The sequence below is a fragment of the Eulemur rufifrons genome, chromosome 18, assembly GCF_041146395.1.
Source record: "Eulemur rufifrons isolate Redbay chromosome 18, OSU_ERuf_1, whole genome shotgun sequence".
NCBI lineage: Eukaryota > Metazoa > Chordata > Mammalia > Primates > Lemuridae > Eulemur > Eulemur rufifrons.
Window position 1 is genome coordinate 46,817,720 of NC_091000.1, and position 61,044 is coordinate 46,878,763.

Genomic DNA, 61,044 nt, shown 5'->3' on the forward strand with positions numbered 1-61,044 from the left:
GTAAACCTTGGCTGCTTCTATAACTTTCAGTCCTTCCTGGGTAGAAGTTCTTAGTTGTCTCCCTTTCACATTTTTAAATTTCCCTCATTCCCTCCTCTTTTTTTCTATCCTGGTTTGTTTTATTCAACCCACAAAGTTCTCTTTCCTTGTACTCCTTTCAGGTTCCCTGGATCACCCCTTCCTATCCTCTTAAAAATTCTAGTCTGAAAGAGCAAAAGTGGTCACAGTTCTACAGCTGAGCAAGGTGTAAGAAATTTCAATTCAAATCCAATTAAATAACCGTATTTGTTCTTGAGGATAGCCCAGCACTCCTTTGAGCACTGTTCAGGACAGTGGATACATCAGGAATGGCTGAGACTCTTGCAACCAAATCTGCCTAGAGCTGTAGATATAGCCCTGAAGACTCTGTTTCACTATAATTTTGATTAAGTCAGGATTCTAGGAGTATCAAGTCTCTATCTATATTTTGTATTTGGAAATAACTCCTATTTTCTATATCTGATGATATGTTTCCTTTAAAAAACATAATTATAATTTATAGTGGAGGATTGTTTTATATTTTTTCCAAAAGACAAAAATTATCTCCAAGGAGATTTTAAAATAAAGGTCTATCTAAAGTCAAAGTTATTATAAAATATGAAATATTTTCTGTGGAGGAATTTTGAAATATAAAATATATACCAGTATACCTTTGTCATTGGCTAAATGTTGAGCTAGTAATTGAGAGTAAAGAAGATTCTCTGTAGAGAGAGATGGAGTGTAGAAAAAAGTGTTCTAGGCAGAGGGAACAAGGTGAGGCAAAGCCCATTCAAGATATGTTCAAAAACCAGGAGTTTTCCAGTTTGTCTGAATTACAGAGTTACTTCAAGGAGGTACAGGAGTGGGAGATGGTGGGTGGAAACCAGATTGAGAGAGCTTGAACCCTTTTGGAATGACTTTAGTCTGTGTTAGGTAGGAGAATATTAGCTTTAAAAGGAGATTTTTCTGGAGTTTAACCTATTTCATACATACATGAGGAAAGTGAAGCCCAAGGCACTCGAGCACTTGTAGTGATTTTTCTATTTGTTAATCACATTGAAAATTTTAAAAACAAAACCAACTGTGAACAAAGATTGTTGTGGATTACATGTAGTTTTTTAGACACTTAGACTTGGAGCCCTGACACCCATTTTGGGCATTTACAAACAACAGCAACAACAAAAATGAGATGGAAAGAGAAAAAGGAAAAACAAAATTTGAGAACATAAATACTCAGAAGGCAAAATTAGATGCTAAAACTTTGGATTGGGCCAAGAAACGGTGACCAAAAAGAAGGGAAAATAAAAATCTAGGTGCAGATACAGAATGTCCCAAGAAACATACTTCATCTTCATAATAATTAGAACTTATTAGAAATCTCTTCATCTCTCAATGGGTCCACGTTTTTAGGTACTGCTGTCTTAAGCAGTATAAATAGTCTCACTGCCCTTGACTCCGCATCCTTTTTAGTACTTTCCATAAAAAGGAGAATAGGGAGAGGAGCATAGTCTGTAAATCACTGTGATTTTTAGATATCTTTGAGCCCACCAACTGCCAACTCTGCACTGATGAAAGCATTTTTTCTCGATGGATACCTGCATTACAATCACCTGGGTTATTTAATTTAAAAACTTAAGTTCACTGTTAACATAGCTAGTTTGAAGGGCAGTTTTCTGGGTCCCACTCCAGACCTACTGAATCAGTTTTTGAGGCAGGGCCTGGGAATTTGAATTTAATTTAACTAGCATATCAGTGTTTCTCAGACATAAGGTAACTATATAATTTATTGTCCCATCTGGGACATTTTTGAAAATGAAAGGGAATGCTGTTAATAATTACACCTACACAAAAGGCATAAACCAGGTGGTATGGTCCCCCTACTAATGACTTTTGCAATAGGCAGCATTTTAAAAATACTGAGGAGATAGAAGATGATCCAGAAAATAAAAAGAGAATACAATGTTCTCTCATGAAAGCTAAGGCTGTTGGAAACTTAGGAGTAGCCACCTAGACCGGGGTAAATACCCAATAACAGATCTATCGGATTAGGTAAGAAAGGGTGGGACAGTATGTCTACAAAAACAAAACAAAGGATCATCCCCCCCTCCCGTCCGCCGCCTCCAAATTAAACCCACTGTTAACATAGCTAGTTACCTGAGATGGACCTATTTAGTGAATGGTTTACCAAACAAGATGGAAGCACCGGAGTGGTATTGGGACTGATGGAGTAGGGTATTAGACCTTATATTGTAGAGGAAAATGGGAAGATAGGGCACTGGATCAGAAGCTTGCAGAGATAGGGCAGAGGGTGAGCCATTTTAAGCAAGTAGCTAGGATGAATGGAGGGCCAGACATTGTGCCAAATAGTTTCATAAATTATTACATTTAATCTACATAATTTGTTGGCTGTGGAGCCCGAACCCTCTTACCATTTCATGGTGCCGGTTCGAGCCCACCCAGGGACGCCATATAAATTTAAAATAAAAAAAAAAAACAAAAAAACATTTCATGGTGCCAAAGACAAACTGCTACAGGTGACCCTGCTGTCACATTCAGCAGTTGCCTCAAGATCATTGACTAAGGTAAGGGGTTGGGGATGAGGATAGTGGTGGCCTCCCATCACCACCACTGCTTTCTGCGAGTTCAGTATAGAAGGGTTTGTAGTCAGGGATCCATAAGCTCAAAACTTGCTAGTGATTAAGTTATTCAGAGGGACCTAATTTATTTAAACATTTAAAACAATGAAAAGCAAGCCAACATCTACCGCTCTTACTGCCATTTTCCTCAGGTGGGTGTCGATTATTGCTTCCGACCCTTGTGGCAGCGCTGCCAGGGCAGAGTAAAGGTAACCGAACAATTTGTATCCTACAGATATAATATCAGACCCGGGGGACCTCTTTTTGCTTCGAAAGCCTTCCATCTTCAGAGAGACATAACCAGGGCTCGGGGGAGGAGCAGCTCTGAGTGTGCCTGTGCCTAGATTCCCGCCCCCATATCATTCGTCCCAGGGGCCTGGTTGTGTTTGAAGGCGTTAGGTAGGGATAAATTGATGAATCTCTCTGAAGGCTTCAGGGAAAGATCCTTACATCTGGGAGCTCCGAGGACTAGGGTCCTCGGGAACATAGTGCCAGGCACGATCCGGTGAAAGCGGTTGGTGTCTTCAGTGGAGGGTAAAGAAGTCAGCCCAGACTGAATGGCTGCGGGACACGATGGACCATTTCTGCCTAAGACTTTCTGGGAAGGCCTTTGAACTTGCGAACGTCAGCCCTGTGTTGGGCACAAACTAACCACTGAGATGAGTCCTCCAAGTTTCCTAGAGAGGAGCCAGAGGAGCTGGCGGAAGTGCATCGAACATTGTACGTACTTCCGGTATCTGGTGTGCATTGTGGACCGAGTAGTCCCTTTTGTTTGGACAGGTGTTGAGTTCTTGGAGTTTCCCCCGACTCTAAGTGGGTGTAGACGGGTTCCTGACTTCCTCTACCCGTGCAAGCTGCTTTATACCTCCGGAGAGATCACCGTACTTGGAGGTGGGGCTCTTGCCCCCTTTTGCCAGGCCTGATTCGGGATCCCTGCCTTTACGTAGCTGTCTCAGGATCCGGATTTCCTTTTCTGTGCCTGCGTTTCCAGACGTTTCGGAGATGCAGAATACTGAGCACAAGCGCTGTACAGAGCGCGGTCCGTGCGGACAACCCACTTCTCAGACGGGAACGCAAACATGCCAGCGGGGAGGCCTCCCGGAGTCCGTTGGCTGACGAGTCCTAATGGCTAAAAGCTGGTTTCCTCACCTATACTTTTTACCTGAACAGTTTTTCAGTTTTCATAAAAATCTCCTGTACAAACTGTCATGATTTGCCTATCTGTACTGTAAAGGCTTAGTACTTTTAAAAAGTACATGCTCCTCACAATTTTGCCAAACAACAGGAGGTGGCACATGACTTCCTATGGGTAAGAAAACTGATTCAGAAGTTAGCACATTGAAGCAAATATTTATTGAATGCCAATGTGCCAGGCTGTTCGTAAAATAAGAATAAACCAGATAAAAGAGACATTCTTTATAGTGTATTAGGGAAGACTGATTGTCTTGAGGAAAACAAACGTCATATATAGGAACTTTGGAGGCAGGGAGTTAGAAATAGCTCCTTGCATAGACCATACCAGAGCTGTCTCTTGTAGACTATTAGGAGCTGTATAGCAAAAAGGAAATGGACCTTGGGGGATAGATACAGTATATGACAGAGAGTTCAGAAAACTACAAGTAAATGAAGGTAGGTGTGGTGGAGCTGAGGCAAAAAGGAAAAGTAGAGAATATCTGAAATAGGCCAAGGAATTTAGACTTTATAGGGCAGTGTGCTTTTCTATCTTTTTAATGTCATGACACATAAAGAAAATTTGTATTCATACTACTAAGCAGAAGAGACTAGGCTAAGGGCTTCAGCCTTCTTGGCCACTCCAGTATCAAATGCCAGCACTCCTATAAGCCATTTGAGGCACCAAGTAAACTGTGGCATTGCACAGTAAGCAGGCAGGTATATGCTACAGACTGAGTATTCTCTGTCTGGATTTAAGCAGGGCAGTAACAATCTTGCTAGCCTTCTAGAAATATTCTGGAAGCTGTATGATGAATTGGAAGGGGGAAAAACTGAAAGCAAGAGAGACAAGAGACTTGTTGTCAAAGAACCAAAACCATAAGTTCTCGTGAATGCAAGTCTATGGCTACGGAAATGAACAGAGCCTGGAATGGAGCTATCTTAAAGATTAAAGATTTAACTAGACTTCATAACTAATTAGACTGATGAAAGTGAGGAAGAAAAAGTGCTGAGAGCACTGCCTGTCACATAGTAAGTGCGACATGAGTGTTTTTTAGGTAAAATAAATGTACCCAGGGATAAGTAGGCAGTTTTGGGGGTTGGATGATTAAGTGAATACAGTACCATTTTTTAAAAGATGGGCAATATTGGAAGAGGAATTAGTTATGAGGAGAAAATGATGAGTTAATTTTTGATGGTGTTGAGTTGAAGATGCTCATAAGACAGACAGTGGAACGATCTAATAAGCCATTGGATTATAAGATTCTGGAGCTCCAAAGAAAGATTGGGATGAGAGAATCAGATTTAGGAATTCTCAGGTGTTGGCTGATGCCATAGAATGGATGAGATTGCCAAGGATGAATGTAGGATGAGAAGGCTGGATCTCAACTTAGGATAATTAGACATTTCTTGGCAGTCAGAAAAGCCATGAAGTAGACTTAAGAAACAGCCATTAGAAACATATATATTTAACAAGCACTTAATAGTCATGTGCTGTATAACAATGTTTTGGTCAATGCTGGACTGCTTCGTATACAATGGTGGTCCCATAAGATTATCATACCATATTTTTACTGCACCTTTGCTATGTTTAGATATGTTTAGATACACAAATATTTACCATTCTGTTACAATTGTGTACAGTACTCAGTACAGTAACATACTATACAGGTTTGTAGCCTAGAAGCAATAGACTATACCATATAGTGTAGGCGTGTAGTAGACTATATCATCTAGGTTTGTGTAACTTATACTCTGTTCACACAACAATGAAATCGCCTGGCAACACATTTCTCATAATCTATCCCCATCATTAAGTGATGCATGACTCTATGAGTGCCAAGCATTGGTTTAAGTACTTTATAAAACCTAACTCATGGAAAAACAACCAGAAGAGTGTAGCATTTCTTAGAAGATTGGGAGTGGTTAGCAGTGTCAGGAGCTATAGGGGTATCTGGTTAAGAAAAGGACTGAAAGATACCTACTAGATTTGTGTACCAAGGGGGTCTTAATAACTTGACTTGGGACCCTTAACTCAAATGTGGGACCCCCTGACTGACATGCATACTATTTTCTAAAACCAAAAAGTACATTTGAAAACATCTAGCACAATTCTTGGCACAGAGAAGTTGACTTATACAGACATAACTCTGGTTTGCCCTTTCTTTTATTGTGCTTCACAGATAATGCATTTTTTTTAATTGAAGGTTTGTGGCAACTCTTCATCGAGTAAGTCTATCAGTGAAAATTTTTTAAACACGCTCACTTGGTGTCTCTATGTCACATTTTGGTAATTCCTGTAATATTTCAAACTTTTTCATTATTATACATGTTATGGTGATCCATGATAAATGATCTTTGATGTTACTATTGTAATTGTTTCAGGGCACCATGAACCACACCGATATAAAACAACAAAATTAATAAATGATGTGTATACATTCTGACTGCTCCACTGACTGGCTGTTTCCCCATCTCTCTCCTTCTCCTCGGGCCTCCCTATGCCCTGAGACATAGCAATATTGAAATGAGGCCAGTTAATAACCGTACAGTGGCCTCTAAGCATTCAAACAAAAGGAAGACTCTCATGTCTCTCATTTTAAATCAAAAGCTAGAAATTATTAAAATTAGTAAAGCAAGCAAGTCAAAAGCTGAGATAGGCTGAAAGATAAGCCTCTTGCACCAGTTAGCCAAGTTGTGAATGCAAAGGGAAAGTTCTTGAAGGAAATTAAAAGTGCTACTTCAGTGAACACATAAATATTAATAATAAGAAAGCAAAACAGCCTTATTGCTGATATGGAGAAAGTTTGAGCGGTCTGGATAGAAGATCAAACAAGCTACAACATTCTCTTAAGAAAAAGCCTAATCGAGAACAAGGCCCTAACTCTCTTTAATTCTATGAAGACTAAGAGGTGAGGAAGATGCAGAAGAAAAGTTTGAAGCTAGCAGAGGTTGGTTCATGAGGTTTAAGGAAGATATCTCCAAAATATAAAAATGCAAGGTGAAGCAGGAATTGCTGATGTAGAAGCTACAGCTAGTTATCCAGAAGCTCTAGCTAAGATCATTCATGAAGATGGCTACACTAAACAACAGATTTTCAATGTAAATGAAACAACCTAATATTGGAAGAAGATGCCATCTAGGACTTTTATAACTAGAAAGGAGAAGTCAGTGCCTGGCTTGAAAGCTTCAAAGGACAGGCTGATTCTCTTGTTAGGAGATGCAGCTGATGAGTTTAAGTTGAAGCTAATGCCCAGTTACCATTTTGAAAATCTTAGGGGCCTTAAGAATTATACTAAACCTACACTGCTTGTTCTCTAGAAATGGAACAACAAAGCCTGGATGATAGCACATCTGTTTAAAGCGTGGTTTACTGAATATTTCTTTTCAGCCCCCTGTTGAGACCTACTGCTCAGGAAAAAAGATTTCTTTCAAAATATTACTGTTCATTGACAGTGTACTTAATCACCCAAGAGCTCTGATGGAGATGTACAAAAAGATTAATGTAGTTTTTGTGCATTCTAATACAACATCCATTCTTCAGCCCATGGATCAAGAAGTAATTTTGACTTTGAAGTCTTGTTAATTAAGAAATACATTGAGTAAGGCTATAGCTTCCATAAATCTTGATTCCTTTCATGGCTCTGGGCAAAGTCAACTGAAACCTTCTGGAAAGAATTCACCATTCTAGATATCATTAAGAACATTCATGATTCATGGGAAGAGACCAAAATATCAACATTACCAGGAGTTTGGCAGAAGTTGATTCCAGCCCTCATGGAAGACTTTGAAGGGTTCAAGACTTCCATGGAGGAAATAACTGCAGATGTAGCAGAAAGAGCAAGAGAACTAGAATTAAAAGTGGAACTGAAGTTGTAATTGAATCGCTTCAATCACCTGATAAGACTTTAGTGGATAAGGAGTTGCTTCTTACGGATGAGCAAAAAAAAAAAAAAAAAAAAAAAATGGTTTCTTGAGATATAATCTGCTCCTGGTAAAGATGATGTGAACATTGTTGAAATGACAACAGATGATTTAGAATATTACACAAACTTACTTGATAAAACACCAGCAGAGTTTGAGAGATTTGACTCCAATTTTGAAAGAAGTTCTACCATGAGTAAAAAGCTATCAAACATATGCTACAGAGAAATCTTTCATGAAATGAAGAGCCAATCAATGCAGCAAACTTCATTGTTGTCTCTTTTTAAGAAATTGTCACAGCCACCCCAACCTTCAGCAACCACCACCCTGATCAATCAGCAGCCATCAACATCAAGGCCAGGCTCTCCACTAGCACAAAGATTATGACTCACTGAAGGCTCCAGTGATTGTTAGTATTTTTCATCAAGAAAATATTTTTGGCCGGGCGCGGTGGCTCACGCCTGTAATCCTAGCACTCTGGGAGGCCGAGGCAGGTGGATCGCTCAAGGTCAGGAGTTCGAGACCAGCCTGAGCAAGAGCAAGACCCCATCTCTACTAAAAATAGAAAGAAATTATCTGTCCAACTAAAAATATATATAGAAAAAATTAGCCGGGCATGGTGGCACATGCCTGTAGTCCCAGCTACTCGGGAGGCTGAGGCAGGAGGATGGCTTGAGCCCAGGAGTTTGCGGTTGCTGTGAGCTAGGCTGATGCCACAGCACTCACTGTAGCCCGGGTAACAGAGCGAGACTCTGTCTCAAAAAAAAAAAAAAAAAAAAGAAAATATTTTTAAGTTAAGGTATATACATTTTTACACATAATGCTATTGCATACTTAATAGACTACAGTATAGTGTAAATATAACTTTTATATTCACTGGGAAACCACAAAGTTTATGTGATTCACTTTAGTGTGATATTTGCTTTATTGTAGTGATCTGGAGCCAAACCTGCAATATCTCTGAGGTTTTCCTATAAGTGTTAATTGACTAAATTTCTAACATGCAATATAAGCAGGCAAAACTGCATTGCTTTTTGCCACTGTTGTTTTTCTTCATTATCTGAAAATTCACCAAAGTTTCTAGATCAAAAAGGTAATAGAGTCTTATTATTACTTAATCCTGAAGTAGCTAAAATATCTTTTAGTTAATTTTTATGCCATTTTTCACTTGTTTGTTTTATCTTTTGCGGAGTTTCTTTACCTTCAAATCATTGCCTTGATCACCCATAGTTTGGAGTTGATCTCTGTTAACAATGGATGGGTTATGTCTTAGCATCAGCCTAAAGCACACCTACTACAGTAGTGAGCCAGTCTTCTGAGCTGTTTCACCGAGGAATGGATTCAGTCCAGCCCTCTGGGCTGCTGAAGAACCAAAGAAATGTCAAATAATTAAAAGAATCTAGTCTGCACATAAAGGGAGCTTCTGGCCAGAAGTTCTTTAGTCAAAACTTCAGGCAGTTCTGCTGGGGTTAGTCACTTGGGCCTCAGGAGTCCAGCTCCAGGTTCTTTGCTGTCAGTGGCTGAGACCAGAGATACACAGCATCCTTGCTTGGAACTACTGATACTGGAACAGTTCCTGATCATTCTGCTCAAGAACTCAAAGCCTGGGTACAGGAGTAGCTGGAGATATAGGAAGGAGGCTCTCACTGTACTGAAGAACTTGTAGAGGAAGCTGGATGATCCAGGAGGAAAGGTAAGGTAAAGAAGAAATGGTCTATTATCAAACAGCAGGTATTATCTCCAGAGAGAGATAAAAGAGCTGAGATCTACTTTCTAGTATAGTCAGAGGAAAATGGCTAACATGTATTGGCCTGAGTTATTTATTTTTGTTTTTATTTTGTTTTGTTTTTTAACTTATTGGCCCTATTTGTTTTCCTCTCTCTATCCTTTTATCCCCTGTGCTTGCAGACTAGGGAAATACTACTTTCTGCCCTCCCATCCTGTGTTCCACAGTAATATTGGGATCTTAAGCTCTCAGCAAATATCACCCAGGCCAAATTGTATCAAATTGTTCCCAGGGTCTCTGCCATCCCCCAGGGACAGGAAATGCCCAAGGACAAATAGTGTATCTGGCAGCAGCATTGGACTCTCCTGTAGTCCATCTCCAGGCAGTAAAGGTCGGCTCACCTCTGAATCTTGGGAGCTGCACTATGTTCAAGAGAAAGTTAAGGAGGGGAGATCACATTGGGAAAAAGTTAGGAAATGTTAAGTCTTTTTGCATTTTTCCAAATGAGCCTCATCACTAAAATCTTTGCCTACCTTTCATTTGATCTCTAAGGCCTATTCCACTTTAAATCTGTTCCTCTAAGCATATTGTTTTAACCTTGATTATGTTTCTTTTCTCTCTTCACTTCTTTGCATTAAAATTATTGAAAAATCCTGCTAGTTTCTTATCCCACATTGCATGGTTCAATTTCTCTGTTCTAAATACTACCAACTCCCCTGACACAGACGTCTTATCCCAAAGGCAGAACAATTTTCTGTTTTGAAGCCAATAGAAAACTATTGAAAGGCTACATGCAATAGAGAAATTTTAAAATGTACATTTTTAACAAATGAGTTTAGGAAACATAAAAGATTTATTGGTAGGTGCATGCTTATTAGAAAAGCACCTACCAACAACAAGTGGTAAATAAAATGTAATTATACTGTACATTTACCACTTGTTTTAAAATTTAATATTACATTATGGATATCTTTTCAAGTTGGTTACATGTGGGGTTTTTTGTTGTTGTTTTTTTTTTTTTTTTTGCCTTTTGTTGAGACAGAGTCTCATTCGCCACGCTGGGTAGAGTGCAGTGGCGCCATTGTTGCTGCAACCTCCGACTCTTGGGCTCTAAGAGATCCTTCTGTCTCAACCTCCCGGGTACCTGGGACTACAGGCGCACACAATGCCAGGCTGGGCTTTTTTTTCTTGTCTTTTTGGTAGAGACCGGAGGGGGGGGCGGTCTCCTGCTGATGGTAGTCTCGAACTCCTGAAATCAAGTGATCCTCCCGCGTCAGCCTCCCAGACTGCTAGAATTACAAGCATGAGCCACTGTGCCTGGCCCAAGTCAGTTACATGTAATATAATCATACATATAGCTGACAAACATTTCACTGTATCGGTATCAAATTATTTTTAAGTAGCCCTAGAGGGTTTAAAAAATTTTTTTTTTAGAGACAGAGTTTCATTCTGTCAAACAGCCTCGGATGCAGTGGCACGATCATAGCTTACTATAACCTGGAACTCCTGGACTCAAGCAGTCCTCTCACCTCAGCCTCCCAAGAAGCTGGGACTACAGGCATGTGCCACCATGCCTGGCTAATTTTTTAATTTTTTTGTAGAGATGGTGTCTCGCTATGTTGCCCATGTCTTGAAGATATTTTGAAAGAAGTTCTTTTCTTATTCCCTCCTTCCTATTTCCTTTCTTCCCCATACGTAACCTTTCCTTGCTCTTTACTTGTATGGATTATCTTTTCATTATTTGTTGTTTAAATATAAACATACGTATATGTACATGTAAACACACACAACTCTCCATTTTTTAAATGGCAGCACACTATAATTTAAGTCGTAAACTCAATACACATTTTTTTATGTGAAACATTTTCTTCTGTCTCTTGCTTCCAGCATTTTGTTCCAGTAAGTGCTTATTTAATGAGCAAGTGATTGAGTAAAGTATGTGTGGATGAGCGAATTATGCTAAAATTGTCAGTCTTTTCTTTCAGATGATTTAATCAAAATGGAGAAGAAGAAAGTGTTTCCAGAGCAGAAGAAATCTGAAGAAATAACAAACCAACAGGAAAACTCTGTCAGATTTGAAGGCAGTATTCCTCAGAACTTTGATTGTGTAGAAGTCCAAATGTATAAGGGAGGACTAGGAAAATATCCAGAAAATACCACAGTGCTGAATGTGGAATGACTTTCACTCAGAATTCTGTTCTTAGCATCAAAGATTCACCCTGGTGAGAAATTCTATGAATATGATAAGTATGGAAAAGCCTTTACTCAAGCACAGGCTTCATGAAAATAAGAGAATTTGCACTGGAGTTAGATGCACAAATGTGAAGAATATATGGGAAAGCTTTAAGTGCAAACAGTGGACTCATTCCTCATAAGAGAATCCATACTGGAGACAGACCACGTTTATATCTAACAAGTGCGACAAAGCCTTTGATCAGCGGTCAGCCCTTAACCAGCACCAGACTCTTCACACCAGAGAGAAATGTTACCAGTGTAACAATTATGGTAAAGCTTATAGTCAAAACACAAAGCTTTTTTATCATATCCACATTGGAGAGGAACCCTTTCAGTGTAATCAGTGTAGCAGAATTTTTCTCTAACTTTTGTTCTTTATTAAACACCAGAGAATTCACTCAAAAGAGAACTTAGGAAATTGATGGAAAATGGAAATGGATGGAAAAGGCTTTGAACAATAGCACCTCATCTGACATCGAAATCTCTTAAGTGTCTTAGCATCTGAAATTGGCAAGGCAGAATTTCTGTATACCACACTGCACAGTAGGCTTTGATAAGAACTGGCCCTTCAAAATGTACCCCCAAAATTCTGTCAGATTTAACATAACAAATATTCACTTTTTCCCTAACACCTTGATCAAATAAAATATACTATTGTAATGATTCAGAGGGTGGCCTGTGGACCAGCAGTTTAGGTTTCCAGAGGTTTTACTAGTTGTTCCAAAATACAATTTTCACAAAAGCTTAGACTGTTGTTTAATAATATTTTTTAGTGAAACCTTGAATTGTACATAAAGTACAAATAGGAATATTAGATGGTTAATGTATTTTAAATGTTGCTACAGTGACAATGATTTGTCAAGTCAAAAAAACTTGTTCAGCATCTTTTTAGTGACAGCACAGTGAATCCTTGGGCCTTCCATTTCTACTTAAGTTCTGATATGTAACACATAGCTCCCAGCCAAGATTCCAAAAAGAAAGATGAATCTTTTTTTTTTAAATAGAGGTGTATTAATTTGCATTAGGAAAACATTAGAGATACCCAAGCAAGCTAGTCTTCAGAGGAAGGAAATAAGCAAACTCAGATTTTGCCTATAGGCCAGGCAAGTAATATAAATGAGCAAAGCAGTCTTGGAGTCAAAAACAAGGGAAAATGACAAAAAACATTTTTTACATTTCATTAAGCGTTCAGGAAAATTGCCAAGATTATCTTTTTTGATCTTGAGTTCTACTGCATGAGAAAGATGATCAGGTTCATTATCCATTTTGACCACCATAACATTATGACGTTTTCGTACTTTTAAGTATATTATATTTTAAGGAAAAGCTTAATAAGCTTTATTGCTGAACTACTTAAATCATCAACTAATAGTTTTAGAACCATCATTATTTTTCATACTGGTCATTAAATTATGACTTATTTAATCATACAACCAGTGTTTCACAACTTAAAGCCAATTCCATCACAAGGGATCTTTAGGACAAATAGGTTTTATTATCAGTTTAAAAATAGCAATCATGATGTAAGTAAAAAAATGCATTGGCTATGAGACTGATTTTCCTTTAACAAATCTAGCCAAAGATCATATTCCTATCAAAAGCAGGCCTCCTTTGAAAGGAAACTCATATTTCTAATACTAGATATTCTTCCTAAGAGGGCAAAATCTATTTAAAGGGACTATTCCTCAGATCCACTGGAATATTATGTGGGAATGCATGTCCAGTGTTGCCATGTCTTCCAATTTTACTTTTTTTTTTTTTCTTTGAGACAGAATCTGGCTCTTTTGCCTCAGCTAGAGTGCAGTGGCATCATCATAGCTCACTGCAGCCTCCAATTCCCAGGCTCAAGTGATCCTCCTGCCTCAGTCTCCCGAGTAGCTGAGACTACAGGCATGCATCATTGTGCCCAGCAAATTTTTTTTTTCTAAATATTTTGGAGAGATGGGGTCTCACTATTGCTCAGGCTGGTCTCGAACTCCTGGGCTCACACAATCCTCTTGCCCTGGCCTCCCAAAGTGCTAGTATTACAGGCATGAGCCACTGTGCCCAGTCAGAAACAACCTAAATGTCCATTCTGTCAAAGAAATCCTGTCATATGCTACACCATGGATGAACCTTGAGGACATTATGCTAAGTGAAATAAGCCAGTCACAAAAAAGACAAATATTACATGATTCCACTTATTTGAGGTATCTAAAGTAGTCAAACTTTTAGAAAGAAAAAGTAGAATGGTAGTTGCCAGGGCCTGGGAGAAGGGGGAAAGGAAGGTTGTTGTTCAATGGGTATAGAGTTTCAGTTTTGCAAGGCAAAAAAGTTCTAGATATTTGTTGCACAACAGCGTGCATATGTTTAATACTACTATACTGTACACTTAAACATAGTTAACATGGTAAATTTTACGTTAGTGGTTTTACCACAATAAATTTTTTAAAAATCAAAATGATAAGTTTAAAACAAAGGCTTGTGTCCATCCCTGACAATCCTAAACTACCATTGGACTCTGTAGCCAGATAGTTTGAGATTATGGGCACCTTACCTGGCTTCTTTGTATCTCTGTTTCTTCATCTTGAAAATGGAAATAATAATAGTACCATTCTCGTAGGTTTGTGATAACAGTTAAATGCACATAAAACACCTAGAACAGTGCATGGCACATAGTAAGCAGTATATAATCATTAGGCACAAATGAACAAATATATTTAAAGGTTTTTAATGACTTTTGAACTAGATTAAAAACATACATTTTTTTTTTTTTTTTTTTTACTTCCTTAGAAGCTTTTTAAGAGGTAGCACTGTATGATAGTTAGGTGACCAGACCCTTGACCCAGAGAGCTTAAATTCAAATCCTGGCTCTATTGCCTTCTAGTCGTTTAACTTTGGGTAAGTTACCTAACCTTTCTGTACCTCATATCTTTTTTGTTTTTCCTTTCTTCTTCTTCTTCTTTTTTTTTTTAAGAGACTGGGTCTCACCATGTTTCCCAGGCTGAACTCTCCTGGGCCCAAAGGAATCCTCCTGCCTTGGCCTCCCAAGTATAACATGGTGCCTGGAACTACAGGCACCATGGCACCTGGTTTCATTTTTGTCATCTTTTAAAATGAAGAGTGTAATAATACATTTCTCAGAGGTTTGCAATGAAGAATTAGTGAGTAAATATTAAAAGAACTTAGAACAGTATATATGGCACATAACAAGCACTAAAAAAGTTTTTACTAAACAAGTAGTATATATATTCTGTTTCATACTCTTAAAATTAATATTTCAGGACCATATTTTCATAACAAGACATAGAGCTATTTCCTTCTTTTAAATAACTGTATAAATGTTCACTTGGAGCCAGGCGTGGTGGCTCACGCCTGTAATCCTAGCACTCTGGGACCCTGAGGCAGGAGGATCACTCGAGGTCAGGAGTTCGAGACCAGCCTGAGCAACAGCGAGACCCCCATCTCTACTAAAAATAGAAAGATATGATCTGGACAGCTAAAAATATATATAGAAAAAAATTAGCCAGGCATGGTGGCACATGCCTGTAGTCCTACCTACTCGAGAGGCTGAGGCAGAAGAATTGCTTAAGTCTAGGAGTTTGAGGTTGCTGTGAGCTAGGCTGACACCACAGCACTTACTCTTGCCTGGGCAACAAAGCGAGACTCTGTCTCAAAAAGTAAATAAATAAATAATGTTCACTTGGATATACTCTAATTTATTTAAATGATTCTGTATGATGAACATAAAAGGTGTTTTCAGCATTTCTTTATTATAATCAATGATGTAATATACATCCTTGTTCACATTATTTTGCAATTATGCAAGTATAATAATAGCTAATATTTATTAAGCCCTCAACATTTGACAACAACTATGTTAAATGGGATTTAATAACATTTTATTGAATCTTTACAACAACACTGTATAGTAGGTTCTGCTAATATTCCCATTTTAAAGACAAGGCTCAAGAGGCAGAGAGAGTTAATTAACTTGCCCATTATCATACCACCAGTAAATGGTGGAGGAAATGTTTGTGCCTCAGGATATGTCTGACTCCAAAGTGTATGATTTTAACCATTGCCATACTACCTATAAATTTTTAGAAGGCTTCTGGGTAAAAGAGTATATGATATTTAAATTTTGAAAAATATTGTCAAACCTCCTCCCAAGAGGTTGCAGCATGAGCCTATTTCCTACACTCTCTCCAACCCTGGGTGAAAAAAAATTACTAGCAACAGAGAGGGACATTATGTAATGATAAAAAGGTCAACCCATCAAGAAGACACGGCAATCCTATGCACTAAACAACAGAGCTGCAAAGTATATGAAACAAAGACTAATGAAACTGAAAGGAGAAAGAGACAAATCCATTCTAATTATTGTTGGATACTTCAACAACCCTCTATCAAAATTGATAGAACAATTAGACAAAATCAAGGATATAAAAACTCCATAACATCATTAACCAACAGGATCTAGTCAACATTTATAAAACACTCCACCCAACAACAGCAGAATATACATTCTTTCAAGGGCCAACAAAACATATACCAAGATGGACCACACCCAGATTTAGAAAGCATACCTGAACAAATTTTAAAAGATTGAAATCATACGAAGTGTGTTCTCCAACAATAATAGACTCAAACTAGAAATTGATCACAGAAAGATAATAGAAACTAAATACACACTTATAAATAATGCATGTGTCAAGGATATGTTCACTGGTTCAGGGGATTAGGATGTGGATATCTTGGGACATCTTGGGAGGTAATTATTCTGCCTGGCCCAGGAATTATACTATAAATAGATGTAAATCACTCCATTGCAGTATATTTAGACATTAGTATTTCTCATTTATTTTTATAGCTGCCTAGTACTCTGCTGGGTAGATATAACATAGTTCATTCAATCAGTCTCCCTATGATGGACATTGGTTTGTTTCCAGTCTTTAGCTCGAATGTCTAAATGAATAACCTCATCTGTAAGTCACTTCATATTTTTGTCAATGTATCTTTGAGATGGATTTCTAGAAATGGTGCTGCAGGAACAAAGGGTAAACTTACAAATGTAATTTTGCTATATATTATTATTTTTCCTACATATGGGTTGTGACATTTTGCATTTTCATTAGGAATGTCTGAGGGTTTCTCTTTCCTCATGAAATGAATATGCTGTCAAACTTCTGGATCATTGACAATCTGATGACTAACAGTAACTGAGTATAGTTTTTTAGTTTGTATGGTTATATTTTGAGTGAAGTTGTATATCTTTACAGATGTTTGAGGGCTGCTAGCATTTCTTATGCTGTCAACTGTTCAATTCTTTTGCCCACTCTTTCTCTATTAGGTTATTATTTTCTTCCCAACTTTTAGGGGCTCTTTATATATTTGGAATGCTAGCCCTTTTCTAGTATCATTTGTCTTTTGAGTTTCCTTTGGTATTTTTTGACAAGCAATACATTTTATTTTTATGTAGTCAGGTTTATCATCTTTATTGCTTTTGGATTTTGAGACATATGGTCAGATAATGTTTTCCCAGTCCCAGGTGTTAAACTTATTACTCATATTTTCTTCTAATACATGTGTAGGTGCATTTTTTACATTTAGATCTCAGGTTCATTTGGAATTTGTCTCCATTGTGATGAGTGGTGGGAGATACAAACCCAATTTTACTCAGTCATCCCAGTACAACTTCTTTGTAAATCTTTCATTTTCCTATTGATATGTGCTGCCACCTTCATCATTTATTAAATATCCTTACATACCTGGGTCTCTTACCAGTCTATTCTGCCTGTTCACACACCAGTATCATAGTATGTTCTAGTATCTGATAAGGCTGTCCCTCACCATTGTTCTTTTTCAGAAGTTTCCTGGCTATTCTTATTTCCCCTTTTGAACTTTATAATCGGTTTGTCTACCTGAAACAATATTTGTTGGTGTTTTTTTATTGGGATATTACAGTTTCATTTATACTTAGGGAAGATCGACCTCTTTGAGTCTTTCTATCCAAGAACAGAATATTGCTTTCTATTTGTTTAAGTTCACACTTAACCTTTCAGGAATGTTTTAAAGTTTTCTCCACATACACTTTACTCATTTCTTGTTTATTCCTAATATTTTCTTTTTGTTGCTATTGTAAATATGGTCTTCTCTTCCATTATATCTCATAACTGATTCTCACTGGTTATTCATATATATGAAAGCTATTGACTTTAGTATGTTAATTTTATATCCTGCTTATTTCCTAAATTATCTTTTTAATGTAGTTTTTCCATGAACTCTGTGGGTTTTCAGATGTATAATCATATCAACGCATAAAAGAGAGCATTAAGAGAATCGTTGACAGTGAAAAGCCTCCAGAAAAGAGGAGGTTGGTCCTTGAGATGCCTGCGTAGCAGAGGTCCCTTTGCCATCATGAAGCGTTGCTAGTCGGAAGGTCGGCGGGAGAACATCCCTTTGAGGAACCGCGAACCTCAGAGATACAGAAACCCGAAATGAGAGTGGAGAAGCACGGGATTTCCCAATTTTCAGAGCAGTTCTACAAGCCTCGACCACCCATTGGATCGGGGAAAGTGGGGACAACGGCCCGGTAAGGAGAAGGAGAAAGAGAACCAATTCCGTTTACCCTTAGGCTGCGAATCCTCAGCCTCCTCTCGCGTGGGCGCGCGGAAAAGCTACCGAGTTGAACACCCCTCCCGCCTCCTTCCTAGAGCATCCGCGGAAGTGCGCCCCGCGCGGGCCCCGCTGGCTGGTCCTTTGCCCCGCGCGGCCACTTCCGGCCTTTGTGGGTCACCCTCGGTGGGTCCCGGGTCCCGAAGGGGTTCGAGGTCTCAGCCTTCCGCACCTGAGGTGGAAGTCTGCTGTCCTTTGGGGGCTGCGGGTGAGCAAGCCTGTGCTCCGGGCGGGGATTTCTGTGTTCCCGCGGCCTCGGCCCTTCGGGCCCGGGCTGGTGTGGGACCGGCGCCGGTCCTCCCCTGCCCAGGCGGGTCCGCAGAAAGCTCTGCTTCCCCAGAGGCCATTCTCCGGCCCCTTTGCCGAGTGCGTCGGAGCCCAGGGGTGAGGGGCCGGCTCCCAGTCTCTGCAGAGGGTTCGGGCTGTTACCCCAGAACTCCTGGGTTTGTCTCGGGCCTCGGGCGGTGGTTGTATCTTTCTCCAGTTCAGCGCCTCCGGACATTTCTGGACATTCCTGGGTCACAGACGCTGGCCGGCGTCCCTTTCCTGTGCCTACCTTGCTTTAGATTTATAATCACAGAACTCGAGGCTAGAAGAAAGCCTTAAAGAGTAACCTCTTAAGCCTTTTCGCGTTATATATGAAGAATGAGGAGCAGAGAGATTAAGTCCCTAAGAAATAAATTAATATGACTTTGCTGCTTTTATGATTTCATGGTTTCCACCAGACATCTGGGCATTTAAAAAATAAAAAAAAAAAGCAACTAATCTAAGATGTCCCAACCTTTTATTATTATTGTCCTCTTATTCTAAATATTAGTTTTATTCCATTTACTTGTTCTTTATTTTAGGACTAAATAGAAATATTTCCTACCGCATCTTACTCTTCATTCTTAAAGTTCTGAAGTAATTTGGCATCTTTTCTCTTTAAATTAGTTTATTCTTAAGTTTTTCTATCAAAGTATTTCTCTTAGTATAGTAAATTAACCTGGGGGCAGAATTTCAAAAATCACACTTAAGTTCTTAGAATTTGCAATTTTTATTTATGGTATAATTTGTATTAATAATGATGACTTATTCCTCAGGTACACCCAGGAAGAAACTTTCCAGGGGAGATCTTACTTGAAGCACTGATAAAGGTTTTGCGCAGCTATGATGGCATCTACTTGGGATATGCAGACCCACAAGGACGAGGATGAACTTTTGGAAATAAAGATAGAGGAGGAGGAGGAGAAGTATACCACCAGACAGGATCAGAACCTGCAAAAGAACAACACCCATAGCAGAGAGATCTTCCGACAGTACTTCAGACAATTCTGCTACCAGGAAACATCTGGACCCCGTGAGGCTTTAAGCCGACTTCGGGAACTTTGCCATCAGTGGCTTAGGCCAGAGACCCACACCAAAGAACAGATTCTGGAGCTGCTGGTGCTGGAGCAGTTCCTTACCATCCTGCCGGAGGAGCTCCAGGCCTGGGTGCAGGAGCAGCATCCAGAGAGTGGGGAGGAGGTGGTAACTGTGCTGGAGGATTTAGAGAGAGAGCTGGATGAGCCAGAAGATCAGGTGAGAAAAAAAGATGGGATTTCTGTTTGAGAAAAGATAAATTATGTATTTCTAAGCCAGAAGGAAGTACAGCATTATTTCACTAAGCATATTCTTGACAGTTTGATGCATCAGAAAGGGGCTTGAGTTTCATGGAAAATTGGTTAATATGGTGTTAACTTTTGTGCAAGGGGATGTGTATTTCTGGACTACACTACAAAATTCTGTTTGATGAACATGCTGCTTAGCTTAGAAACAGAAGACTTCTAGGACAGGGAGAAGATGTTACAGACAAAGGTAGCAGGATGGGAAGCAGCCCTTTGAAAGGGGCGTCACTTCTGTTGCACAATATAAATAAGAAATAAGTTTCCCTGACTCTCCATTAAATTACTTAAAGATGGAGAAATGAAAGTCACCTTCTCAGGGGAATGAGAGGTAGGAGCAGAATGGAAAGATAGTGGGGAGAGGCAGAGCAGTTTTCCATGTTTCTTTGAGAAGTAGAAAGCCTAGTTAGGTGGAAAGGTGAGTTTTGAGTAGAAAAGTTGAGATAGAGAGTCTAGGACCTTGAATCCCAACCTCTGGAGTTTAGATTTTATTCTGTAGGACAGAGGCTCTGAACCTTTCTGCTTGAGTCTAAATGAGCTTTACTAATCCTAAAACGTAAAAGAGAACCAAATTATGCAGAACTGTATTGTTTTGTTTTAATAGTGATATAGGACAGTGGTTCTCAACCAGTGGCAATTTTATGCCCCAGAAGGCATTTGGCAATGTCTTGGGACATTTTTGTTTGTTGTAAGTGAGGGATGTGCTGCTAGCATCTGGTGGGCAGAGAGGGCAAGGATGATGCTAAACACCTTGGAACACAAAGAACAGTCTCAGACTACAAAGAATTATCTGACTCAACATATCAATAGAGCCAAGTCTAGGAAACGTTGGTATAAAGAGTATGAAACTTAGTGAAATAATAAAACAGGAAGTGTAATCTAGCATTGGGATATAAAATAGAGTGGTGGAGAGAGAAGGAGCATGTGGCAAAAAGATATAAGTTTGAAATAGGGTTGTGAAAGTGTGATTGCAAGAGATGAAGCATGTCTTAGGTAAGAATTAATTGGAAATGATGACAGATTACATTTATAAAGAAGGAGGAATCAATGGAGGAGAACTCGACAGAGCAATCAGTCTGTTCTAGGCTAAGCACTAGGGATGTGGAGCTTGAAAGACTAATGTAGTGGAAACACTCCTAACAGTTGAAGACTGTAGGAAATCACTAAGCAGATAGATACTCTTTTAGGCACTGTGAATCCAACAGTGAACAAAACATAGAAAGTTGCTGCTCTTATGTATTAATAGATTCTATTCTACTGAGGGGAGACAGACAGTAAATTAAAAAAAAAATCAACAAATATAAAAGATGTCAGTGGTGATAAATCCTGTTAAAACAACAGTAACAACAATAAAAGCAGAGAAAAGGAATAGTGAAGGAAACGGGGATTTTGCTATCTTAGGTAGACTTGTCAGAGAAAGCTTTTCAAATAGGGTGATGTTTAGAGTAGAAATCTGACTTAAAAGAGCAGGCCACACAGCTATCAAGGATAAGAGCATTCAGGCAGAGAGAATAGTAAATGGATAGGTCTTAGTGGGAGAATGTGCTTGTCATGGTAGAGATGTGTTTGTCAAGGAGGAGATAAAATACTTATAAGGAGATCATATTATGTAGGGACTTGTAAGTCATTATAAAAATTTTGGGGCCGGGCGCAGTGGCTCACGCCTATAATCCTAGCACTCTGGGAGGCCAAGGTGGGTGGATCGCTCTGGGTCAGGAATTCGAGACCAGCCTGAGCAAGAGCGAGACCCCCATCTCTACTAAGGATAGAAAGAAATTATCTGGACAACTAAAAATATATATAGAAAAAACTAGCCGGGTATGGTGGCACATGCCTGTAGTCCCAGCTACTCAGGAGGCTGAGGCAGGAGGATTGCTTGAGCCCAGGAGTTTGAGGTTGCTGTGAGCTAGACTCTGTCTCAAAAAAAAAAAAAAAGAAAGAAAGAAAAATTTGGATTTCATTCTGAGATGGAAAGTCATGGGAGAGTTTGAGCAGAAAAGAGATATAATTTGACTTAAATTTTAAAATAATCACTGTGACTTCTGTGTTAAGAAAGTTCTACAGTGGGTCTGGCATGAGGGTTGGAGAGGCATAGGGGTCAAAGGTAGAAGAAAGGAAACCATTTTAGGAGGCCATAGGTGTAAGCAATTATCTAGGCAAGTGATATTGGTGACTTGGACTAGGATAGTAGCAGTGAAAGTAGTAAAATGTGATTGAATTCTGGATATATTTTGAAGGTAGAACTTGATAGATTTGTTTTTATATAGAATTACAAAATGTAGGGTGTGAGAGAAAGTAAGTTAAGGATTATGCCAGAGTTTTTAGTCTGAACATCAGGTAGAATGGATTTGTCATTCATAGAGATGGTGAAGACTGGGAAAGAGGTATGTTTGGGGTGGAGGGACAGGAATCAAAAGTTAGGTTTTAGACGTGTTAATTTTGAGATTCCTGTTAGAATTTAAGTAGAAAAGTTGAGTAAGCAACTGGCTATAAATAGTTGGAATTAAAGGGAGGGTGTCTGTGCTAGAAATATAAAATTGGGAATTTCAGAATGTGCCTGGTTTTTAAAGCCATTAGACAGGATGAGATTATCAAGGGAGTAACCAGCAGTGGAAACAGGAGTGGCCAGGGAGGTAGGAAAAGAACCAGAAGAAAGAATGGGATTTTTAGGTGCAGGCAAAAGTAATTTGATTTTAAACATGTTGAGTTTGTATTGCCAACTAGTCCTGTCTCTGAAAGCATGCTGGGGGCAGCTAATGCTGCTTACAGCTTGATTTCTGAGACCCTGTTAGAGATCCAAGGATAGAAGGCACAGCTCAATGTACTGGCCTTTTGTTTTTTTCTTTCTTTTGTCAAATTTGAGGTATGAAAAAAATCTTTTTCTGTACTTTTGATATTCTGTACATTCTGCTGATTCTGGCTCTTATTCTGGAGACACAGGCTACAAAATGAAACTGTATCAGAGAAATAGAGGCAGTGTATAGTGATTTCTTGTTTACAAAATTTTGCCTTTGAAGGGAATAGGGGAGTAATGTGAGGGCCTGTTGTATGCCTAGGTCCTATGCTAGATGCTTTATATACATGATATGTATAATCTCAGGGAGAGTAATTAATTAAAGGTCACAAAGGTACTAAACTAAGAGACAGAGTAAGTAATTGGTGTGATTCCAAATCCTTGCTTTTAAATGCAAGAGGAAATGAGAGGAATGGGAGCCACAGGGTGGCTGAAAATGCTGAATAATGAGTTAGTTAATTGAGGAAGCAAGGGTCAGAGGAAAACAGAAAGGGATGGGATTGAAGGCAAAAGTAGAAAGATGTGAGCCTTGAAAAAGAGAAGACATCTTCCTCTAAGATAGAAGGGAAGGAGAAGAGTATGAGGATGGAGATAAAGTGAAGGGTAGATAATTTTTTAGATGATTCTGATCTTAGATAAATAGAAAATAAGATCATCTCCCTAGAGAGAAGTGGGATGGGCACCTCAGAAGGGCAGAGACTATTGGAAACAGCTTCTGGAATGAATATGAAGAGATTTCTCTCCTTTCCCTTTCTTTCTCCTTCCTTCTCTCACCCTCTTTCTTTTCTTCTCTCCTGTTTCCTTTTGCCTTTCTTTGCTATCATTTCTCTGCATTATTTCCCTTTACTTATCCCCTTTCCTTTTCCTCTTTCTCTTATGTTTTATTTTCCCCTAAATTCTATCTTTTTTATTCTTCTGCCTCTTTTACCTTCTTTTTCTTTTCTCCCATGTTTTGTCTTTCTCACTTTACCTTCTCCACTTCTTTGAACATGAGACAAAGTATTAATAGTAACCAACATACTTTAGCTGTTAACAACAGGGGAAATTACTTTTGGCTGGGAAAAGGAGGATTCCCCACAGGAGGCAACATTTACATGAGCCTTGAAGGCTGGGTAGCGTTATGGCAGGCCAATATCTGGGAAGAAGGTTATTTCAAGTTTCAGCAACCTGGGTGTCACTGCTATGAATACTATACTTTTTTGTTTTCTGTTATCAGAGTAAGTCTGTCAGCTATATCTCATTTTCCTCAGGTCTCAGTCCATACTGGGGAACAGGAAGTGTTCTCTCAGGAGATGGTACCTCTAGGAACAGAACAAGAACATAGTATGTCCCTCCAGTCCTTAAAAGCCCAGCTAAAGTGTGAATCTCCGGAACTTGGAGTCCAGCAGGAACAAGGTAAAGAAGAAAGTCCCATCTTGGAAGGAAGAGGAAGAGAGAGCCAACTAATACAGAACATTGGGGCTCTTTTGTACTTAGTACTGTTTCTGTACATTAAATTCAGAAGGCCTCTCTAGGAATCTGAGGGCTTATGCATAGACTGTTGGGCAGCCTGATTTATCACTCTTCACTTCTTTCCTTTTCTTTAATATTCACGTTTTTCTAAATTCTGGTTGTATTTTATTTTAGATCACTTAATTTAGTCCTTCTGATACTGACGTCTGTGTTGTTTCTAACCTTTGTTCTGCCAGACAAAACCACTATCTTCCACTTGGTCTATATCCTTTCTCCTTCAGTAAATAAGCCTTTGCCCCATAATGTCTGCAACTAATTCTCAGATGGTCAAGACAAAAAAAAAAAAAAAAAAAGTTCATACTAATAAAGATAAGGAATAATAATGCAAATGTGGAAAAATGTTAAAAGTTGGGGAAGGTGTGAAAGACCCCCTACCTTCCTTATCTCTACTTTCTCTATATTTTTTTCTGTTTCACTTAATTTTTTTAAACAGGTAAAAATTAGCATGGTTCAAAAACAGAAATTTTAAAAGTTTCCATTCTACTCAATTCGCCAGTGATCTAATTTCTTCTCCCTACTCTGAAATAAGTTGTCACTGTTATTAATTTCCTGTGTGTCCTTCCAGAGATTTCTTTTGATGAATAGACATTTTTCATATTGAAACAAATATATTTTTCTCCCCTTATCACTAAGATGCTAGAATCTTGCATTTTTTATTTCTTTTTTTGTTGACATAGTGTGAATTTGTCTCACATCTGGACATTTTGTATTTCTTAACAGCTGCTTAATATTAAAATGGTTGGGTGTACCACACAATGAACTTAGCCAGTCCCCTGCTGATGATATTTGTCTTCAGTATTTTACTGTAACAAATAGTGCTGTAATAAATAACCATGTGTGTAAGTATGTCTGTAGCATAAATTCCTATATGTGGAACCACTAGGTCAAAGGTTTGATAGATATTGTGAAATTGCCCTCTATAAAGGATTGCATCAATTCACACTCCCACCAGAAATGTGTTATCCATTTTGTGAACACAGTGTTGTATCAAACTGATTAGGCAAATCTGATGGGTAAAAAATTGTATCTCAATTTGTTTAAATTTGCTTTTCCCTGATTGTGAGGTGGAGCATCTTTTCCTATGCTGAAGAGAATTTCCTTTCCTGGAAATCATCAATTTTAACTTTACCCAGTTTTTTGGGGTTTTGTTGTTGTTTTTTTTTTTTTTTGAGACAGAGTCTCGCTCTGTTTCCCAGGCTAGAGTGCCATGGCGTCACCCAAGCTCGCAGCAACCTCAAACTCCTGGGCTCAAGCAATCCTCCTGCCTCAGCCTCCCGAGTATCTGGGACTACAGGCATGTGCCACCATACCCGGCTAATTTTTTCTATATATATTTTTAGTTGTCCAGATAATTTCTTTCTATTTTGAGTAGAGACGGGGTCTCACTCTTGCTCAGGCTGGTCTCGAACTCCTGACCTTGAGCAATCTGCCCACCTTAGTCTCTCAGAGTGCTAGGATTACAGGTGTGAGCCACCACACCTGGCCCCAGTTTTGGTTTGTGTGTTTTTTTGCTTGGTTTTTTTTTTTTTTTTTTTTTTGAGACAAAGTCTCGCCCTGTTGCCCTGGGTAGAGTGCTGTGGCATCGTCATAGCTCACTGCAACCTCAAACCTCTGAACTCAAGTGATTCTCCTGCCTCAGCCACCTGAGTAGCTGGGACTACAGGCATGTGGCTAATATTTCTATTTTTAATAGAGACTGGGGTCTTGCTCTTGCTCAGGCTGGTCTCGAACTCCTGAACTCAAGTAATCCTCCTGCCTCAGCCTCCCAGAGTGCTAGGATTACAGGTTTGAGCCAGTGCACTCGGCCTCTTTGCCCAGTTATATATTGGGTTACCAATTTCTTCCTTAACAATTTTTGAAGTACTTTATGTTAGGTCCATTTTATATTCTAATGCCATTTTATAGTCATGAAGAAACTCTAGGTTCTTATGTGTGTTTCATTTGAATAATTTTATATTGCCTAATGAAGTTACTGTTGGACACTAGGTAACATTTGTGATCACTTTGTAGTTTCAGATGTTGAGACTGGAAATGAGTACAGAAATTCAACTTTAAAGCAAGAAGTTTCTGAAGAAATGAAACCATATGGGAATACATCTAGCAGATTTAAAAAGGATATACCTCAGTCTACTAGGTGTGGAGAAACTCATGAACCTGAAGAAAAAACAGAAGAGCCTTCTGGATACTCCAGGGGAGATAAACAAACTACATGTGATGAAAATGGAGCAAGTCTGACTGAGAACTCAGACCACGCTGAACACCAGAGAATCTTTCCAGGAGAAAAATCTTATGAATGTGATGACTGTGGAAAAGCATTTAGTCAACAGTCATGCCTCTTAGAACATCAGAGGATCCATACTGGAGACAGGCCCTATAAATGCGAAGACTGTGGAAAAGCTTTCCGTGGAAGAACTGTGCTTATTCGACACAAAATAATACATACTGGAGAGAAACCATATAAATGTAATGAGTGTGGCAAAGCCTTTGGCCGGTGGTCAGCTCTTAATCAACATCAGAGGCTTCACACAGGAGAAAAACACTACCACTGTAATGAATGTGGCAAAGCCTTTAGTCAGAAAGCAGGTCTCTTTCACCATCTCAAGATCCACACAAGAGACAAACCTTATCAGTGTACTCAGTGTAATAAAAGTTTTAGTCGGCGTTCCATACTTACTCAGCATCAAGGAGTTCACACTGGTGCGAAGCCCTATGAGTGCAACGAGTGTGGAAAAGCCTTTGTTTATAACTCATCCCTTGTTTCCCATCAGGAAATCCACCACAAAGAAAAGTGCTATCAGTGTAAGGATTGTGGGAAATCCTTTAGTCAGAGTGGCCTTATTCAGCATCAAAGAATTCACACTGGAGAAAAACCCTACAAATGTGATGTATGTGAAAAAGCCTTTATTCAAAGGACAAGTCTTACAGAACATCAGCGAATTCACACCGGAGAGAGACCCTATAAATGTGATAAGTGTGGGAAGGCTTTTACACAAAGATCGGTCCTCACGGAACATCAGAGAATCCACACTGGAGAGAGGCCCTACAAGTGCGATGAGTGTGGGAATGCCTTCCGAGGAATCACCAGTCTCATTCAGCATCAGAGAATCCACACTGGGGAGAAACCCTACCAATGTGATGAGTGTGGAAAAGCCTTCAGACAGAGGTCAGATCTTAGTAAACACCAGAGAATCCATAATAAAAGTAGTCCCTATGTATGTAAAGAGTGTGGGGAATCATTCAGGCAGAATTCAGTTCTTACTCAACATCAGTCTACCCACAAAGGAGAAAAATCTGTTTCTGTGTGATGACAACAGGGAAGCTATCTCACAGACTGCTGGCTGGTGAGAAATACTAGCTTTCTAATGATTCGGGGCAAAACTTCAGTCACTAATGCTATAAGTAAACCTCATATATTTAATAAGAACCCACTGTGTGCTGCCCATTGTATTAGGTGTTGTGGAGAACAAGAAAATAACACCAGACTTACTTTCTTGAAGAGTTTACAGCCTAATTTGGGAATATAAGATCCACATATTTAGTTAAATAAGACTGTAGGAGAGTAAGATTAATGCTCAACGTGGTATAGCATTAAAATGGCACTTGGTAGACATTAAGTGCTATAAATTCTAAAGACAGATTTCTTTTGTTTAGCATGATCAGGAAAGACTTTATTGAAAATAAGGATTTGATGAGCAGATTTGGAAGGCAAAAGGGAGAAACCATTTAGGTAAAGCAGATGTAAGCAGAGGTAAGAGTGCCTGTGGTTCAGAAGCATCAGTGACAAGACCTAAAGTGGAGAGTTTATTCATATTGGGCAATTGACAGCATTAAGTCAGAAGCAGCTTGGAGACAGACTGTGGGAGGGCTAGAATGTCAATAATTTCGTCTAATAATTTACAGCACTTTGACACTTACAGAACTTTTCTCATTTAATTCCTAAAATGCCACTGTAAATCAAAATTAGTCTCCATTTTAAAAATGAGGATATTCTTCCTTATGGAGTTGGTGACATAGCTATACTACCACACAAAAACCAGTACCTAAGTGCCAGGTCTCTGGTTTCTAGTCTTTTCCATTACACTAGTGATTCCCCAACTTTGATGAACATCAAAATCACCTGTGGAGCTTGTTTAACATGCCTGAGTCTTACAGACATTCTGTTTCATTAGGCCTAGGATGGGAGTTGAAAAATCTTTGTTTTTATAGTGCCACAGTCACTTGTTGTACTCTAGTATTTGAGAAACATTGAGTTGAATCACAGCTGACTTCATGGTTGCCTGTGAAGTGAAGATGGCTGAATACAGTCGTGTAAACAAGGGGATACTGTAGACTTTTAGCACAAAGAAATCCCTACAGGGGACATCTGCCAACAGCTCTTTAAAGTAAACAGGGAATTAGACCACCGTTATGCCTAAAATCTAGGGTTTTAAGGTGGCCTTTCCATCCTTCAAATTTAAGTGTTTCAAAAAAGAAACCTACATTCCAAGGCTTACCAAGGTCTTCTGAGTGCAAGGCCTTATGTGTTTGTTTATTTAGGGGAGAGATGCTGGTATTTCTTTGTGTGTTACTTTCAACTTCCCTTTGTTTCCCAGCTCTATCATTATCATTGTATTCTGAGTTTTCTAATAATTGCTCTTCATAATGGTTTTATAACTTTTTGGTTTGTATACCTTCTTGAGCACGTAAAGGGCCCAAAGATTACAGATACTGTCCCTTGGGCTTCTGAAAAATAACCAACTGGATGACTTTACCCTCGTATTGCTAAGTTAAAAATTCTGTTTTGGATGAGAGCTTACGATGATTATTTTTGTGGACAACAGACAAGCCACATAGAAGTACATATAGTTCCTGATCTGTTTGCCTTTTTATATAGGAATCAATCTCTACTGAGATGTCTTATTATTTCTTTCCTTTTTTACCTTACCATAACAAATTCCACACCACAATTTCTGGGACTATCTTCCCACTCCACCCCAAGACAACTCCAGTCCCTCTTCTTCCCTCACTTCTATTGGTCACTAGGTTTGAAGTGGTGAGACAGTGACAATGGGGGAAGGGGAGAAAGAAAAAAGTAATTTCCATTCTTCTTTAGTAAGTCCCACTCCTAATTACGTTTTTACCCAGCTCTATGTCTTTGTCCTATCTTCTTCCCGCTCCTATGATATATTCTACCCCTATTTCCCGAATGTCCCTGCCTCTTGCCCCACTATTCATAACCTCTATACAGATTATCATCACAGGGTTGGAACTAGGAGAGTCCTTAGTCCTGTAGGAATACCTGTGTTTCTAGCTTTCTAAGTTGTAAATGTGAACACATTTTCCCATAGAAATGATAATGGTATAAGTAGTATAATTTAGGCATATTACATGTCAAATTGGCTTTTGGGATTGGAACTTAATATGACTTTCTGTATGGAAAAACATTCTTGAGTTCACAACAGAGAACAACAAATGAGCAGTTGGAAAACAACCACTGCTTATGTAGGCTTTTTCATAATACCAACATCGGAGTTGCACACATAAAACACTGAGGCAACTGGGATTAGAAACCTAGTTTTTCACCTCAAGGAAACAAACAAGGATCCCAAATCTATACCAGAGAGCGCTATAGCTGTAAGTATATGAGGCCTGTTCCCTAGCTAAGCTTACTCTGCTTCCCATTTCTCACTCTCATGCAAACTCTTCTCATTGGAGGGGACTTTACTTAGTAAGTGTGGGGAGTTAGCTACACTCCCAGCAAAAAATCGGGTCCTTCAGGCAGGGGTTGTCACAAAGAATGAAAAAATAGTAGGAAATAGAAATAAAAATAATACACAGAGGCAAAAATATAGTTTATAAAGAATAGATTTATGAAGATAGATAAGAAGGGTACTTGGAGGATTACACGGTATTTATAGGTACTTATAGGTACAGTTAGGTATAGGTACATAGGTATTTATAGGTACAGTTTTTGGTTGCCAGGGGTAACAGGATTTACATAATAACAGGTAATTCGGTTTAGGTTCAAAGTCTTCCAAAAGGCTTCTACAGATCCCTTAATTAACTCTATCTATGTGAACAAATGGTTACAAAATCTTTTTAGGGCCAACTTCTAAGTTTTAAGATAAAGCTATCACTTTAGCAAAAACAGACATCCTGGCTCTGGTTATTGTGCATTAGAACAAGGATTTCAGAAGTCAAGTATGAGCTGTCCCTTATGCTAGTTACTTTAACCGCATGGGTCTGTCTGGGCCCCTGCGGCGCTCAGGCAGCATGTTTTTTTTATCAGCTCCCATCTGGGGCGGCCTGTCTTTATTGATCAGCTCCCCATCCCGTGACTCCATGCAAAGCCTGCTTTGCCACAGGCCTGAGACTGCTGTGTCACCTTGGAAAGCAGCCACCTTGGAAAGCAGCCACTACTGACCATTGAGACGCCCTCCTGAGGCGAGACAGTTTTTGATATGCGAACTAACACGTTCACATTTTCTCTCAGGGCAAAGCCTTGCAAAACTCCTGAAATCATTTCTGTCTCTAAAAATATAGAGGGCATTTCCATAAATCAATATTTCTTAGGCCTAACAAGTAATGTGAACCTTTATGAGAATGCCCTCCTTACCAGACCAATGCTATCCATATTCCTTATCTGGTCTGATTTTATAGACTTGTTATCCAAACTGAACTTGCTCTGCGTAGTAATTTCAGAGCCTCTCTCTTCAATCTGACTGCTCACTGGAATGCAATCTGTTTTTTTAAACCTACTTTGTACTTCTTTCAGTGTCTTTATTTGGGGTCTTTCCACTTCATTTTCTGCTTAACATGTTTCTGTCAATGCACACATGTTCCTCCACTTGCACACTACTTAATCTAACTCTCTTATGTACCAAATATTATAGAGGGACCATGAACAAAGACCAAGAACAATGGAATATGCCTGTTATATAAGAGGAAACAGTTCATACTTGTTTAAAAATAAATATGGGTATTTTGTTCTGGTTGTTTCTTGTGCTTAAATACAGTTGTAGTACCAAAAAAAAAAAAAAGTGAAATGGCATGGAATTTTCAGGTACACATCATGGATCAAACTAGTTATCCATGATAAGGAGAAAATATAGTAGAATAAGGTTACTGCTTGAAGCTAAATTGACAATACAGAAAAATCGAGGCTTTGAGGGGCAAATAGAGGTTGGTGACAGATGTTAGATATGGACTAGGAGTGCTGCATTGGGGGGTGCAATGAACAGAGAATGCCTGTGATGAGGTCAAGAACACATCTTTATGGATAAAAGATAGATGTGGTGTGACAGGATCTAGGAAATCAGGGACCTTTGAGGCATCTTATCTATGTGGATTTTGAAATAATTAACAATAACAGGAGGCAGAATGGAAAGGACAAATGTGAAAGTGAAGCAGGTCCAAAGGAGAAGTAATGGCAGTTAATAGTAGTAACAACCACAACAGCCAGGTAAAAGTACCTGGCATAAACTCAAATAAATTAATCATAAAGCATCAGCTTACAAATTACATTAAGAATGAGAATAAGATTGCCTGGCTTCTCTTTTCTAATTGATTCAAGGTAAACAAGACATTGATTGTTTAAGGCAAAAAGCACAGAGAGGTCTGGGGAGTCATGTTTGTAAAGCAATGAAAAGTGAAGTGAGCGTAAATACAGCTGTGGATGAAAAAGTAACCTGACAAATGGATTCTAAAGAGTACAGTGGGAAGGGACTCCAAAGGGAAAAAAGATGGATCTCTTCCTCCAAAAATAAATTGTATGTAATGGTTGCTGAAATTTGAGGTATGAGATAAAAGCTCATGAGAAAGGAGAATGGGATTGAGCAGAGCTCTGAATTGAGAAATCTCAACTGTATGGTGAGGTTGGAGATGGAGAGCACTAAGATACAAGAACCTAGACAAGCTCTGTACTCCTATACTCTATACAGAAGTAACCTCTTTTGTCAATATACAAAATAGATTATTAATTGTAGAGTTGCTATAGTCAAAACAAAGCTATTATTGACCAACTTTTGGAATTGAGAAAACTATTAATACTGTACATTTATTAATTTCTTACTAAGGGACAGGCATTACTAAATGCTTTACTTAGGTTACTTCATTTTTAGCTGAGGAAACTGAAATCAATGCATTAAAGCTGCTCAAGGTCACAAAGTTAGTATATGGTGGGGTCAGGAATTAAACCCAAGCAGCCAAATTCCAGAGCCCATACTTTTAAACTCTGTGATACTCTTCCTCTGTTTTATTTCAGTTGAATGAACCTTATTTTGCAGTAGTAATTTAGTGTCTTGAATAATTATCTGTAGAAACTTTTCAACTCCTGTCACTATTCTGGAAAATACTTAGTCCTGGGGTTCAAACACCTCAGGTAAGTAATATCACCACCCTCTCTGCATACCAAATCGTGGGTGAGATTTGGCCAGCATAAACATAGCCCTGATTCTTGTTGCCTGCACAGTGAGGATGTCACAGGAGACATTCCACTTTAAAAATGGGTTCTTTATATGAAAGGATCACCCTGCTAGTTTAGAACCATAATTCACATTCTGCTTTTTTCTTTAAGGTAGATCATAAAGATTTAAAGAGATGTCCTCAAGTGTTAATAACCCATTATGGATTTATCTTTGATGAGAGTTTTTAAAAGTGGTTTTATATTTGGAGACAGTACCACTTCTTTAAAAACATAACTATATATTATATAAAATGTTGATTTTGTTTGCTTAAAATTGACCTCTTATGGTTCATATGGTACCCCTGTTGACTCTACAAGGCCAGAGTTTGACCAACAAGTGCTTGTTCAACCTGGGGATAATCATGTGGTTAGCCTTGAATTGAATCTCTTCCCAACTTTTATTCTTTTACACCAAAAAGTTCTTATACCACAGCCCCTCCAGCAGCTCATTTTATTGGAATGTCTTTGGATTCTTGTTCCTTTCAAATGTTTCTGGGTGTACTTGGCAAGGAGTCCTAGCACATTTTTTGTACATATACAGTATTTCTACATATATAAATGTATAAAAAGTTTATGTGTATGAATATTTTATATAATGTATATTTGTATTTTATATATATAAGTTAATTTGATGTATATAAATGGCTTTTTACAAAGCCAACCAGGATTAGTGTTTTAAATTCCTCAGTTGATTAGCTCCCTCGCTTACATTGTAAGACTGTCATTGAGAGCCAGCAGTTTTTCCCTTGATTTTATGGAAAGTTTATTTTCTTCACACACATTAAAAAAAAAAAAAAAAAAAAAAATTCAGCATCTGAAACCATCAGTCAAGGCTCCCGGAGCTTTCACCTATCATAATTCAAGGTGATCTTTGGGATATATGTTTGCTCCTACCAATCATCTTCCTAAGCCCAAATGGCCTGCTGCTCATTGTCCCAAGAAGGACTCCTAAGTGGAGGCCATTTGTAACCTCTGATTTATGGTTAGATCTTCATTATTCCTCTTCAAGCGTGGTCTGCATATCTTACTTTTTAAATCTAGTGCCTTAGTTTTGCCTACTTCAATGAGTATCTTTACATTTCATCCCTAGTAAAGAATGAGGCAGTCTAGAGATTCTACAGCTTCCTGTAGCCAATTTCCTTACTCCTGAGGCAGAGTTTAAAAACATGGTTTCTGGAGACAGATTGCCAGGGTTCAAGTTTCAGCTTACTGGCTGAGTGACTTTGGGCAATTGATTTAACCTCTCTTGTGACTCCATTTCCTCATATGTAAAATGGTGATAATAATAGTATTACCTAATTGGGCAATTATTTGGATTAACAGAGTTACGTATTATATAAAGCGCTTAGAGTAGTGCTTGGCATATATTTAGTGCTTTAGAACTGTTTGCTATAGTTTTGATTGTTACTGTGAGCTCTCAAATGCGTTGGCTCTAGGTGCCCTAGCCCAGGTCTGAATTTACCTTTAACCATTCTGCAAGTTTCCCAGGACTGAGTCCTCCTAGCCCTGGGATAGAAGCTCCCACCCAGGTGGGATTTCACTTTCTTGCCTTGGGAACTGATGGACAGTAGCCAATAGGGGACACATACCACCCAATCTGTAAAGGAGAGATTTCCCTGTCTTTTATCTCCGCCCCTGTTAGTTATCAGAGATAACTAGCAGCCCACAGTTTCCGCTCTTTGTCTTGGGAGCGGCTATTCTGAAGTTCTGCAGCCGGGAGGCCAGCCCCCGACGGGGCCAGACGCACCCCAGCTTGGCAGCTTGAGCCCTTGGGGTTACCTGGCTGCACAGCTGGAACCGGCGCTGCTCAGCGGGGGTGGGGTGTCGCTAGGCAACCACAGAGAGGAGAAAGCCTCCAGAATCCCGGAGAGGCTGAATGCTGAGGCAGCTGGTGACCGTGGCCACACCTAGAGCTGCAGGCCTTGCTGGCCTTTGTGACGTGCCTTTGGCGGCAGCGGTGGTCTTAGGGTCTTGGGCTTCGGGTTTAGAATTCGGTGACTCTGATGAGGTTGGGCCTGGTGGTAGAGAGTTGCCGGGGAAACTTAAGGATGACTTCTTCCCAGTTGTGAGGTATCAAGATAACTGGGGGCTGTTGAGAAAAAGAGGAAGGTCTGTGTTCCTGGTTTGGTAAAAGGGAAAGTTGGGTTCGTGGGGGGACTTAATGTGATTCATGACTCTCCCAAGAGTAGATAGGTCGATGCTTGAGTACAAGAGACACCACTTACTGGTTATGTGAGTTTGAGCAAATTACTTAATCTCTCTGTGCCTCAATGTCATTCATCTGCCAGTGGAATTAGTATCTACTTAAGTTACTACATTCATAGTACATTTTAAATAAATATTAGCTGTTATTTCTCATTTCTGATGCTCTTTTTACCGTTTGTGTGGGATGCACTGACAGGGAAAACCATTGGGAAGGGGGTCATATCTTTCTCTCAAGCCTTATTAACGTAAACATGTAGGAAGGAAAAGACTAGTAGATGGAGTTGGCGAATAATTTGCAAAGTAACTCCCGCTCTCCTGATTTATTTAGCTTCCTGACACAGGGTTCTGTTTTCTTTCAGTGCATCGTCCAGGTAAGTGAGTTCTTGGGTTAAAGAGCTAAACAAAATTTAGTTTCTGTTAACATTGTCATTTTATGCCTCAGGAAGAAGACTAGCTACAAGGAAATACTTCTGAAAAATCAGTGTGAACCCCAAGCTGGAGTGAATCTTCTCCTGAGCTCTCTCATTCCAGAATGGCAGTCCTGTTGCAGGAAAGATCTCTAAAATTGACTGATGGTAGAGGAAGAGGTCTGTGTCTGGGACCAAGAATCAAGCTGCCAAAGAAATCACAGATCTTTCCTCAAACTTTAAGTTGTTACTACCAGGAGATAGATACCTGCACCTCACAGGACTTTCAAGAGACTCAGGGAGCTCTGTCCACAGTTCTTGAGGCCAGAAATACATATTAAGGAGCGGGTGCTGGAATAGGTCCTGACCCCTGCCTGGGAAGCTGCAGACCTAGGTAGGATAATACCATCCAGAATATGGAGAGGAGGCATCGATCATGCTGGAAAAGTTGAAGAGACAGCAGGAATGAAGGACAAGCCACAGGTGGGAAGGGTCGGGAGGATTACTTACAGCTTAACTAGTAAAAGGCTTTGGGAATAGCACAGAAAGCAACACTGAACTTCAGAATCCACCAGATGTCTCTGGAGCCATAACCCAGCATTTCCCTCTTGGACATTAGTTCTCCCTGCTATTTATGTGCACCTGTGGAACCACCTTTTTCTATATTGGGGTTTTTTGTTTGTTTGGGCATTTTTGTTGAGGATTGAGCTTCAAATTCAGTTTTCCAAGACCAATTTCATCCTGTTGCCTTTAGGTCTGAGGGTAAAGGATAGAACAAGATATGCTTATGGCAAAGATAGTACCTTGAAATCAAAGGTTTCAGATCTAACCTGACCCTATCTTAGATTAGCTCTCCGCGTTGTTGCCTTTTGCTATAGAAAGCTGATGATAAAGGATCTCTGGAGAGAAAGACAGAGAAGGAGAGCCTTGCAGGGGAAGCTCTTTACAACTTTTAGTAGTGTCTTCTGTCTTGAAACCTTGCCTCTACTCACCTGCTTGTTATCTACTTGATCTTTGAGTAGAAACTCTCAACCATATTTGTTGGGTTTTTGGTTTTTGGCCTATTTAACTCCTTTGGCTACAAAATGTTGCTTTATTATGTTTTAGACCTGAACATTACCTGGAAAAGTTATTTCCCCACTGTAAATTTTCCACTTTACTGATTTCCCACATCAAATTTGTATGGTGTATTTTAAAACTGGTTTAGCTATTGTTTCAAGTTAACTTTTATTATATCCCATGTTTATTGATCCACTCAACAAATATTTACTGAGCATTTCATAGGTCTATAGTAGTGGCCTAGGCACGTATCAGTAGATGGAAGTAGTCCTTTTAACTATCCTTAGCGAATTAAACTTTCTCTTGATTTCATGATATTCCTTACTTCTCAGCTCTGGATTCAAACTGATCTCTTGACTTTTTTGATTATACCTTCCTGATTCTTTGATTGTCGCATTTTGTGAGAACAATGTTCCATGCTCTTCCAGTCCCTCTCTGCCTAGCTCAATCTTCTCACTCAAACAGCACCCTCTCCCCCCACCACTACCCCCACCATGCTCCATGTGCCTTCTTGGGCACTTCACAAAATTGAGATGCCAGTTTAGAGATTTAAAAAAGGCATGCACTTTAGGTAAAACTGGGTTTTACTTTTATCACTGTTCCTTATCATAAGTCTCATCTCAAGAGACAACTGACATTTGAATTGTCTGTGTATTTTTTTTAGATGGTGTTACTGAGAATGAAAATAAGAACTTGGCTTCAAAACAAAAAAATTCTGGAGATGCTGAATTACGTGGGGGGAATCTGTAGAAGTGCAACATCAATGCAGTAAGTGTAGTATAAAAGCTTTAGTTACTAGTGAATTATTACTCAGCATCAAGGAGTCTGTGCTGAATAGACTCTCTTTGCAATCAACAAGTTTTGATAGGCTTTTGCTTATAGTGGATCCCTCCTTTCCCACCAAGAGATCCACCACAAGGAAAAATGCTATAGTATGAGGAATGTGGGAAAGCCTTCAGCCACAGTGGCCTTATTTGACATCAAAGAATCCACATAAGAGAGAGAACATAAGTGTGATGACTGTGAGAAGGCTTTCATTCAGCAAGGAAACCTTATATTAATAGAACCTGTGTGAAGAATGTAGGAAGGAAGACCTCTACCCAGAAGTCAGGACAGACTATGTACCAGAGAATCTACACAAGAGAGAGATCTTAGAAACATGATGACTGTGGAAATGTTTTCCATGGAATCACCAGCTTTTTTCAGCATTGGAGAATTCACACTAAAGGGAAAACCTGACATTGTGTTGAGTATGGAAAAGTCTTCAGAGATTGGACCCTGGGAAATATTAATATCAACAAATTAATATTAGAGAGGCTCTTACAAATCAGAGAATTGTGGGAAGTTGTATGGACAGAGATGAAGCTCAATAGCAGAATCTCCAGAGTACTGAAAAGTTAATATAGTTAATGTAAATGGGCAAGTTGTATGGGGAATGAGCATTTTTAGACTGCCCGCTTTAGCCAGTAAGAACATTAAATGAATGCCTAATGTCAAGAAAAGCAAAAGTCAGAAGGGTATTTTTCCTTTTCCAGAGAGGTCTATATATGTAAGCAACCAAGACTTTTGAAATAAGTTGTTTACCTGCATCTCTGGACTTGTGATCTGTCTCCTGGATGATAATCTGTGGGTTGGGTAGCATGTTATTTCCTTTATGCCTGCTCTAGTCTCATACCTTTAATTTATTCAACAAGTATAGACAGTACTATTATTGTCCACTGTCTGTTGTAAATATATATTTTATTTTTCTTTATGGGCTAAATAGGCATGTATGGATACCCCAGGACACAAAAAGCATATGTATAATGTTTCAGTAAATTGTGAAAGGAACCACATCATTGAATTGCTGGGCACTTTCATAAATTTGGAACTGCCTCTGTTCTCCAACACAAGGCCATGTCGGTGTCTTTCAGAGAGTATATTTTTTCCAGCTTTGGTTTATTTTTTTAAGATAAAAAAAGAAACTTCACATATACTCTATTGACAGGTTGACTGGTATTTTTTCTTATAGATAACACATAATGTAACATTGTGAAGGCTAATACTTTAAGTAACTTACTGTCATTTTCAGTTCTAAAACTTACAGGATAAAAGAGGAAAGAGTCTTTACTAGCTGTCAGCAAATCAGTAATGTAGCCCAATCTCTGCCCATGATAGGAGATTTGTATATTTTATAGTAGGTCACTAAATATAGGTACCATGTATTAGTATTTGAAAACTTTGCATCAATTATTTCAGAGTGCTAGGTTTGTATCTGCTGTACATTCCTACATTTTTTGTGTAGGTATTACATCATTATTTTAAAAGTTAGACTGCATTCTGTAATAGGCTTTTCCAGCATCTATGGATATCACATTTTTTTCTTAACTCTATTATTATAGTATATAAAAGGATTTCTTAATGTTGAAACAAGCTTGCATTCCAGGAATAAACCTCACTTAGTCATGATGTATTCTTTTCTCATTGTGTTTATGGGTTTACTTCCTAATATGCAATACATTTTCTTCAACATTTATATGAAATTGGTTCATAGTTTCCTTTTTTATACCATATTTTTCAGTTTTAGTTTTCATTGCTTTACTTGTATCATAGGATGAAGTTTGTGTTCATTTTTAATGATCTAGAACAATTTACAAAGCATTGGAACTAGCTGGTTTTTGAAGGACAGAGTCTGATGTGAAGCCCTCTGGGCCAGGTTCTTTTTTGTGGGATAGTTCCTTGGTAACTTTCTTTATTCTATGAAAATGGCCTATGTAGACTTTCTATTTATAATGGGGGTCCATTTTGTTAATCTTTATTTACCTAGGAAATTATTCATTTCATCAAGATTTTCAAGTTTATTTGCCAAGAATATGCAGTTATCTTACAACTTTTTAAGCAGCTTTATTAAGGGAAATTGAAATGTAATGAGCTGCACCAGAGTGTACAACTTGAGAGAAGTTTTAACAGGTACACCTGTGAAACAGTCACCACAATCAATATAGTATCACCAAAAGAGTTTCATTATGTTACTTGGTAATTCCTCCCACCCTTACCTGTAAGGGTGGAGCATTAGAGAGCCTTCTTTCCTTAAAGTAACTGAGGTTGGGATATAGAGCAGGGTGAAATTAGGGGGCACAGAAAGATCAGTTCCACACCAGTAGCACGTATTTGCACTTTCATTTTTAAGTGGTCTCTACTTAATCTCAACAAACAAACTTTTAAGAACAACTAAGGTAACTGGGTTCAATCCTACCTTAAGTGACTTAACTGCCAAACATTCATCAGCAGGTAGCATATGCTGTTGGATCCTGGAGAATCTGTTCATATCCTATAACCTAGCCAATGCTGTGTAGCTACAACAGTTAGGGAAGACTCTAACTCCTCCCCTCTTGCCTACCACTTAGGCATAACATGTGCTTCCAGACCCTGGGAATTCTTGTCACATATCCTATCTGGTCCTGTGTAGCCACATCTGTCTTTCTTCTGAAAGGGCATTGCAACCTTATCAGCCCCACGTTTGGCACTAAATTTTCCAAGGAAAGGCCAGCATACGGTCATGCATCACTTAACGACAGGGATACTCTCTGAGAAATGTGTCATTAGGTGACCTCATCATTGTGCGAACATCATAGTGTACTTACACAAACCCAGATGGTATAGCCAGCAATATGGTATAGCCTATTGCTCCTAGGCTACAAACCCGTGCAGCATGATACTGTACTGAATACTATTAATGATTGTAACACAATGATAAATATTTGTAGATCTAAACACAGAAAATGTATGGTAAAAATATGATATTATAATCCTATGAGACCACCGCTGTGTATATGCCATCTGTCGTTGACCGAAATAACATTAAACTATTTGATCAGAAAAGAAACAAACCCTTTCTGGATTGAAACAGTTTTAAAAAAATAAAGTTTTTAAATTTATATAGACAGCAAAAGCAGGAGTACAAAATGTGCCAGGCTTTTCCCCACAGGATGGCACCAAAAGAGGCCATGTGACTGCAACACATATGGTAGAACATCCCATCGCTGAAGAGCTGATGTCGTGCTGCAGATGACAGTTTTGTAGCTTGTAGCTTATACCTTAAATGAGGAGAGGTAGAAAGTCTCATTCCTCATCAGAGGAAACTACCTCATAACAGCCTCCATGGTAGGTAGGGAGGTGAGTGGGAAAAGGCCTTGGAGCACCTCCTGATGAAACCCTCCTTGCACTCATGTTCTAGGTGGATTACAGGACTTAGATCAGCTGGTGTTAAATCCTGGCCTATGTGGCACATATGAAGACATGCAAGTTGCCAGGCAGCCATGATGCAGTCATTCCCCTGAAGAAAGAACTATTAAGTTGACAAAATGAGGACAGAAATGGATAAAATACCTTGGAAGACAGAAGAGAGTTTAGTTCTTAAGACTTCAAGGGCAGAGATGTTATCTAGTTCATTTTTGATTCCTTAGCACCTGACCTAACACGGGTTTGCTGAATGAATAAATGGTTGTAAATGCATAATTTGTTTAGAAATAAGGGAAGACTTATTTCTGGAAATAGGAATGTGAACACTTTGTTCTCTAGCAGTAAGTGCCAGAAAACTTTATTTTATGTTACAAATACAAAAGAACAACTAGAACCAGCCAATTCTCAGAATCACTCATTCAACAAGAACTCTGCTAGAAACTGAGGATACAATGGTGATGTAGTCATTTATCTCTTGTCTTTCAGCCTCATACCAGCCCTTCCCTATCCTGATCTGTAAGCAGGGTAGGGAGGCTACAAACTTCACTTCCCAGCGTCTTACTGTCAATTGGAAGAACTGATCCAAAGGTGGGAGAAGCACAGTTAAATGTTTTAATGCTTTAGTTAATACTTGAAACTATTGTATTGTGGTGGTTAATTTTATGTATCAACATTACTGAGCCATGAGGTGCCCAGATATTTGGTCAAATGTTATTCTGGGTGTGTTTGTGAGGGTGTTTGTGGATGAGATTAAAAATTAAATTATAGACTAGGTAAGGCAGATTGCCCTCCCTAATGTGGATGGCCCTCATCTGATCAGTTGAAGGCATGATGAGAACAAAAAGGCTGACCCTCCCTTAAAAGGTACTCACCCTGTCTAACAGATCTTAAGCTAGGACATTGGTCTTTTCTGGCCTTCAGACTCAAACTGAAACAATGGCTCTTCTTGGGTCTCGAGCCTGCCAGCTTTTGGACTGGAGTTCACACCATTGTCTTTCCTAGGTCTCTAGCTTGCAGAAAGCAGAACTTGGGACTTAGTCTCCATAATCATATGAACCAATTCCTTACAATAAATATACATATATTAACAGATGTAAATATATTACTATATACATACACATATACACACACATACACATTTACATATGCATTCTATTGGTTCTGTTTCTTTGGAGAGTCCTAATACATGTTCAGAAAGTTTGAAAATCATGCAATGCATTTTTATTGACTTAAGAATTCATTCAAAGTAACCATATGGTTCATTATACTGTAACACAAATGACCTACATTAGGATTTGTTAGATTTGTATCCCCTAGATCCCTGAAAACTTTGAAGTATCAAGCCTTGGAAAGTGGCATAAAAACAGGGACTTGGATAGATCTGTAAAGGATTTTGGATGACAACTCAATTCCTGATAAAATACATAGAAGAAGGGAGAATATATCACAATGGTGAAATCATTAATTGTGAAAGGTGACAAGAAAATCTTGCTGTATCCAAATTCCAGAGTCTTAGACTGATATTATAAATATGGAAGAAACTGTTGGTGCCAGAAACCAAGTGAGAAATCAGTAAATGCAATAATGAAAGCATATTTCTACAATAAGGAGAGGGAGAGACTAACAAAAGTTTGCAGGAAAGTAGTAATTCTGAAATAACTTTTGTAGAAACAACTCCACTTGATATATACATAACAAATACTAATGTATTGCTACGAAAAGTTTTCTCACTTGAATTCACAAAAATGAAATTTTGACTATCATGATGGATGGAAAAACTAAAAAAGATGGTCTACAAAGTGTGTTTAATGAAAAGTAGATAGCCTGAAGAGGTAAATTAATGGTTAAAGTTCTCATCATGAATACTTAAGGAACTGTTACCACACAGGTGATTTGAGAATCAATATATAAGAGCAAGACTGTTACACTGGTAATAGAGTTCTGAAACCATAAGTAATACTTGTTTTAGATATTTAGTGCAAATCCACTAACATGGAGAAAGTGTGAACTTAGCAGGGTAAGTTTTGATGCAGTTTACAGTGTGCATTGGGTGGTAGGCTAAGGGAAGATAGTGTCTATAGCTTTAGGGGCCCTTGGTTAGGCCCAAGAGAAGTAAAAGGCAAGAAGTGAGATGCTGAACATTAGAAAATTTATCATGTTATTCTGACTTGATAACTGACTTTTACACTGACTGAATAGGAAGGTTTTATCCTTTCTAAAAAGTAGCAAAATTAAAAATAGGGAAACAGTAACTAAAAAGAATTCCAGGGATGGCACACATTCACAATGATTTAATGATAGAAAAGATATTTAAGGCATTTGTACTAGAATTCTTAGTCTGCTAAAGAAATGTAGATTCTTTCTATCACAACCTCATCCTCACCTCTGCTCTGCCAATCTTGTGTACTTGGCAAAAAAATGCACTAGACTGATGCACAATCTAAGACCTCAGAGAATGACACAGCACAGATGGCCTTGGTGAGAAGTTCCTCAGAAATCTAGACGATATTGGATTTTCAGAACTATGAAGGTAATCTCACTGGTACATTTAATAAATGTTTATTAGCACCTGTGTACAAGGCACAGAGGGGGATGTAAGACTGTGAATCTGATCAACTGTGGAGGATTCATTATAGTCAAAAAGAATAGTCAGAGCAGCAGCCCCCGAACCACAACCATCTACCCAGTAGATGTCATAAAGTGCTGGTTGAGGGCAAGTAGCCAGTCTGGATGCCCACTGAATTCCAATGGATGAGAACAAACCATTTCAGGTATATGTCTCCTAGACAACTCTCCCACAGCCTCCTATCAAATAAGGTTTTGTTGCAATCATCTTCTACAATGTAGAAGATAAATCATCTCAGCCAGCCTCTATATTTTCTAACATCTGATGATGTATAGTGGCAAATAAAGCCTCAGCCTATAATTTCTATAGTCAGGGCTCCAGGGTGGCTTCAATTCAATGACACATGAGCACCAACTTTGGCATGTACAGCATGGGTCACTGTGATAGGATTTTTTTTCTCAACATGGCTTCTCTTGATGTTGAACAAGATATGAAATTCGGATGAAGCCTTTTCCATATGCGTCACACTGATAGGGTTTCTCACCAGTGTGGATTTTTTGATGTTCAATAAGGCTTCTATTCCAAGAGGAACTTCTCTCACACTCATTACATTTATAGGACACGGGAGCTTCGACATTTTCCCACTGGCTTTCCATACTACCCTGACTTTCCCAGGCCTCCCCACACTCAGGATTCTCAACACTTTTATTGCCGTGGATCCTCTGATGTCTCAGGAGATGTGAATTCCGCCTAAAGGCTTTGCCGCACATGTTGCACTGGTATGGCTTCTCCCCAGTGTGAATTTTATGATGTTCAAGGAGGCTGCAGCTCTGGCTGAAAGTCTTCCCACAGTCATCACACTCGTAGGGCTTCTCCCCAGTGTGGGTTCTCTGGTGTTTGATAAGGTTTGAGCTGTGACTGAAGACCTTGCCACATTCCTCACACTTATATGGCTTCTCACCAGCGTGGACTCTCTGATGAATGACAAGGGCAGAGCTCCCGATGAAGGTCTTCCCACAGTCTTCACATTCGTAGGGTTTCTCTCCAGTGTGAATTCGCAAGTGTTTTGTCAGGCCTGAACTCTGAGCAAAACTCTTTCCACATTCATGGCAATAATGCCGCCTCCCCCCTGTGGCATTTTTCTTCTTTCTTTGTAACCTGCCCTCCAGGTCACCAGCTTCTGCACATGTAGGAATCTAGGCAGTGTCTTCACCCAGGTGGCACGGTATCTGCCCAGGCTCTTTTTCTGGAAGCTCCTCAGCTGGAGGCAAGTCCCTGATCTTAGCCTGTATTTCACCACCTGAAACAACAAATGGCCGGCAACTGTCAGTTCTGCCCTGCCACAGGGGGAGAACTCTGTCATGAGGACCGTGGAGGCAAGAATCAGAGTCTACAGATGCCAAGGATGAGGATTTGTACAAGAAGAAGGATGGGAATAAAGGGGGAGAACGGGAGTGGTGGGAGGAGGGAGCCCTGAGAATGGGAATGGGGCCATTGGAAGGGTACAAACTGGGAATGGAGGGAGTGGAAGGAAGATGGTGAGGGCCCAGGACTGTGCTGGGGACCCATGTGGCAGCTCTAAGCTCTAAGAACAGTGAGGCAGGGCCATACACCTGGGATGAGATGCTGAAAGGGCTGAGCAGAAGGCGACAGTAAACAGGGCAAATAGAGGACTTCTGAAGCATTCTGCAAGAGACAGCAAAAGTAGAAACTCAGAAACTGGCCCCTGATCAATGATTTGAGCAGTTATCTCTAACCATGCCCCAGGCAGAGCCAGGGTCCCCAAAGAGAACTGGCTTCAGTGCTGGGGGTTCTGAGCTAGAGCCCCCACTGTGCTGCCAATGAGCTATGTGCCCTCAGACAAGCCAGGCAGTTCTCTGCACCCTCAGCTCTGAGGGCAGGGTCTGTAGTTGACGTCTAAGGTCACTTCTAGCTCCCACATTCTGACTCCATGGCCCATTTCCTGAAGAGGCCCCTCAGCTTTCCTCTGTCAGAGCCAGGAACAGGAGGGGACAGGAGGAAATCAACATTTACTGAGCATCTATTATGACCCAGACCTGTACTAGGGCTGTATCTGCTTCATCGCACTTAACCTGACCAGCACACCGGCAGGGCAGAGAAGCAAGCAAGGCCAGAAGGGGTAAGGAGCCGGTCAGGAACAGGCTTTCAGAAATGGTGATTCTGAATCCAAATATAATGGGGCTCAACAGCTCCTAACATCCCACAAGGTTCTAATACACAAATAATGCCAAGAAACCTTAAGAGAATTAGTGCCCGTCAGTCTTACCCAGGGAGGCCAGGCTGCCACAGTTCTCCTGCCTTTCACCTCTGTAGAGGTTCACCTGAGATGAACCCTGCTGTGTCCACTCAGGGGTAAGGGTCAAGGCCACATCTTCCATTTTCAGCAGCCCCTAAAATAATAGGTAATCCCATTGAGAGAGGGGCTGAACAAAGAGATGGAGTAGAGAAAATCTGGGAATCAGAGACAGCCCCCCAAGTTAGTAATAAAACAGGAAAAGCCTCTTAAGTGGGTACCTAAATGAAGTTAGGGATAAACAACTTTGGGATAGATGAGAAAATTAAAATCCCATCTGGGATTGTGTGGAGGATCTAGGATGGGAATAGAGGGGAGTCAGGGGTTGGGGGAAAAAGTCTTCACAGAAGTGCAACAGTATTGAATGGCACTGGGGGAAGGAGAGGGCCTCAAGCTCACCTGGGACCCTGGAGTAAGCTTGGCAGCTACCACTGTGTCTTCTCTGCAGCACCCTCCCTGAGCAAGTGCAGGAACCTGGAGAACTAAGAAGGAAAGAAGCTATGGATGAGATCTACCCTGGTGTGCAGCCTCCCTGCCTTGTGGAATCTCAGTTCAAAAACTGGATTAATAAATTCCTGCCAAACAAGTTTAGACAAGAGTGTGTTCCCTTCCAAAACATCTGATTCCTAATGTGCCAATCCTAGGGCCTAAAGACATCCGGTGTGCTCTGTATATACACAAAAACCACACAAAAAGGCAGGATGCTTGTTAGCAGTGGTGAAATGAAAGGGACATAAAAAGAAAACAAAAAAGCTTTTCATTTGAAGATCCCTTGAATTTTGCCGGGGAGGGGGAAAAACAGAATTTTTGTTAATATGCCCTTAGTAGCTATTAGGGTACTTTCTCCTTTGGTTTTGAAAAGCTAAGAGGAGTCAGACAAGGCTGGGCCTAACAAGACAGAACTAAGAGTCTGGTTGTATAGAACTTGTTCAGATTCAAGAGAGAGAAAAGTAAAGAACTTTGCGTTTCCTTATAGGAAGCAAACTTAAAAAGGGGCACAAAACAGGTGGTTCAGGCCAGAATCCCTGTTGAGAAATAAAGATTGCATGTTGGCTGCAGTATCCCAGTGTTGTGTGTCTTGAGAACTTGCATGCATGTTCAGGGCACATGAGAGGACACCTCAGAACATAGAGTCCATTTCCTATGGAGTGAATCTTATGTTATTTTAATAACAAATCTAGAATATAGAAGATTTTACCCTTTAATTTGCAGTAGTCCTACAATCTATGAGATAGTCTGGCTGGCTTTACAAATTCTGTTTATTTTCTTCATAGGACTAACATTATCTGAAATTATATTATAATATTAATGTGTTTATTTGCCATCTTGCCCTCTAGAACATAAGCTCCATTGGAGCAAGGACTGTCTCACTGACAGCTCTATCCTCAGTGCCAACACCACTGGCTACTACATTGGAGGCCTCCATAATTGTGTTAAATGAATGGAGAATCAATTCTTTCCAAACCCAAATTTTAGTAAAATTTTATTTACTATGTCCAGTCTTGGTTGGGACAGCTTTCTACCATTGTGTTTGCAATTTCTCCTTAGTCTCAGTCTTAAATTAGAGTCAATCTCTGATGAGCATATAAAGCAACTGTCAATTAATCTTTTAGGGGGTCCTTAAATGAAATTGGATGAAGTCTGTAGAATTTATACTGCTAAGAAGATAATACTCACCTCTGTCTTGTAAGGGCTGGGATCTCAGAGATTCATGCTTGAGCAGAGCCTTCATTGGCTGAAACTGGCTACTTTGTGACCCCTGAGCTGGTGTCAACACTGTCATCTCGCAACAGAGCAGTTCTTGCCCCTCATCACCACCTGAGACCTAGTAGTCATTTATCTTTATTTTCATTATTCATCAAACACTTCCATAGCACTATGTGTCTGGCACTATTTCCAAGAGCATTATAAATATTAACTCATTTAACACAAATAACAGCTACCTAAGGGAGATGCTATTATTATCCTCATTTTACTGATGGGAGAAATAAGACACAGCCAGTTTAAGCAGCTAATAAGTGGCAATGCTAGGATGAGAGCTCAGGCACAATGACTTCAGAGCCCACATTCTTAACCATTACCCTATGTTCTCTCATATATACATTTGTGCTTTTAATGATAACCCTTTGGAATGTGGTACTAAGTACTCAAAGAACACTAATACCTTTCCTTATCTGAAAAACGAGGATAATTTCTAGTTGATGGGGTTTGGGAGACCAGTAAATAAGATCACAGTATATGAAATCACCTAACACAGGACCTGGCACATGGTATGTCCCCATTAAATACAAGTTTCCTTCCAGACATACAGTTAAATTACAGTTTTCAAGTTACTTTCTTATACACAGCTCAAAATTTCCCACATCCTATATCAAAAATGAAGCTAAAAGACTTGCAATGACTTTCTGTTGTTACATGGCTTGAGGTCAATAGGTCCAAATCAAGAACCTTGGTTTCCTGCTCACCAGAAAGAAGGCTCTGGCCACATGTTCTCTGAGGGTATGTGGACAAGAACACAGGATGATGCAAGGAGAAACAGGGAAGATGGAGGTAAAAATCAGCCCATTTTCTTCTGGAGGTTAACCAGTGGTCCACGGACTCCCTCCCAAATGGTCCATGAACTTGGTAGGAAAAAACTACTCTTATTTTGACTAGCCCCTAAGAGACATTTAGCATTTCCTTCAGTTATGAATGGAAGCAACAAACCAAGGTGGCGTAAGCAGCACCCAGGACTCTGTCACCAATAGAAACTGCAGATGCTCATCACATTACAACCAGGCAAATATAGTCAAAGTCATTCATACTTATCACCATTTTGAAATTGTCAGTTATTAGCCCTGTTCCTAGGTCTTATTATTTAGTGCACTAATAAAAAAGCACATATATAACTTTAGAACAAGTTTGCTTAATACTTTGCTAACTGTATTCCAATAATTGAGTTATTTTGTAATCCTTTATATTTTTCTTTTTTTTTTAAGAAAGTCTCACTCCATTGCCCGGCCTAGAGTGCCGTGGCGTCAGCCTAGCTCACAGCAACCTCAAACTCCTGGGCTCAAGCAATCCTTCTGCCTCAGCCTCCCAAGTCGCTGGGACTACAGGCATGCACCACCATGTCTGGCTAATTTTTTCTATATATTTTTAGTTGTCCATATAATTTCTTTCTATTTTTTTAGTAGAGACGGGGTTTCACTCTTGCTCAGGCTGGTCTCGAACTCCTGAGCTCAAACGATCCTCCCGCCTCGGCCTGACAGAGTGCTAGGATTACAGGCGTGAGCCACCGCACCCGGCCTATTTTTCTTTATGTATTTAAAAATATTATTCTGGCCAGGCACAGTGGCTCACGCCTGTAATCCTAGCACTCTGGGAGGCCAAAGCGGCTGGATCGCTCGAGGTCAGGATTTTGAGACCAGCCTGAGCAAGAGCGAGACCCCCGTCTCTACTAAAAAATAGAAATTATCTGGCCAACAACAACTATATATATATATATATATATATATATATATGTGTGTGTGTGTGTGTGTGTATATAAAATTAGCCGGGCATGGTGGCGCATGCCTGTAGTCCCAGCTACTCGGGAGGCTGAGGCAGGAGGATCGCTTAAGCCCAGGAGTTTGAGGTTGCTGTGAGTTAGGCTGACGCCACAGCACTCACTCTAGCCTGGGCAACAAAGTGAGACTCTGTCTCAAAAAAAAAAAATAATAATAATAATAATAATTCTATGAGGGACTCCAAGGACTTCACCTTGCTGCCAAAGAGTACCAAAAAAAACAAAAATTGAGAACTCATGGATCTTAAAGGAATACCCTCACTTGGATCTTGAGATTTCAGGAAGAAACAGACCACAGCTCTCAGATACTAAACCTGTTCTTTCTACCTGCAGCGTCCGCTCATCCAGCTGCCTCTCCAAATTACTCCAACAGCACCACCACCTCCTCCCCGCTCTCTGGATGCTGCTCCAGCACCCAGCTCTGCAGGTTCCCCGGCAGGATGGTCAGGAACTGCTCCAGCACCAGCAGCTCCAGGATCTGCTCCTTGCTGTGCATCTCAGGCCTCAGCCACTGTCGGCAGAGCTCTCGGAGCCGGCTCAGCGTCTCGCGGGGGCCGGAGCCTCCAGGTATCGGAAGCCTCGGAAGCGCTGACGGGAACACTCCGAGCCCAGAGCGGGGCTGCCAGGCGAACTGGCTTCTTTCTTCTCCACCTTTATGACCAGAAGCCCCATCTGGTCCTCTGCAGATCGGGTGTCCAGGACTGTGCTTTCCCTTGATTCTCTAGCCATCCTGGGCCAAGGCAGCATACAGGTCTCCCTCTAACGGTGAGCTATATTTCTGCAGAAGATCCTGAAAGGTGGAATATCATTATTAACCAGTAAACTTGCAAGGGGTCCCCTCCTCTCACGCCCAGGAACCTGGGGACATCTCTGGGGAGCAGCTACAGAGATTTCTTCCCCATGTTTAAGTACCTCTGCAGCTTCATCCTCTACAACATCCCAAACCTGAATCCCACTGTGAGCTTACCAAAGGATGTTCTGGGGTGAGCCTGAACACCCCCAGACCATTCAAGTAATGGGGAGAGAAACTGAGACTGGTGAGGACCCAGGCCACTTCTTGGACCCTGCAGAAAGCCCCTCTCAGTGACTGGTCAGAGTTATACCTTTAATAAACAGGTGTGTGCTTGTCTAAATTCTAAGATGATCCCACCGATTTACTGCCCTAATCCCCAGGACTTTGAATATAATTAGATAGCATGGCCGGACTGATGTTAAGGAAATGAATTCTACAAACCACCTCAATGAGCTTGTAAGTAGACTCCTCCCCAGAGCCTCCAGATTAGAGCCCAGCCCTACCAGCACCTTAGCCTTGGCCTGGGAAGACCCTAAAGAGTGAACTCAGCTGAGCCTGCCTTGCCTTCTGACCTACAGAGCTGGAAATAAACAGGTTTTGTTTTAAGCTGATAAATTTGAGGTAAATTGTTATACAGCAATAGGAAACTGATAGAGTTGGCCCTCCATTTCTGTGGGTTCCTTATCCAGGGATTCAACCAACCAGGGATTGAAAATATTTGAAAACAAAAAATAACAATACAATAAAAAATATAGTAAACAACTATTTTTGAAAACATAGAATTTACATTGTATTAGGTTTTATAAGTAATCTAAAGATGATTTAAAGTATACGGGAGGATGTGCATAGTTTATATGCAAATACTGTACCATTTTACATAAGGGACTTGAGCATCCACAGATTTTGGTATCCTCAGGGGTCTTGGAACCAATCCCCCACAAAAACCAAGGTATGACTGCACCAGGTCTTATCTGCGGTCAAGGCACTACAGTAAGGAAAATAAAGAAAAGAAGGCAGACCTTTGGATCAAAAGAAATAGGACTGAAGTTTTAAACTCTGGATATCTGCTAATGAGACTTCCAATTCTCTCTGATGTGAGGCTTGCCCAAACAACTGGCATAATATTGACACTAAAATTTGGCTAAAGTAGGGTTCCTCCAGACTCCTCTGCATTTTGGCCTGGAGGACCTTCAGTTTTTTTCAGATACATCAAAAAAGCAGAAAACATCACCAAGCCCTTACCGTGGAGACAGTAGTGGCTTCCCCTGCTCCTTGCTACCGTCTCAATCTGCTGCTCTCTTTCCTCCCCTTCAAGGCCAAACTTCTTGAAAGAAAGCCCTCCACAGCCCAACTCTAGTCCTCACCTCCCACTAAGTTTTTAACACACTGTAGGCAGCAAATGCCAATGCCACTAAGATTGTGCTTGTAGAAGCAACCAGAGATGCTTCCTTCTGTTACCATTTTCTGTGTCTTCTTCTCAGGCAAGTAGGCTGATACTGCTGTCCACTTCCAGAAACTCATTTGTCCCTGATTCAGGGACCCCACGCTCCTTTCTGTTTCTTCCTGTTGCTTTCCTCCTCCCTGTTTCTTCCCAGCCCCCATCACAATCTGGTTAAATGCACAGACTCTCAAGCCAGATTTCCTGGGCTCATAATCCTGACATTACTACCTGCTAGTTGGGTGATCTTGGTAAATTATACATCTCTGTGCCTCACTTTCCTCACCTGTAATAGGGATAGTGATAGCAGATAGGGATGTTGTGAGCACTAAGGAAGTATGTATATAAAGTTCTTAGAACAGTGCCTGGTGTGTAGTAAGTACTATATAAATGTCGGCTAATAGTATAATTCACTGGTCTTTCTCCTTTTCAGAAAGAAGAGGTATTGGTGTTCTGTTCTCTACCTTTTCTTTTCTCTCTTCACATTCTTCCCCAGAACTATCTTTAATCACTTGCAAGATGTTAATTCCTATTTCTAGGCTGAAGACTCCTGATCCCTATCCTGAGCTGCCTCCTAGACAGTTCTACATGGAAATCTTGCAAACAAATCCAATCCAATATGCCCCAAACCAAGCTGATTTTCTTGCCTCCTAATCTACTCCTTCCCCAGTATGGCATCCTCTAGAAACAGCAGCAGCACCCACCAGGTTTCCTCAGAGTTATCTTTGACTTGCTCTCTCACTCAGGTACCACACTGGACCACCTGATCCAATCTATTCTACCCCTGGGATGTCTCTCAGATCTGTTCCCTTTTCTCTACTCTCCCTGCTATCACCCTGGTCCTGGCCCTCATGACTATCCCTAGCATATTAAGTGCTTTCAACCCTACCTGCTTCCTACCCTATCTTCCAGGCTGCTTCCAGAGAGCTCTTTCTAAAATACCTGGTCAAGTCATCCCCCTGCCTAAAACCACCAACGCTTCCATCTGGCTAAAACACCTATTTCTACTCATGCCCACTGTTGATCCTCTGTTCCCATGAATTGTTACCTAAACTGTGGGACTGTCACATATGGTCATACAGGTTGTGCACTGCTCAAAGTGCCCAGCCAAAGGGGCCAGTGGGAGCTCAGGTAGGGCTCACAAACTTGTGAGCTCCCCTCTGTGTCCACTCAACAAAGCCATCTGTTTTATAATGGGCACAATGTTTCCCTCAATTTGCAAAAGAGGTCAGAGCTGCCCTGTCAAGCTGTTTAGTATACTGTTAATACAGTATTTATATTCATGCTTCCACATCTCTGCAGTGTAAAAAGCACTTAAGCTCTGAAGCCGAACTTAACCACCTCCTCCTCTCTAGAGCCTTCTTCAACCCCTTTAGGCAGAATGAACTCTCTCCTCATTTCTTTTCTTCATTGCAAAATAAATAAGATAGCTCATGGAAGAGCACAATGAAAGAGCTCAATAAACTCCATATTAGAAAAAAACAGTATTTGTACATCTGTGTTCTTTATTAAAACTTTGTCTATCCTGCTGGACTGAGTTTCTTGAAAACAGCTCTGTCCTTAGCTTACACATTTTTGTATTCTCCAGGTCCTAGCACATAGTAAACACAAAATAAGTTCGTTGTTACTGTTTTTTTAAATGAAAGGATGAATGAATGCAGAAGCATTAGGTTGTCCTGTTAATATTAGGATGTTTAGCAGTACCGCTGTCCTCTACCCACTAGATGCCAGTAGCACTGCCCACCCCTAGTCATGATAATCAAAAAACATCTCCAGACATTGCTAACTTTTTACTCTGAGGACTTAAAACCACTGCTTTAAAGAGCAACAAATGTGGCTGGGTGCAGTGGCTCACGCCTGTAACCCTAGCACTCTGGGAGGCCAAGGCGGGTGGATCCCTTGAGGTCAGGAGTTCGAGACCAGCCTGAGCAAGAGCGAGACCCCCGTCTCTACTAAAAAAAAAGTAGAAAGAAATTATCTGGCCAACTAAAAATTAGCCGGGCATGGTGGCGCATGCCTGTAGTCCCAGCTACTCAGGAGGCTAAGGCAGTAGGATCGCTTAAGCCCAGGAGTCCTCAGGAGTTTGAGGTTGCCATGAGCTAGGCTGACGCCACAGCACTCACTCTAGCCCAGGCAACAAAGAGAGACTCTGTCTCAAAGGGGAAAAAAAAAAAAAAAAAAAAAGCAACAAATGTGAAGTTCTGAATTACAAAACCTGCTGATAAGTCTCAGTGCCATAAGCTTACAGGGAACTTAGGAGCCAGGGGAGGGAATCACCTGGCAAGTAAGTGGTAGTGGCAAAGGTTGTTTCAGGGAATAAAGGCAGGCATCACAGGGACTCCTAAGTTAACCAGAGTTGGACGCTAGACAGCAGACAGTTGGGCAGACAGGGGCTGGGGGTCTATGTCCCCTGCAGATATGCCTGGGGAGGCACACATGGTGTGCCATGACGAGTAAAGGAGGGATGCCCTGCCCCTTCCTCACTGTGGAGTCTCAGAAGCTAGAAGGCTGCAGAAATAAGTTACAAATGGGCATTCAGAGGCTGCTAAATGTGTCTTGCAGAAGAGCTGGCAATATGGGTAATCGATGCCAGAACGAGGCTGATATATTACTACATGTCTCAGTTAGAAAATGGGCACTAGACGGCCTGGATTCAAATCCCACCTCTGCCACTATTGGCTGTGTGACCTTGGACTGAGTTACTTATTAGTTACTGGGTGCCTCAGTTTCTCACAGGTTATTCCTTTTCTTGGAAGGTATTCCCAGAAGCCATGAAACCTGGGCTCTTCCCCAGATGAAGGGGAGACCTGAGATTCCTTTGAACTAGATGGGACTAGATTTTAAACCAGAAGTGACTGCAAAGTTATTTGACTGGGCTGAGATATCAGTAAGTCCCTCTTTACTCAGTGGAATGGAGAGGCTAGAAAATGTAAGGTTGGTAGAGGTTACAAAGGGAAAAACAATTCCAAACCTTTCTGAGTTTTTATTCCTCCGCCCAACTCTCTACAGTTCAAAGGATTCTAGGGAACAGATAGAATTTAGGAAACTGAGAAACCCCATCAATTATTACAAATGAAAAGTACCAGAAAATACTTCCTTCTAATGAGCTGCCACAAGAGATCTTGAGCACTGCTACATGAGCTAATATCACCAAAATAAGTGTGCCTAAATCTAATCAAGTCTTTAGATCCAAATACCAGTGTACAGGTGAAATACAGGAGAAAATTACACTAAAGGTTTTCAAACTTTGCTATACATTAGAATCACTGGGGAGCTTTTTAAAACATCCCAATATCTTGGCTGCAGCCAAAGTCAATTAAATCAGTCTCTTTGGGGTGGGACTCAGGCATCAATAACTTTTAACACTTTCTTGGTGATTCCAATCTGCAACTGAGTTTGACCACAGCCCGACCCAGAGTGGATTTGGAGCCTAAGTGGAGTGAAGGGGGTGTCCACAGGGTGCAGTGAAGGAGGCTATAGCAGGAAAACTAAACTGATGCATTACTAACATCTATTCCACGGACCCCATTCAGGCTTCATCACCTGTCCTATTTGGGCCCAACTGAACAGAATAAGAAGGCATGGGACTGGGAAATTGGCTGCAAACAGAAAGTCTGCAAATTAGTAAACAAATATATCAAATATGTAAATAGATATATTGAAGATAATAAAAGCAAGTTTTCTCATTATCAGAAAAAAGTTACAACTATGGAAAAGAGAAAGCTAGAATGAACCCTGTAATATTGGCTTGGAATGAAGGGTATTAGTATGAACTCGGTTTTAATATTTATAGTTATATATGTACACACGCACAAAATATACAAGTATATACATGTGCAATTCAAGCTAGGACTCTCCTGGACATTCAAAAACTGGCGGATCTCCAGCACTAAGCAAGACCCGAGATTTCTACTAACACCAGGGGTCCTAGGCTTTCTTCCCTGTTAAAAACCCCTCTCACTCCTAATCTCCAGCCAAAGAAAAGGTATCCCTGAATTTTAAAGTCTTTGGGAGTTTGAGCATCACAACACAAACCAGTGGGGGTCTTTGCTTTGGCATAGGCTCTTCTTCAGAATCATATTTTTCCTTCCTAAAATATAGAAATCATCCATTACAAAGAAAACTGATGAATGGCACTAAAATTCAAAGGAACAGTAACAAAAGTCAGTCAACATAACTAGTCACTAAAGATAATTTGCCACCATGGTTAGAAATAAGAGTAAAAATAATAATAGCAAATATTTAAGTCATGTTTACTCTGCACCTAGTACTATTTTAAGCACCTTACACATATTAACTCATTTAATCCTCATAGCAACCCAGCAAATTAGGTGATATCATTATCCTCATTTTACAAAGCAGTAAAATGAGACACAGAGAAGTTAAGGAACTGGCCAAAAGTCACACAGCCAATAAGTGACAGAGGCAGGATTCGGACAAGGCAATCTGACTCCAAAGTTCTGACTCTTGACCAGTGCCACAGAGTAATTTAAAGACCTTGGAACTTTAAAGACCTTGTCTCCAGGCAAAACAAAAATGTAACGGCTCCCATTTTCAAGGCTTGTCTAAGTGACCCATGAATCCCGTCTCCAAACGATCTAAGGGACCGACCCAGACACCCGGAAACGGCCCTAGAACAGGGACACCCGTAGTGGGCCCCACGCGGGCACACCCACTACCACTGCGTTCGGCCACAGAGCGCCCTTCCGTCCCCCACCACCTCTCCCAGGGGTCTCCCTCCCCAGGAGACGAGGCTGCAGGGACTGCTGAGGGAAGGGTTTCTCTTCCCCGCCCCCCTCACACCTGCAAACACCCCTACCAGGGGACAAAAGAACAGCTGGACCGGCCGAAGGTAAGCCACGGAAGGAGACCTAAACCCACACCTGCAAGTGGGCGCCCGATGGGCGTCTCCCACTCACCCCACACTCACAAAGTTTCCGAAACTAGCAAACCACCGCAGGGCGGGGCACGGAAGCCACTTCCGGGCCTCTCTAGTCGCCTCCCTGACAGACACTGTCGTTTGCTCACTAGCCACCGAGTCCTTCCCTCCCGTCTTGCTATTAAAGAAACTTTAATCTCGCAGTATAGGGGCTCCTTAAAAGAGAGAGTGAGAGACTTTTAAAAAATGATTTTTCCAACTATCACAGAGGGAGAAAAAGCAAGGTACAGAACTCTGTCTATAGTTTGCTACATTTGCTAACAGAAGGGGGTCAAAAGAATTGAAATTGTATGAGCTTACGCAGTCACAAAGAAACCCTGGAAAAATACGTAAGAAAATTAATACCTGTGAGAGAAGAACGGTTGCAAACTGGGTGAAAAAGGGGTACAAGGGTGAGAGGAAGAGTGTTACAGTAGGCATTTTAAATATTTTTAATTTTAGAGCTGATTGCACCACCTAATTAAAACATTAATTATAAGTACATAACTGGTTTATGGAGCATGCTGGAGCATGGAGCATGGAGCATGCTGAATAGTTTACATAGAAAAGCCAAGATAATCTAACACTCAAATTATGATGACTAATAAGAGAGTTTAGTAAGGTTGCTGAATTTTAAAAAATTCATATTCACCATTGCATTTCCCATCACCAGCACTGAATGTATAGTTGATAAGGAAAATCCCCGTCTATTACTTGGCGCATCAGCCACCTGAGATCCCCACCCTTCACGGAAGACCCGCATCAGCATAATACTAACCTATTACCGTAGCCACCTGAGACCCCACCCCTCGGACCACCCCAAGTTAATAAAAGCGGGAAAAATCGGGTAGACGGGGCTCAGAATTTGGTGGCGAGATCCCTCTGAGCTCGCCAGCGAATAAACCTTGATTCTCCCACTCTTCTGTGCTGCTCAGTTTGTCCCCTGGACCACCCGCTGTAACACTTGTTGTAACATAATGAACATCTATAAATTTTAAAAAGCCAGCAACCAAACAGAAAAAAAAAGGCAAATAAACAATTCCCAGAGGAAGAATCTTAATGACCAATAAACATAAGTAAAGACAAATTTTAAAAATTTCATATCCACACATTAGCAATAACACTTGCTGCTAAGGTGACAATATTGAAACTCTCATACACAGTTGCTGATAGTATAAATTGGTACACTCAGAAAGCAATTTTGAAATACATAGTAAAATTGAAAATGATACACACATTGGCCCAGCAGCTTCAAAGTATTTACTGTGTAGGAGCTCTTATACATAAACAAGAATGTTAAATGAGCGACTGGTCTAGGCCAGACGTAGTTTTAGGTGTTTAGGACACAACAGCAACAAAAAATGCAAAGATTACTGCCTTTGTAGAGCTAAGGTTTCAGGGGAGGCTTACAAAATAAATAAATAAATGAATGAATGAACATTAAGTAGAATAAATGCATAAACTAGAATGGAAGTTGATGAGCACTGTGATTAGAAGAAGACGAAAAAACAGAGAGACCAGAAGCCCTGGCATGGGAGGGGGCTAACGTCAGTATAAAACAGGAAAGAAAGACAGTGTAAGTCTGATGACATTTTGGCCAACATCTGAAGGAGACAGTTAGCCCTTTGCACATCTGAGGAAGAGTGTTCCTGGTAGAGGAAACAGCAAGGAAGCCAGGTGGCTGAGGTGGAGTGAGCAAGAGGGAACGTACAAAAGATAAGGTTAGGGAGGCAACAGGGGTCATTTCATATAAGCCCCAGTGGGCCATTGCAAGGATTGTAGCTTCTACATGAAATGGGGAGACTTTGCACGGTTTTAAGGAAGAGAATAACATTCTGACTCAAATGATTACTCTAGCTGCTGTGTTGAAGATGTCCTATAGCGTAGCAAGGACGAAAGCAGGGAGACCAGTTAGAGATCTGTTGCAGGACTCAGTGGGGAGAGAGGACGACATTTTGGACCCGAGGTTACACTTACCGCCTTCCGTGGGAACGGCTTAGATTCCCTGGGTCCTGACAACATAATGTGGAAAGTCCCTTCACTCTGGTGAAGCCTTCTGTCTTCAAGTTCCACGTTTGGGTGCCACTTGCCAGGAGTTCCCCAGCGTACAGGGTCGAAGACAGGAATAAGAAAAGAGACAGTAGAAGAGAAAAAGTGGGATCAGAGGACTCAAAGCTTTCCAGACCAACAGTCCAGAGAGTAATTCCTCACTCATATTTATTCATCCCAAGAACAAAAGATCATCGTAAATCATACAAACATGTTCTAAAAACATCTCACAGGCAAACAATGTTCTATAGATTTCCATAAAGATTACATGTCCTAAAGATATCCCATAGGCAAACTTTAAAGATTATTTATAAAGATTAAGACATTCAGGTGCACAATAATCTCAGCAAAGCTATTTCTAGCCTAAAGCTAAACGAGAATATAAATTTGGGATTGCAGCCAGGCTAGTTTTCCAGCAGGTTGGGCATTCCTGAATGCAGTCCTGGAGCAGTTTTCTGCCCCAGGAGAGAAACCGTTTTCAGTTCCTCCTGCCCTTGGAATGTTCTTACTATTTGGAAAACAGCCACACCTATGCAGACCGTCACATCCACAGAGGTTCTTATGACAGCAATATCCCTAGGTCACCCTAACATTTCTAAACTACCCCAACATTTCCCCCCTTTTGTTTAGCAAATAATTGATGAAGGAGAACCACCATGGTCGCTACACGTTAGTCTCTTGTTCTTTGCTTTCGGCGAGCTTGTCTCCAGACTAAAGAAAAGCATAAACATACAATTAATACAATGCTTAGCAAAGCTATGGCTGAACCACCAAAAGCAGTTATTTGCTGGAATGAATTTATCCATCTGTCACAATATCCAATAAATCTGAACCTGCAAGCAACTCTAATTTATGACTAAATGTATCTAGGATTTTTTTTTTTTTTTTAATTTGAGACAGAGTCTTACTCTTTTGCCCTGGCTGGAGTGCTGTGGCATCAGCCTAGCTCACAGCAACCTCAGACTCCTCGGTTCAAGCAATCCTACTGCTTCAGCCTCCCAAGTAGCTGGGACTATAGGCATACGCCACCATGCCTGGCTAATTTTTTTTCTATATATTTTTAGTTGTCCAGCTAATTTCTTTCTATTTTTATAGTAGAGACGGAGTCTCGCTCTTGCTCAGGCACATTCTGTCTTATACGTACTTTTCGGGTTCCCACTAGGAGCAAGCCTAACAACAGGGTCTCACTCTTGGTCAGGCTGGTCTCAAACTCCTGACCTCAAGCGATTCTCTCGCATTGGCCTCCCAGAGTGCTAGGATTATGGGCGTGAGCCACCATGCCTGATCAGTGAACTTTTAAAAACCAATTCAACTTCTTAACATGTATTACCTGTCTCCTCCATTTCTATGGCTACTGCCTTGATTCAGGCCCTGACTATATCTACTCTGGATTCTCACAGTAGTCTCGCTGTTCCTCCTGCCTGTAATCTCATTTCTTTACAGTCTATCCCCACAAGGCTGCCAAGATAAAATTTCTAGATGCAAATTTGATCATACTGCTCAAATTCCTTGATTAGAGACCCAGAAAAAGTAAGAGCTGTGCCTCCTGCCACATACTCCACTCATCAGTCATTCCCTCTGCCTAGTTTTTTGGATGCACCAAAGTATTTCACCCCAGTCCTGCTTTTGTGTATTCTATTCCCTCTCCCAGAAATTACCTTCCTTTACTCCTTTTCCTGTGTACATTGGCAAATTCCTACTGCTTCTTGTTCTGTTCCACTAGTGTTCCTTTCTCTTCCGTGCCTCTAATTGGACCTAGTATTTACACTTATTTCCTACATACTATTGACGGAAAAGAAACCAAACTCTGTAAAATAATTTTTTTTTTTTTTTTTTTTGAGACAGAGTCTCACTCTGTTGCCCGGGCTAGAGTGAGTGCCGTGGCGTCAGCCTAGCTCACAGCAACCTCAAACTCCTGGGCTTAAGCGATCCTACTGCCTCAGCCTCCCAAGTAGCTGGGACTACAGGCATGCGCCACCATGCCCGGCTAATTTTTTGTATATATATATTTTAGTTGTCCATATAATTTCTTTCTATTTTTAGTAGAGACGGGGTCTCACTCTTGCTCAGGCTGGTCTTGAACTCCTGACCTCGAGCGATCCACCCGCCTCGGCCTCCCAGAGTGCTAGGATTACAGGCATGAGCCACCGCGCCCGGCCTCTGTAAAATAATTTAAAGAGGTTTATTCTAAGCCGAATTTGAGGACCATGACCCAGAGCCACGCCCAAGAAGCCTTGAGCAAGTGGACTCCTGTGACTGGGTTACAGTTTGGTTTTATACATTTCAGGGAGACAGGAATTACAGGTAAAGTCATAAATCAATACATGGAAAGCATATCTTGCTTTGGCCCAAAAAGGTGGGCCATCTCCAAGCAGGGCCTTACAGGTTATAGGTGGGTTTAAAGATTCTTTGACTAGTAATGAGTTAAAGACCTGAAGCTTTGTCTAAAGGCTTAGAATGTTTTAAGATAAGGTCTGTTAATCAGAGATAAGCCACCAGACATATTTGTTGTGTAAACTGATGACCTGCAGGTTTGTTTGTCTTGCTTGCCTTAGGCCTGTTAGTGAGTTACAAAGGATATTTACAAGAAGGGTGGGGGGCATGATGAGGCCTGTCTGACCTCATGGCAGGCAATTCAGTTTTAGGGTATCCCCTTGGCCAGGAGGGGCTCTATTCAGTCAGCTGGTGGTGAGCGGGGCAGGGGGAGCCCTAAGGTTTTATTTTAGTTCACAATACGCACTTACACAGCGTTTACTATGCTCCAGGGAC

The 61,044-nt window shown here is 40.4% G+C and overlaps 2 protein-coding genes across 3 annotated transcripts; one reads left to right on the forward strand and one right to left on the reverse strand.

The window, feature by feature from the left end:
• Positions 1-19,512: 19,512 nt before the first annotated feature.
• On the forward strand, positions 19,513-37,605 carry ZSCAN12 (zinc finger and SCAN domain containing 12). 2 transcript variants are annotated; one of them, XM_069493610.1, is made up of 5 exons: positions 19,513-19,926; positions 24,054-24,198; positions 26,326-27,478; positions 35,406-35,853; positions 37,094-37,605. In XM_069493610.1, exons 1-4 carry the CDS (start codon positions 19,516-19,518, stop codon positions 35,524-35,526), a joined length of 1,830 nt encoding a protein of 609 aa, XP_069349711.1. In that variant the 5' UTR covers positions 19,513-19,515; the 3' UTR covers positions 35,527-35,853; positions 37,094-37,605. The 2 variants fall into 2 exon arrangements, with proteins under 2 accessions (XP_069349711.1, XP_069349709.1); XM_069493608.1 differs by lacking the exons at positions 35,406-35,853; positions 37,094-37,605 and having other exon boundaries at positions 26,326-27,620.
• Positions 37,606-43,613: 6,008 nt separating this feature from the next.
• Positions 43,614-49,806, reverse strand: LOC138398860 (zinc finger protein with KRAB and SCAN domains 4-like). The gene is given in 7 exon segments (XM_069493309.1): positions 43,614-44,516; positions 45,504-45,627; positions 45,930-46,012; positions 47,208-47,355; positions 49,405-49,440; positions 49,442-49,635; positions 49,638-49,806. Coding segments are annotated over 7 exon segments (1,596 nt in total). The 3' UTR covers positions 43,614-43,674.
• Between the last annotated feature and the right edge of the window lie 11,238 nt (positions 49,807-61,044).

What these genes read in the sequence shown, in the direction of transcription:
- ZSCAN12 (XM_069493608.1), top strand. Translation starts at nt 19,516, where the DNA reads ATGATGGCATCTACTTGGGATATGCAGACCCACAAGGACGAGGATGAA. An exon ending in TGGATGAGCCAGAAGATCAG is followed by an intron (nt 19,927 to 24,053) that starts GTGAGAAAAAAA and finishes CATTTTCCTCAG; the next exon opens with GTCTCAGTCCATACTGGGGA. An exon ending in TGGAGTCCAGCAGGAACAAG is followed by an intron (nt 24,199 to 26,325) that starts GTAAAGAAGAAA and finishes ATCACTTTGTAG; the next exon opens with TTTCAGATGTTGAGACTGGA.